The sequence below is a fragment of the Lissotriton vulgaris genome, unplaced genomic scaffold (genome assembly GCF_964263255.1).
Source record: "Lissotriton vulgaris unplaced genomic scaffold, aLisVul1.2 SCAFFOLD_1532, whole genome shotgun sequence".
Classification (NCBI taxonomy): Eukaryota; Metazoa; Chordata; class Amphibia; order Caudata; family Salamandridae; genus Lissotriton; species Lissotriton vulgaris.
In genome coordinates this window covers 102,274-174,362 of record NW_028255810.1, presented here as the reverse complement: position 1 = coordinate 174,362, position 72,089 = coordinate 102,274, and the positions used below count along the sequence as shown (strand labels likewise).

Here is a 72,089-nt window from a genome sequence, read left to right as displayed (position 1 = left end):
TAACTTTGGCGCCGGTTGATGAATCTTCGCGAATTTCGCAAAGAAGATGGCCCGCTCCGCTCTGCTCCTTCCCTGAAAGTTTCGGGGAGATTCATCAAGTGGGGTCTGAGAAAAAAGGGGGTCCCAAAACGTGTTTTCCCCATGCAATTTTCCATAGGATGATTAGACACGGCTACAGCCCGAACGGCTGAACGGAATTCCAAGAAATTTGCCAAAAAGGTAGAGTCTGATTCGCAGATCGCCTTTTTGTTTAAATGGTGTAAATTCCTCCAGTAGTTGTTGAGAAAATTGAATTTGAAAAAATGTATATATCTATTAGCGCGCACCGTGCACGCACCCGTGCGCGCACCAGTTGTGCGCGAGCAGAATTCTGATTTGCTGTTAGACGTCTGTCAACATTCCATTCGGACGAAATCAGGAAGTGTTGGCCACCATTTTTTGTCCAAGGCAGAGGCCAAAATTGGAAAGTGTGAAAAGGAGGCAGGGTAGAGTCTCACTGACCCCCTAGGCCTTTTCAGGGGGTCCCTGAAGGACTCCTGAAGGACCAAAAAATATATATATTTTTTTTTTAAAAATCGCGAGGTGCGCGCACGGTGCTCGCACCCTATAGCTGCCATTTTGTGTAGTTTCAGAAGAGAGTGAAAAAAGAAAGCGGAGAACGTGGTAAAGGAGGCAGGGTAGAGTCTCCCTGACCCCCTAGGTCTTCTCAGGGGGTCCCTGAAGGACAAAAAAATATATATAATTTTTTTTTTAAATCGCGAGGTGCGCGCACGGTGTTCGCACCCTATAGCCGCCATTTTGTGTAGTAGTGAAAAACAAAAGCAAAAAACGTGGTGAAGGAGGCAGGGTAGCATCTCCCTGACCCCCTAGGCCTTCTCAGGGGGTCTCTGAAGGACCCCGAAGGCCCCAAAAATGTATTTTTTTTTAAAAAATCACGGGTGCGCGCACGTAAGAATAAAAAAAAACAACAAAAAAATACATTCAAATAACAAGTTTGTGTGTTTAGATGTTGTGTGGCTCTAAAAGGAGCTGTTGTGTTCATTGAGTGTTTTTTGTACCTACAAGTAAGTACTGACACAGTCTAAAGTTTAAAAGGAAGACTTTGTTCCCCTCATCTGTAAAATGTACACCATCTCTTCTATAGATGCCTTGCTTGTTGTAACGCAAGTTGTTGTGGTATATAGAACCCATACCATAGTCTCTGAAGAAAGCAGAAACAGACTTATTCACATGTTTCCTTGCTTTCTCAATCTGCAGACAATATTGGTTGGACCAGTTCCATTTTTGCCTTTGGCATATATTAAAATATGCCAAGGCAGTTTGTGGAAAAAGTGACATCAATTGCCCAAAGGTGTCCTTTAAAAGCATTTCCAGACCTACCCCACTCAAAGTGCCTAGGTCATTGCCACCACAGTGCACAATTATGAGGTCAGGGTGTGGGAGTTGCAAAAAGGATTTTACCAATGGCATCAATTGGTGACATCTCAATCCTCTCTGGCCAATCCACATAATGTCCACATTTGGTAAATCAAGGTTGAGAAAGCATCTATTTGCTGCATACCTTTCACTCAAGAAAATATAGCTATGTCCTACAATCCATACTCTAAGCATCTTGAAGGCAGATCGGGTTGTACTCAGATGGGCTCTGGAGATGAAATGGAAGTTTGAAAAATAGGAGTTTAGAACAAAATGTGGTTGAGATTCAGTGCACTTGAAAAAAAAGAAATGATTGGTGGTTTCTGGTTATTTAACATTGAAAACTAGGGTGCATACTACTGGTTTTTAAAAGGAATAATACTATTGGTTTCGAAAAAGTCATTGAAAAGAACATTGCACAGGATAAGCTGGAATATTGAGAAGTCAAACACACTTGTGGCTTTGATTTGCAACATTGAGAGGTCAACTTTTCACCTTTTGACTTCAGTTAGGTGGTCTATGGAGAGTTGCCATGGTAACAGGCAGAGAGAGCAGTGGCGGAAGTTTGAACATTATGTGAGTTTGAAAGTGTTGAAATGTACAACCAATTAAAATGTTAGTTTGGTTTTGAATTTGTGTGGGAAGAAATATAATTATGTACAGAGATATGTGTGTTTAATGAGATGGAATCAGGGCTATTTGTGGTTGCAGTGTCTGAGGTACATTTCAGAGATTTGCTTAAGAAAATCTGGTGTGTGATTGACACTGTTCGAAATCTTCAAAAGCATATTTAAAGGTGAGTTAATAATTTGTGAGGGCATATATGTTGTGCATTTTAAGTTAATAATAAAAATGAGTTGCAATGTGGAAGTTAGTCACTCTCCTACTCTTTCACTCTTCCTTACTGTCTTCCTTTCTCTCCAACACTGTTCTTTTTCCTTCTTCAGTTTCTCTCACTCTCCTTTCCTTACCCTCATATCCCTTTCCTTCACTCCTGTTTTTTTAACTGTTTCTCTCCATCGGATTTATTTCCTTTTGTTTATTTCTTCCCTCTCATTTTCTATCTCTTTCTGTTTCCTTCACCCTTGCTCCCTTTATACATCACTACTAGCAAGGTCTCCCCCCCCTTTCACTGTAGTAATCATTTGACTGAATTGCAAGGATTTTTGTTATGTGTCTAAGGTCACAGTGTGAGTGTCATGTGTGGATGTAATGCTGGGAAGAAAGTAATGCTGCAAATTGTAAATGTATTTTGAAAATGGGTCAGGTTTCTGCACTGCAATGTAGTCTCTTAATCGTTTTAGTGTGGTAAATGTGTGGATGTTTAAGAGTACTATTAAGTAACTTCCAAACTAAGGATTTCACAGATACTATTTGGCCATGAGGAATAGTATCACAAACAAATGACTATTTCGAGTAAATGTTATTAGCATATATTTGGACATTACTTTATTTACAGTGTATAAGAAAGAAGTAGTATTGTTTTGTTACTTTGTGAATGTTTTTCACATTCTATACTTACGTCTGAAATTGCTGTTTGAAAAAGACATTTAAGATGTTTTTTTCTAATTGTTACATTGTCAATGAAAATGTTGAATGGGTATTTTAAACACAATCTTTTTGATTGTGTTTTTTTTTTGCCCGCTGTAATATTATGAGTTGTATTGAACTCACTGTTTTTAGTGAAATTCAATATATTCTGAGAACAGCAAAATAAAATATATAACATATTGTACAAATTATTTTGTATTTTGTATTGTGAAAAATATATTATAACTCAATTGTTTCTTCTCTTCCACAGATATTATATTTAGGTAAGTACGACAAAAAAATACTTTTTCATTACTTTTTTACTTCTATTTCTCTCTATCCTTTCTTCACTGTCTCTCTTACTTCTTTACCTTTTCTCATCTTACTCCTCTTCTCTCATTCTACTTACTCCCGTTTATTCACCTTTACTCTGCTTCTCTCACCATCAGTACTCTTCCTTCACCCTCACTCATCTTGTCTAACTCCCTCTTTCCTGTATCTGTTCCTCACTTCTCTTTCTTATCTTCCTCCATCACTACCCTTGCGCCTTACCTGGGAGTGCCGCCGTTGTATTCGAGTTGCCACAGCGTCTTTTCCGGCCACTACGCCACGCCTCGCGGCCCCCGCTTCGCGGGCGCCGCTCGTGGTAGTAGAACTTTGCTTTGGACTCGGTATTTGGGACCCGCCTGGCTATCCAAGGACCCAAGAACTTCCTGGCGACCATCTGCCCCACACAGACGGCCAGAGGCGGGACTGCGAGGACCAGCCTGCTCAGCGGCGCTGATCCGCCGCAGCTGGTCCTCTTCCCGCCCCCTCCAACAGATAAGACCTTGTGGAGTGTGTGCTGAGTGGGAACCTTCCTGCGCCTTACCTGGGAGTGCCGCCGTTGTATTCGAGTTGCCACAGCATCTTTTCCGGCCACTACGCCACGCCTCACGGCCCCCGCTTCGCCGGCGCTGCTCGTGGTAGTAGAACTTTGCTTGGACTCTGTATTTGGGACCCGCCTGGCTATCCAAGGACCCAAGAACTTCCTGGCGACCATCTGCCCCACACAGACGGCCAGAGGCGGGACTGCGAGGACCAGCCTGCTCAGCGGCGCTGATCGGCCGCAGCTGGTCCTCTTCCCGCCCCCTCCTGCTCCTCCCCTTCTTAATGAGTAATAGCTACGCGCACGCGGGACGCGTGGGGAACTAAGGCCGGGGCTAAGACCGGGCAAAGAGCGGGCCGTTTGAGGCCGTTAGAGAACGTTGGAGACTGGTCTGGGCTACCCCCCCTTGCCCCATTTTTGTCAACCTTGTCTTATTATAATTCCACCTTCTTGTGTACCTTGCTGAATATAAGGCGTTATGTCCACACGTGAGTACAGAAGTAGGGCAGTTGTTGTTGTTATCGTTATAGTTCTGGTTAATTTCCATTCAGAGTGTCCTACACAGCACCACTCTAGGTAAACACTACTTTATGTAAAACCTGCACTTAGTTGGTCACCATGGGGTTTAAAGAAGGGATGGTTCTTCACCTGGGTGCCGTCCACAACTCAGCACGTTGTGCTGCCTTGGGACTATTCGCACAAAAGACAGCTTCGGACCATTGTTGTTTTTTTTTGTCATAAAATGTTTAAATATATTTACAGTTTTTGTTACGTTCGTTATATTTAAAAGTTAATAAAGTTTTATAATCCTACTTTTTTGGAGTACTATATATTATTAAAAAATCGGGCGAATGGGGCCTTGAATCGGGTTATTGTCATGTGTGGGCTTTGCAAGTGTACTGCTACAGGATCGGACATTTCAAACTCAAATGCACGTTCTTTTTCTTACCTTTCCGAAGCATGGAGCGCAATAGCAGGTAGAGAAAGGGTGATGCAAGTGTTGAACACTGCCTGGCCTGGCAAGTTGCTGGCAGTGCCCCCCCCCCGCCCGCTCCTGAAAGAGGGCACACACACACCGCTGCCCCGAGTACTTCACAGATCTTTAAAAGACCATGCGCTTGTTCATGAGGCTTAAATGGTTTATCACCCCTTCTAGAACTCCTGCATCGACCCTCTGACGTTTCCTGGAAGAATTAGCACGTAACACAATACCAAGCCCTGTCAGCTGAAACCCCAGAGGAATCGTTGGGCATATTATCAAGGGGGTTTAATTCCGCTTTTTTGGCTTTAAAAGCCAAGAAAGCGGAGATAAAATTATCTCCCTATTACCAAGCTGTCGCTAACACCAGTTAGTGACAGCTAAAAGGAGATAGCGACCATCTTGGGCCCCGCTTTGCATGTCAGTGATATCTATCACTAATGACATGCAAAGTGGGCGTGCCAAGATGTTAGCGACTGGAAACAGTCCCTTACATCGCTATCTACTATTACCAAATTTTGGAGATATTCGTTCTAAGCGCGAATATCTCCACAAGCTAACACCTGCCCTGAGCAGTTCTTAGCCATGTTATCCAATTGGAGGTGGATAACATGGCTAAGAGCATTTGCTGGATAATGCTTGAATATCGCTGATTTTTTAGCGATATTCATGCATTGCGGCCATTTTTTATCGCATTTGCGAGCAGTTCTTAGCCATGTTATCCAATGGGAGGTAGATAACATAGCTAAGAGCATTTGCTGGATAATGCATGAATATCGCTGACTTTTCAGCGATATTCATGCATTGCAGCCGTTTTTTTTCGCATTTGCGAGCAGTTCTTAGCCATGTTATCCAATGGGAGGTGGATAACATGGCTAAGAGCATTTGCTGGATAATGCATGAATATCGCTGACTTTTCAGCGATATTCATGCATTGCGGCCGTTTTTTATCGCATTTGCGATAAACCTTGCTAATAGCAAGGTTTATCTGCGATAAAAATCGCCGATGTGCGGCGATAATTTTCGTCTCTAAACAAGTTAGAGACATAAATTATCGCTAGTTGTTGGTAATATGCCCCCGGGTTTTTGCTTGCAGGAATCGGGAGGCGGGAGACTAGCACTGAAATCAGTAGTCTCACGCCTGAATCGGGAGGGTTGGCATGTCTGGATTCTCTACAGCTAGGGCCATAAACTACATCCGCAGGGCTAGGTGATAGCCTGGGACCGGCCTGGCATCTAAAATGGCTGCCGTGCACGACAAAATTGTGGCATTGGAAAAAAGGCAAGATGGCGCAGACAATGTTTATCAATAAGGATTCATTTATAACAAAATATTTTATCGCACTGACAAATTGGTGGTCAACACTTCCTGATTTCCTTCGAATCGAACGTTAACAGACGTCACGCAGCAAAAAAAAAAAAAAAAGCTCACGCACAGCCGCTGGAAGACATGTATCAACATATATGAGCCTCCTCAGCCACCCTCAGAAAACATAAGGGATTAGGATACGTCTCCCGCACCCCCTTATACCTAGTAATTTAATTAAAACGAAGCACAAAATGGTCTCCCGCACCCCCTTATACCTAGTAATTTAATTAAAACGAAACACAAAATGGCGAATTCCCGTTTCGCTACCAGTTTGCGGCCCAGTTCGCGGCCCGGGAAGCGCTTCTACCGTGAAAAATATATATTTTTTTATTTTCCCCACGGGACCCTTTAAAAACCCCAACAACATTCCTAGGGGGTCAAGAGGGGTATACCTTGCCCCCTTTCATTAAATTCCCCCTTTGTTTTTCACCTCTTCTTCTCTCTCGATCCTACCGAGAGATAAGATGGCGGCCGCTCCGGACTGTTTAGAATGTTGACAGACACCGGGGAGCCAATCAGCTTCGCATCGCAAAGTTCCGTTTCGCGAAAAGTAAGCGGACCGGAGCGCAGCCCGGAGCGCTGTTACAGATATATATCTTGTTTTGAACGTTAATTTCTCAAAATCCACTGGAGCACATATATTGAGACCTAGCAAAGGCACATCGGGCTAACAGTCCCTACAATTTTGCCAAGTTTCGTGCAAATCCATTCAGCCGTTCGAGCTAAAAGTGAGGCCAAAGGCCATATGGAAATTAACATGGGGAAAACGCGTTTTGGGACCCCCCTTTTTTCTCGGCCCCCCCTTGACGAAACCCGGGGGCTGCTCAGAAACAAAATGTGCCATTTTCCTGAAAATTCCAGCCGATTCCGTCCACAAACGCCAAAGTTATTAGACATAGAATTTTCAAAAGTTCCATAGACAAATAATCCTAACTATATATACCTACTGGCGACAGCCAGTAGGTAATATCTATATATATATATATATATATATATATTACCTACTGGCGGTTGCCAGTCCGTATATATAGTTAGGACCTAGTTTCCATAGAAAATCCGCAACATTCTATTTGGAATAACTTTGGCGCCGGTTGATGAATCTTCGCGAATTTCGCAAAGAAGATGGCCCGCTCCGCTCTGCTCCTTCCCTGAAAGTTTCGGGGAGATTCATCAAGTGGGGTCTGAGAAAAAAGGGGGTCCCAAAACGTGTTTTCCCCATGCAATTTTCCATAGGATGATTAGACACGGCTACAGCCCGAACGGCTGAACGGAATTCCAAGAAATTTGCCAAAAAGGTAGAGTCTGATTCGCAGATCGCCTTTTTGTTTAAATGGTGTAAATTCCTCCAGTAGTTGTTGAGAAAATTGAATTTGAAAAAATGTATATATCTATTAGCGCGCACCGTGCACGCACCCGTGCGCGCACCAGTTGTGCGCGAGCAGAATTCTGATTTGCTGTTAGACGTCTGTCAACATTCCATTCGGACGAAATCAGGAAGTGTTGGCCACCATTTTTTGTCCAAGGCAGAGGCCAAAATTGGAAAGTGTGAAAAGGAGGCAGGGTAGAGTCTCACTGACCCCCTAGGCCTTTTCAGGGGGTCCCTGAAGGACTCCTGAAGGACCAAAAAATATATATATTTTTTTTTTAAAAATCGCGAGGTGCGCGCACGGTGCTCGCACCCTATAGCTGCCATTTTGTGTAGTTTCAGAAGAGAGTGAAAAAAGAAAGCGGAGAACGTGGTAAAGGAGGCAGGGTAGAGTCTCCCTGACCCCCTAGGTCTTCTCAGGGGGTCCCTGAAGGACAAAAAAATATATATAATTTTTTTTTTAAATCGCGAGGTGCGCGCACGGTGTTCGCACCCTATAGCCGCCATTTTGTGTAGTAGTGAAAAACAAAAGCAAAAAACGTGGTGAAGGAGGCAGGGTAGCATCTCCCTGACCCCCTAGGCCTTCTCAGGGGGTCTCTGAAGGACCCCGAAGGCCCCAAAAATGTATTTTTTTTTAAAAAATCACGGGTGCGCGCACGTAAGAATAAAAAAAAACAACAAAAAAATACATTCAAATAACAAGTTTGTGTGTTTAGATGTTGTGTGGCTCTAAAAGGAGCTGTTGTGTTCATTGAGTGTTTTTTGTACCTACAAGTAAGTACTGACACAGTCTAAAGTTTAAAAGGAAGACTTTGTTCCCCTCATCTGTAAAATGTACACCATCTCTTCTATAGATGCCTTGCTTGTTGTAACGCAAGTTGTTGTGGTATATAGAACCCATACCATAGTCTCTGAAGAAAGCAGAAACAGACTTATTCACATGTTTCCTTGCTTTCTCAATCTGCAGACAATATTGGTTGGACCAGTTCCATTTTTGCCTTTGGCATATATTAAAATATGCCAAGGCAGTTTGTGGAAAAAGTGACATCAATTGCCCAAAGGTGTCCTTTAAAAGCATTTCCAGACCTACCCCACTCAAAGTGCCTAGGTCATTGCCACCACAGTGCACAATTATGAGGTCAGGGTGTGGGAGTTGCAAAAAGGATTTTACCAATGGCATCAATTGGTGACATCTCAATCCTCTCTGGCCAATCCACATAATGTCCACATTTGGTAAATCAAGGTTGAGAAAGCATCTATTTGCTGCATACCTTTCACTCAAGAAAATATAGCTATGTCCTACAATCCATACTCTAAGCATCTTGAAGGCAGATCGGGTTGTACTCAGATGGGCTCTGGAGATGAAATGGAAGTTTGAAAAATAGGAGTTTAGAACAAAATGTGGTTGAGATTCAGTGCACTTGAAAAAAAAGAAATGATTGGTGGTTTCTGGTTATTTAACATTGAAAACTAGGGTGCATACTACTGGTTTTTAAAAGGAATAATACTATTGGTTTCGAAAAAGTCATTGAAAAGAACATTGCACAGGATAAGCTGGAATATTGAGAAGTCAAACACACTTGTGGCTTTGATTTGCAACATTGAGAGGTCAACTTTTCACCTTTTGACTTCAGTTAGGTGGTCTATGGAGAGTTGCCATGGTAACAGGCAGAGAGAGCAGTGGCGGAAGTTTGAACATTATGTGAGTTTGAAAGTGTTGAAATGTACAACCAATTAAAATGTTAGTTTGGTTTTGAATTTGTGTGGGAAGAAATATAATTATGTACAGAGATATGTGTGTTTAATGAGATGGAATCAGGGCTATTTGTGGTTGCAGTGTCTGAGGTACATTTCAGAGATTTGCTTAAGAAAATCTGGTGTGTGATTGACACTGTTCGAAATCTTCAAAAGCATATTTAAAGGTGAGTTAATAATTTGTGAGGGCATATATGTTGTGCATTTTAAGTTAATAATAAAAATGAGTTGCAATGTGGAAGTTAGTCACTCTCCTACTCTTTCACTCTTCCTTACTGTCTTCCTTTCTCTCCAACACTGTTCTTTTTCCTTCTTCAGTTTCTCTCACTCTCCTTTCCTTACCCTCATATCCCTTTCCTTCACTCCTGTTTTTTTAACTGTTTCTCTCCATCGGATTTATTTCCTTTTGTTTATTTCTTCCCTCTCATTTTCTATCTCTTTCTGTTTCCTTCACCCTTGCTCCCTTTATACATCACTACTAGCAAGGTCTCCCCCCCCTTTCACTGTAGTAATCATTTGACTGAATTGCAAGGATTTTTGTTATGTGTCTAAGGTCACAGTGTGAGTGTCATGTGTGGATGTAATGCTGGGAAGAAAGTAATGCTGCAAATTGTAAATGTATTTTGAAAATGGGTCAGGTTTCTGCACTGCAATGTAGTCTCTTAATCGTTTTAGTGTGGTAAATGTGTGGATGTTTAAGAGTACTATTAAGTAACTTCCAAACTAAGGATTTCACAGATACTATTTGGCCATGAGGAATAGTATCACAAACAAATGACTATTTCGAGTAAATGTTATTAGCATATATTTGGACATTACTTTATTTACAGTGTATAAGAAAGAAGTAGTATTGTTTTGTTACTTTGTGAATGTTTTTCACATTCTATACTTACGTCTGAAATTGCTGTTTGAAAAAGACATTTAAGATGTTTTTTTCTAATTGTTACATTGTCAATGAAAATGTTGAATGGGTATTTTAAACACAATCTTTTTGATTGTGTTTTTTTTTTGCCCGCTGTAATATTATGAGTTGTATTGAACTCACTGTTTTTAGTGAAATTCAATATATTCTGAGAACAGCAAAATAAAATATATAACATATTGTACAAATTATTTTGTATTTTGTATTGTGAAAAATATATTATAACTCAATTGTTTCTTCTCTTCCACAGATATTATATTTAGGTAAGTACGACAAAAAAATACTTTTTCATTACTTTTTTACTTCTATTTCTCTCTATCCTTTCTTCACTGTCTCTCTTACTTCTTTACCTTTTCTCATCTTACTCCTCTTCTCTCATTCTACTTACTCCCGTTTATTCACCTTTACTCTGCTTCTCTCACCATCAGTACTCTTCCTTCACCCTCACTCATCTTGTCTAACTCCCTCTTTCCTGTATCTGTTCCTCACTTCTCTTTCTTATCTTCCTCCATCACTACCCTTGCGCCTTACCTGGGAGTGCCGCCGTTGTATTCGAGTTGCCACAGCGTCTTTTCCGGCCACTACGCCACGCCTCGCGGCCCCCGCTTCGCGGGCGCCGCTCGTGGTAGTAGAACTTTGCTTTGGACTCGGTATTTGGGACCCGCCTGGCTATCCAAGGACCCAAGAACTTCCTGGCGACCATCTGCCCCACACAGACGGCCAGAGGCGGGACTGCGAGGACCAGCCTGCTCAGCGGCGCTGATCCGCCGCAGCTGGTCCTCTTCCCGCCCCCTCCAACAGATAAGACCTTGTGGAGTGTGTGCTGAGTGGGAACCTTCCTGCGCCTTACCTGGGAGTGCCGCCGTTGTATTCGAGTTGCCACAGCATCTTTTCCGGCCACTACGCCACGCCTCACGGCCCCCGCTTCGCCGGCGCTGCTCGTGGTAGTAGAACTTTGCTTGGACTCTGTATTTGGGACCCGCCTGGCTATCCAAGGACCCAAGAACTTCCTGGCGACCATCTGCCCCACACAGACGGCCAGAGGCGGGACTGCGAGGACCAGCCTGCTCAGCGGCGCTGATCGGCCGCAGCTGGTCCTCTTCCCGCCCCCTCCTGCTCCTCCCCTTCTTAATGAGTAATAGCTACGCGCACGCGGGACGCGTGGGGAACTAAGGCCGGGGCTAAGACCGGGCAAAGAGCGGGCCGTTTGAGGCCGTTAGAGAACGTTGGAGACTGGTCTGGGCTACCCCCCCTTGCCCCATTTTTGTCAACCTTGTCTTATTATAATTCCACCTTCTTGTGTACCTTGCTGAATATAAGGCGTTATGTCCACACGTGAGTACAGAAGTAGGGCAGCTAAAGGGAAGCTACAAAATGGGACCCTTGATGATTTTATTACTAGGACTAACACTGCCATAGATATGAAGATTAATAAAATGCAGCATAGGGTCTCCATAGAATTTGACGCAGCTAGAAGGCTATCTCAGGAGCTGTCTAAGGCCAAAAAATCAACCCTAGGCCATCTTGCTTTTGCCAAAACCCTTGAGCGTTTACTGGGTCCTGCTCCTATTGTGACACAGGCAGTTGTCCATCAGTCAGCAGCCCCACTCCTTCCAGCCCCAGTACCGACGGTGGGGTTACCCCGTTCATCCCCCCCACCCTTAGTCCATCATTGGGTGGGGTGGCAGAGGCTGAGAGGGCCCCATCGGAGATGGCACCTACTGCTAAGGTGGTGAGTGGGAGCATTTCCCTTACCCCCCAAAAGGGTGCCATCCATAAACGAAAACGCAACAACACATCTGCCTATTCTAGGAAAAAGGCGAAGGTAGCAAAGGCCCAGTTTCTTACGGGGATGAAGCTTAACGATGAAGGGGTGTGTGGCACACCCCTTCAGCTACCCCCTCACGCACCCCTTTTTTCTACTAAAGTTAACTGCCCCTCTGCTCCAGAAGCTAGTTTGGCAAAATCGGCGGGGAATATGATAATCTAGTAATAGAAGGCGAAAATGGTGGGGTACCGCTCTGTGCGATAGAAGGAAAGGATGTGGAATTTTTAACGATTGTTTGGGAAACATTAAAAAAACTCTTAACCCCCTTGGAAGTTAGACTGTCACATATAGAAAGCCAGCTGCTCGAGACAGAAAAAAGTATCCTAACCTTAGCATCCCTAAGTATAACTGAAAATAAGCCGACTAGCACACTAGGCGCAATACAAACCTTACCGATACCTACTGATATCCCACCAACAGTTCCTGTGACTAAACCCATTCCAAAACCGCAGCATAAGGCCATCTCAAGTGCTACAGCTAACACAGTAGTGGAGGCTGTAAATCAGTTGTCTGTTGAAACTGCTCCAGCCCCGAAAGTCACGGCAGCCCCGAGGGTTAAAGAACATCAAACTCATCATTCCATCCCTCAGAGGGCAAAATTCAATAAAAATCACCATAGGGGCTACATTGATCTCCCTCCAGATGTAAGACCCTATGTAGCTGTGCTAACAGGTGTCCCTCAAATTCCATATCACCAGCAGGAAAACTTCGGGTCACTGAGAAATAAGGTAACACATTGGCTCAATGTAAATAGGCCCTTACCAAATCACCTGAGAAGTAAAATCCTTATGGTGCGCCGGGTCCCTTGGATAGGTACCTCGCACAAAGCTATCTCAGGTGACTGTGTTATTGTCTCTTTTGAAGACCCCAATACTGCACACTACATATACTCATGGAAAAATTACGGGGGAAATTTTCCCATAACACCTAGACCCCTAACTTACTTTTATCCCCCGCTTCCATGCCCTAACACTGGGGGGAATTGGAACTGGATTCCGGCTAGAAATTGTGTACAGGGTGGGTTAGCCGATCATTGGCAGGATACACATGGTAGGTGGAATGGGGCACCCACCTATAATAGGTTTGGGTGCCTTGAGGATGTTGACTGACTTACCCGTGGGGCTCCTTGCCTACCGCCTTTGGTTGACCTATACTGTTCTTCATCTTGCCCTTCATCCGGCACTGTCTCTGTGCTATCCCTACGTACCTCTGAAAATCGCAAACTACCTGTAAATACCACTATGTATATAGAGGGGGGGTGTTGCTGAACACCGAGCTGGTGTTATGATCCCTGAGCCCCTAAATGATACAACTATCTATGTATCTTTAGTGGGCCATAACTTTAAGGGTAATCCCCATCTTAGGGAGTCGTGTGAAACATGCTTGTTGCCAACAGAGGGATTGCCCTGTCCTAAGTCACCTTCACTTGAACTGGCAACTCGAGGTGAGAGATCTGTGTTTAGTAGCCACACTGTGCTGCTGTCATTGCTTATAGGGGGGGAGCCTGCCCGGCCCTTTGTGGAAGTTCCTGGGAGGGAACCGCTAACCTTGTCCCTGGCTAATGCCCTTAGTATTGCTTCAGTTCCCACTACTATTGATTGCATGTTGGGCCCTGAGGGAGCTGGCGGTGAAGGACTGAAGGTGCTTAGCTGGAACATAGCTGGCCTTGCAAGGAATTTAGACTTACCCGATTGGAATTCATTTGTGGAATGTTTTGGGTTGTGTCTTTTCCAAGAAACTTGGACCCTGGAACCACATCATAAGGTGGGTTTCACCACCTATTTTGTTCCTGCGATCCAAGTACCCGGAGGGAAAGGCCGTCCTTCTGGCGGCCTTCTAATTTGGGCAAGCATCTCGCTGGGTCTTTCTATTAGGCCTATAGTCAACAAATCCCCTGACTTGCAGAGAATTCTAGTCAGAGGGTCACGTGGGGGGAGGAGGCTTGAAATCTTTAATATTTATATCAGAGGTACGAGGGGCGGGTCTTCCACACTCTCTCTTACGGGTATAGAGGAGGGCCTTGGTTCCTGTGCACCGGACTCCCTTGTTATACTAGCCGGGGATTTCAATTGCACATTTGAACCCCTTGCTAGGGAGGATATACTGGGTACCAGGGAGGATGACGCCAGGAGAGGTATTCCTTCCCTCTCACTGGCCCCCATCAGAAGCTGGTCCCAAACTGCTATCGACCTTAATGCCCTCTGCCTGGAACACGGCCTTAGGGCCACTAATGGTAGATCGGTTTCAGATTCGGCAGGAGCTCATACGTATAATAGAGTAGGTCACTCTTCACGTATTGACTTTATCCTGTTGAATTACAGCATTTGGGCCCACTTAATAGATATGGAGGTCCTCCAGACTTCTGTTAGTGATCATAATCCTTTATCTCTGTCCCTGTCCGCCTTATGGACGGACCCCTCCCCAGTCCAAAGCCCTCATGCTAGGAAAACAACACACAAAGTAATCCCTACCAACTGTGGTAAACGCCTAAAATGGAATACCTTTGCGGCTAATGAAAATATGATCCAGGGTGTCAAATTAATTATGTCTAATACTTCGTCACAGTTAGACGCCCTGGAAGCCGCCCACCCTGAGGTTTCCAAGCTGTTTTCTGAAACAACAAAAGCACTAGGCGATTTGTTTGTGGTTCACTCCTCAGGTTGTAGGGGTAAGCCTAATGGCAAACACTTGTGCAACACGGGTTGGTTTTCCCAGGCCTGTAGTGCTGCCAAGAGAGATCTGGTCAGGGCGGTGAAATCTAAGGATGGTGCCCAGATCAGCTCTGCTAGGCACATTTATCGAAAGACCCTAGCAAAGGCGAAGGCCAAGCACGAGAATCAGTTTTGGCAAGATCTATTGAAGGCTAGCTCGAGGAAAGACCCCAAGGGCTTCTGGGACCTAATAAGAATGAGGGACAAACCTACGGACTCTCTCATAACATGCAACATAACTGAGGGAGTATGGTTTGATCATTTTTCAAAGCTCTATTCAGTGGCCGTGGACCCGAGGTTCACCGAGGTGGAACAGTACTCCCCGAGCAACATTGACCCCAGTGATGAAGTTTTATTCACTCATAAAGAAGTAGAAGGGGCAATTAAGTGCCTGGTTCCCAACAAGGCAGCGGGCCCTGATGGCCTTCCGTGGGATTTGCTCCGTGTTAATTTAGGTGTTTGGGGGAGACTTATTGCCTCTGTGTTGAATGGCCGCTTGGCTGGTGTGGCCCTACCAGACTCATGGAGGGGTGCAGAGGTCGTACCTATCTTTAAGAGAGAGAGTCGGGACGACCCTGCCAATTATCGACCCATAAGCCTCCTGGATTCCACACAGAAGGTGGCAGGCAAAGTGGTCCTAGGAAGGGTCTTGCAGTGAGTTGAAGAGAACAATATTTTATCAGATTTCCAAGCCGGATTTAGATCTGGCATGGGAACGATCGAGCAAGCATTCCGGCTGTTGATGCTTTTCTGGAAAGTGGTTGTACTGGGCAAAGGCAGTCTGTACCTTGCGTTTATAGATCTAAGGACTGCCTTTGTCATGGTCCCACGCAACCGCCTCTGGAGTGTTCTCGATGCGTTAGGCATTCCCCCATATTTATTGGATATGCTGATAAGATTCCACGCAAATAACTTTGCCCAGATCAGGTGGGGCAAACAGGGTCAGAGAACAGCACGAATTCCTGTAAATAGAGGTGTCCGCCAGGGCTGTGTGCTAGCTCCCACTCTATTCTCATTATATGTCAATGGAGTGGTTGAGCACCTATTACAACATCCAGCATATGCACCATCCCTGGCTGGCAATAAAATTCCTACACTCCTATTTGCAGATGACACCCTCCTGATCTCCAAGTCACCAGCGGGCCTGCAGTGTCTTTTAAACAATTTTAAGACCTTTTGTGATGCAAGGGGATTAGTCATCAACACGGGGAAGACGAAGTTTTTAGTTCTAAACCCCCCGAAGAAATCAGTCAACCCACCTATCCTTGATTTAGTCCAACTCGAGAGGGTCAAAGAGTTTGATTACCTTGGCATCCGTCTCTGCGACTCCTTGAGTTGGAAATCCCAGCATCATAAGATGCTGTTGACACATAAGAGGGTGACGGGGGCCCTCCTTAAGGAACATCGGGGCTCCTCTCTTAAACCTATTGCACCTGTTCTGGATATTTATAGAGCACAAGCTGTTAGTTCAGCTCTTTATGGGGCCGAATTATGGGGGGTGCAGAATGTGGATCAGTTAAGTCGTTCAGAAAATAAATTCCACAAAGATCTAATGGCCCACCCTTATAGCACTCCAACCCTTCCTCTCCTTCTTGACATGGGTACTCAACCTATCAGTGACCAGGCAAGGCTGCTCCCACTTCTGTTATGGGCTCGTATCTGGAGAGTTACCGAACTCGCCAGCTACGCAGAGGGGCTAAAAGAGATCCTGCTAATGCCTGGCTGGGCTAAGATCCAGTGGCTAAGGGAAGTTAAGCGCCTCCTAATAGACATGGGCCTTGAGGACCCCTGGATTATTAGATCTGCCCCGCCCAAGTCAACCTTGAAACAGCTATATTAGGCATGGGTGACTGAGGGTGGAAAGAGTAATGCCAATTTGTGTAGGGCTTCGGCTGAATTCTTCCAGGTAAAGGAGGTGCACTTTCGTGAGCCTTATCTGGATTGTATTCGAGCCCCGTGGGATAGGGCACTCTACTTTAAATTTAGGGTAGGGGTCCTCCCAGTAGGAACTATGACTGCTAGTTGGAAGGTCCCGGTGCAGACAACCCCTTTTTGTCCCTGCTGTGTGGAGAGATTAGAGACAGTCCCGCATGTATTGTTTGAATGCCCAGCGTACGTAGCACCTCGCAAAAGATAGCTGAAGCCACTGTGTAGAGAATTTGGCACTAGATCTCACAAGGAGGCCTTAAGAATTTTACAAACAGACCCCCGGCCATTGTTTGCTAGTGGTATGGCTAAATTCTTAGGCTGGACCTGGCGCTTTAGACTCAACAGACTTTTCCACCTCGTCTGAGAGTATTCGAGGCTACATATTATTGGAATTCATGTAAATTGCTGTTTAAAATATGTGTTTTTACCAATGCTGTTTTTATTGTTTTATGTAAATGTCTTGCTTTTTATGATATTAATTATATATCGAAATAAAGCTATTTACCTACCTATTTACCACTACCCTTGTCTTGCTGTATCGATCAGTCTCTTGTCACTGCCCCTTTAATTTCTTTCCTTCATTTGATCACTGAGTGACTTTCACTCACCCCACTTCTTTCAGTTCCTCACTCCCTTTCGCTCACTGCCCTTTTTTCCATTTGTGTCTAAGTCTGTTCCGTTGTGTCAGTCAGTATAACTGATTTACTACTTCACAGTCCGTCACTCTCCCTCTGTTTCTCTCTTTTACTGTCTCCCTCTCTCTCCACCAGTCTTCCTTTTGGGTTCTCTCTCTTTCCAAAAAATCTTCTCTCTCACTTACTTCCTTTTCCTTTCTCTTAACATGCTTCTTTTCCATCACTCCCCTTCCCTCACTCTTATATCCTTTCCCTCACTATCCCTGCCCTTCATTCAATCTGAGTCTTCTTCCTCCACTTCATGTTCTCTTCTCTCTGCATCACTCTCATTCCATTTCTCCTGCACCCATTCCCTCACTCTTCCTCACACTCTTTTGCTTACTCCATCCATCAATTCCCTTCCCTTAATCTCGTTTCCTCAATCCCTTTTGGTAACTCTCATTCCTTTAGTGTCTCACTCCTTTTAGTCCATTACTTAGTTCCTCTCTTTCTCTGTGTTTCTCCCTCACCCTTCCTTTCTTTACCTTTCTGTTTTTTTCACTTCTACTTTCTTTTGTATTATGAAAAATATATTGTAATTCATTTTTTTCTTGTCTTTACAGATACTATATTTATGGAAAAGAATTCTATTAAGTTGTCATTATTTATAAGGAAAGTATGACAAACACTTTTTCTTCACTCTCTTGTGTTTCTCTCTTTTCTATTCTTTATTCTCTCTCTTACTCTTCTTCCTCTAGTTGTCTATCTCTGCTTTTGTCATTGTTATTATTGCTCTTCATTCACTTTTATAATGTTTCTATGACTATCAGTACTCTCTATTTTCTGTCGCTCACCTTGTTTAACTCCCTGTTTACCCTGTCTGTCTCTCACTTTTCTTTCCTATGTTCGTACATCACTACCTTTGTGTTACTGTATCCTTTAGTCTCTTCTCAGTCCCTTCTTACTCTCTTACCATAACATTAACCCTCACTGACCTTCACTCACTCTATTTATGTCACTCCCTCACTCCCTTTTGCTCAATTCTCTTCCTTTATTCCTTCCCTCACTCACCTTTCCTCCATCTGTTTTTAAATCTATTCCTCTGTCTTAGTCACTGTAACTGATTTACTCCTTCACACCCCCTCACTCTCCTTTTGTTTGCCTCTTTTACTGTTTTCCTCTCTCTTCACTACTTGTTCTTTTATTTTGTCTCTCTCTTTCTATAAATATAGTTTTTTTTGAATCACTCCCTTTCCCTCAATTTTATATACCTTCACTCACTGTCACTGCCCTTCATTTAATCTAAGTCCTTTTTCCCACTTCATGTTCTCCTCACTATACATCCAATTTTGTCTTTACCCTCTCTGTCCCTCACTTCTCTTTCTTTCTTCCTCCATTACTACCTTTGTCTTGCTCTATCACTCAGTCTCTTCTTAGTCTCTCCTTACTTATTTTTCTTCATATCATCCCTCAGTCTCTTTCACTCTCTCCCCGTACTCCTCTTTCCTCATTCACTTTTGCTTTCTCCCATTTGTTTAGACCCACACTTCCTTTCAATCCTTTTCTCTCTCTCTCTCATTCCCTCTATCTTAGTCAGTCTAACTGCCTTACTCCCTCTCAGTCACTTGCTTTCCCTCTCTTTCTCTCTTACTCTCTCTCTCTCTCTTTCTCACTCCCTCACCCTTCCTCTCGTTCTCTTTCTCTTTCCTTCACTCCTATTTTCTTTTGTATTATGAAATATATATTATAACTACATTTTTTCTTTTCTTTCACAGATAGTATATTTTTTGAAAAAAATATACGATAAAGTTGTCATTATTTATAAGGTAGGTTTGACAAACAGAAAAACACTTTTTCATCACTCTCCTACTTTTCTTTCTCTCTTTCACATTCTTTAATCTCTCTCTTACTAACCTTCCTTTACTGATCTTACTCTCCTTTTCTCGTTGTCATTACTGCCCTTCATTCACCTCTACACTCCTTTTCTCTTCAAAAGTACTCTTCCTTCACTATAACTGACCTTGTCTAACTCCCTCTTTCCACTGCCTGTCTCTCACTTCTCTTTCCTATCTTCCTCAATCACTACCTTATGTTGCTGTATTGCTCAATCTGTTCTCACTCCCCCCTTACTCTCTTTCTATTACATCATCCGTCACTGACCTTCACTCACTCCACTACTCTCACTCTTTCACTCCCTTTTGCTCACTCCCCTTCCTTTAATTTCTCCCTCATTCTCCTTTCCTTCATCTGTCTCTAAGTCTCTTCCTCTGTCTCAGTCAGTATAACTGATTTACTCCTTCACACTTCTTCACTCTACCTCTGTTTGTCTCTCTCACTGTCTCCCTATCTCTCCACCACTCTTTCTTTTCTTTCCTCTCTCTTTCCATAAATACTTCAATCTCACTCACTATTGTTTCCTCTCTCTTAATATGCTTATTTTTCCCTCCCTGTCACTGCCCTTCACTAACTCTCACTCATCTTCTCCTACTTCATATTCTCATCTCTGTGCATCACTCCTATTCTCTTTCAGCTGTTTCTATTCTCTCACTCCCCCTTACTCTCTTTCCCTCACTCCATCCGTCAATCCTCTTCCCTTACTTCACTTTCCTCATTCACTTTTGCTAACTCCCATTCGTTTACTCCCCGACTCCCCTTCACTCCATTTTTCTCTCCCTCTCTTCTTCTGTGTCACTCAGTCTAAAGCCTCACTCCCTCTCACTCACTTGCACTCCTTCTCTTTTTCCCTCATTTTCCTTCCCACACCCGTATACCCTTTCCCTAACTGTCATTGCTGTTTGATTGGATGCACTTCCTTGATGTGCGTAATAAATGTATAGATGCTAAAGCTGTATTTTTTTTACGGGTCTCCTCTCGACAAAACAGACCCACAGAGCACACAGGTGACTTTGGGGGCATTCACCTTTTTTAGCCCCTCTGGAATTGTGAAGAATTGCCAAATAAACAATATTTTCTGTTTGTCCTTTGGTGGCTCCACAACTAAGGTTTGCACATCACTGTCCGATGAAGAGTCTTCTGCCATGTTGAGAGTTGTAAACAACAGGATGTCTGAAGAGCTCCTTCTCCTAAGAAAGTGAAACAGATAGTGAGGAAAGTAGGCGGGTGTTTGAAGATTCTAGTACAGTAACTGCTATGAACCAATCAAAAGTGGTATTTTCAAGTCATGCCGCTTCAAAATGGCGTTTTGCCCGATTTCGCGAAAAGTTTCAAAACACAAAAAGAAGGCAGGGCAGACACTCCCTGACCCCCTAGGATTACTCAGGGGGTCCCTGAAAGACTCGGAAGGGCAAAAAAAACAATTTTTGTTTATAAAAAAATCGCGAGGTGCGCGCACGGTGCACGCACCCCGAAGCAAAAGTGTGTTAAAAACAATAGTGGAGAACGTGGTAAAGGAGGCAGTGAAGAGACTCCCTAACCCCCTAGGCCTTCTCAGGGGGTCCCTGAAAGACCTCTAAAGGCCCAAAAAAGGTGTTTTTTTTTAAAACAAAACCCGCGAGGTGCGCGCACGGTGCAAGCACCCCAAGGAAAAAGTGAGTTAAAAACAATAGTTGAGAACGTGGTAAAAGAGGCAGTGAAGACACTTCCTGACCCCTAGGCCTTCTCAGGGGGTCTCTGAAGGACACCTGAAGGCCCCCAAATTTTTTTTGTTTTAAAACAAGAAATTGCGGGTGCGCGCATGGTGCGCGCACACTGAAAAAAATCACAAAAAAAAGGTAAATAACAACTATTGTCTACCTTAATCTTGAAAGGAAACACTTTGCATTCAGAGTTGTGAGGAAGAGAAATTCCTCCGCCTTTGTGATAAATGCAATCATGTCCATGAATTGTATAGCCAGGTGGAGTGGCTATGGCTAAGTCAGGTCCTGCTGAAGCATTTGACCATGTTTATGTTACAAATGCTAGGTCAATATTGTATCGCTCAAGGAGGTCTTTAAATTCGTCATAGTTTTTTATTAATGACCTTGTGTTAACGAGGATACACCTGAAGGGGCGGGCTTGTTGCTGCTTATTACAGTTTAATTTTAATGAGGGGTTCTCATAATTTAGGAGATTGGGAGAAAATAGGCAGGAGGGACATACTATATTGTTTACATACGTCCTGGGGTAGAGGATGATACAGATTTGGGACTTACCGCTAGACTGGATCGATAGCAGGTCCTCATTAGACTATATCTTTCTGAGGATCGGGTCTGTCTTAAAATAATGGAGAACGTGGTAAAGGGGGCAGTTAAGAGACTCCCTGACCTCCTAGCCCTTCTCAGAGGGTCCAAGAAGGAGCCCTAAAGGCCCAAAAAATATATATATATTTTTTAAAGCGCAAGGTGTGCGCATGTTGCAAGCACCCCAAGGCAAAAGTGAGTAAAAAACAATAGTGGAGAACGTGGTAAAAGAGGCAGTGAAAATACTCCCTGAACCCCTACACCTTCTCAGGGGGTCCCTGAAGGACCCCTGAAGGCCCCAAAAAATGTTTTGTTTTAAAAAAATAAATTGCGGGAGCACGCATGGTGTGCGCAAGCTGAAAAAATCTGAAAAAAAGGTAAATAACAACTATGACTGCTATTTGTTGTTTGATGTTGTAGACTATACTGTTCAACTTTAAGCAAATCATAAAAAGTCGTTGTGCCATGCATATTACTGGATATAGTAAATCCATTATATTATACATAGGCAGTTTGTGAAAAATAAATATATATGAAATAATAAAAATTGATACTATAATGACCAAGTTAAAAACTTTTGAAATTCACTGAAAAAAACATATGTTTCAGACCACATATAGTTAGAAATTAGTGTTTAAAAAACCTTGCAAATTCACTGAAAAAAACAGAGGTTTCACACACATTATAGTTAGGAATTAGCATTTAAAAAACCTTGCAAATTCACTGAAAAAAACATAGGTTTCACACATGTTATAGTTAGCTGGACATTTCACTCATACAAAACCATTGAAATTCCCCCGTTATAGTTAGTTCAGCTAACTATAACTCACACGCCCGCAATGCACTGCTGATGACGTCACATATTACATCACGCATGACATGGTCAGTGACATCACTCATGACATCACTGATGACATCTCAAATGACATCACTGATGACATCACTGATGACATCATCCTTGTGAAAGAGTGGCAGACCTTCTCTCACCCTAATATAACCTTTGATACACACATTCAAAAATAGAAAATAACATTTTCAATACAATAGACAACCAATGCCACTTACAACACACCAATTTAGTAACTCCAAGATCTATACACACATCCACTCATTCATCAACAGTCTTATACAGTCACTCATACATGTACTCACTCATCATATGAACACATAAACAGATACATCCTGGTCATCCTGTTACACACCGACACTTATCCAAAGAGTTACACACACATAACTCATATGTACTAGTTTAAAACATATGTACTTACTCCTAAATACACTATTGAGACAGTCATTCATTCACTAACACACCCATATATACACTCATCCATCCATACAGTAAAAAAAACAAATAATAGCCTATATAGACACTCATGAAGCTACTCACCACACACACTCATCCCCCCATACAGTCCTGCACATATGCTGCCTTCAACACATACAAGCAGTAAGTCACTCATTCATGCATTTATGCACTACGTAAGACCTCGCAACGAAGCATACAGACACTCAGACACTCCTACTGATAATCAATCAAACAATAACCTATATAGACACTCATGTATCACTCATATAGCTACTCACCAAAACATGCAGCCACTTATACAGAAAGTGATTATAAAATTATAAAACTAAGTATAAAAATATTTTTTTCAATTTTTTTATTTGCAAGCTTTTCTTTTTTTTTGTTATGATCACAAGGTCCATGCACCGTGAGCACACCGTGAGTGCCCCGTGCGCGCACCGTAAAATTTACGAGCGCTCACCCCCGAAAGTTTTTTAAAGTTCAAAAACGTAATATCTACGTACTTAATATTATTTTAAAGGTAGACAATATCTGGTATGATAAAGAAAATGGTTTTTTTTAAACTTTGAAGAACAGTATATTACTTTTTAAAGCAATTAGGAATCTCGCAATGGTACGTCACACCGTGAGTGCCCAGTGCACTCACCGTAAAACCTATGAGCGCTCACCCCCGAAAGATTTTTAAAGTTCAAAAATGTAATATCTACGTATTTAATATTAATTTTAAAGGTAGACAATATCTTGTATGATAAAGAAAATGTTTTTTTTTAAATTTGAAGAACAGTATATTACTTTTTTTAAAATTACGAATCTCGCGAGGTTGTGCATTACGTAAGCACTCCGTAAACGCACTTAAGCGCTACGTAAGCACTCCATAAATGCTCCGTAAGCACTCTGTAAGCTTACGTCCAACCATGTGACCGTAAAACAAGAGATTCTATTGGTTTATAATACTTCCTACTCCAATTATTGAAAGACCCCTCCCATGTTAATCATTCATCTTTGACTTTCACAGAAGAAACATCTATTTTCTACAGCTCCTGGGCTTTAGATGAATTTCTGGAAAATGTCTGGACATCCACAGCAACCTGAAAATGATTCTACAACATCAGAGGAAGAATTTGTGCCTGAACAGCAAAGACCTTCCAAAAAAAAGGAATCAATATTTTGGAAGTTTTTTACCTGCCCTGAAGGTTTAAAAAAAGTCAATGCCCCACTGGTCACTTGTAAAATGTGTGAGACAGTTCTATCACGGGTTAGTGCAAATAGGAAATATTCCTTTGGCACTTTTAGTATGGAGCGCTATATTAAAAACATACACCCAACCAATTGGGCGAGAGCAGTAGTATGAAGGGCAGACGAGGAGCAGGGCTCTGCTCCCAGCACATCATTGGTACCACCACCATCAGCACTACCATCTGCTATGTTTCTGAATATTCAACCAGAATTACGCAATCTAATTATGCGTTGTATGACTTGCAACCAACTTATTTCTTATGAGCAACAGTCCATTGAGGCAATTGTGGAAAAGAGTACCAACCACAACTACCGCCGTTAATTTTTTCTTTTTTTTTCAATTATTTGTTCCTGTTGAACAATTGTTTTGTTTAAAAAAGTTCATTTTTTTACCGTTTTTGCAGAAAAAATAAATAAAAAAACAGTTATTTTCAGAACTACCTCTACTGGTCAAAAAAAGAACTCTATTTCTATGTTTGTGTGTAAAAGTTTGTCATAGTGAATGTCTAGTGCAAAACTATAAAGATGTGGTACACAATAAATCTATAGGGTGTTTACCTATAGTATACTGTAGTACTTCCAAAGCACTGAAATGTAACATATGTATATAAATATGTTACAACTCTATGCTTCAATTTGCACTATTAGTGAAAGTGCGTGAATGGGCATGCTTATCACAAGCTCAGTTCGTCATGAGCTACAGTGCTCCGATGCTCATGTCGAAATGAGCTCGTCACGGCCTGTGGAATGCTCACACGCTGGGATAATTCCCCAGCTGTGCTGAGCGTTCCATGGAAACGGGCATGGCCATGACGAGCTCAGTTCATCATGAATGCCAAAGCACTGTAGCTCTTGACGAACTGAGCTTGTTATGAGCATGGGGGCACTGTGTGAGCCCCCCACACTCCAGGGTAGTAGCCCCAGCAGCCAAGGGGTTAACAACAGTTTTATAATCCCCTTGTGTGTCTTTTACACAACTGTTGCATCACATTTGTGATGCAGCAGTGGTACAAAAGATGCACCATAAAGTACGGTTTTTAAAATCTAATGTACTTGCAAGGTGCATCATATTGTAAAATTATGCACCAAAAGGATGCTTTTCTGTATACATGGGGAATGTTCTCGTACAGGAACGCCTCCTAAAAGTGAACAAGTGAAATTTATAATATTTTAATTCAGTCACTTTTGCACTTTTACTACGTAAAAATCCTGCACCTGTTTGCAACAGAAAGCAAATGGCAGTAAGCGAAAGTGAGCGCAAAAGGGAAGGGGTGTGAGAAACAGACAGGAGGAAGTAAAGTGGGGGAAGGGGCGTGACGGTGAGGGAAGGGTTAGGGACAGTTAAGAAATGGATAAGAGGGTGAGGGAAGGGGAGTGAGAGAGAACCAAAAAAAATTAAAAGAGAGGGAAAGTGAATGAGGGAAAGAGGAGGAGTAGTAGAAAGAGAAAGGAAAGAAGATTAAGTGTAAGGGAGAGAGAGAGAGAGAGAGAGAGAGAGAGAGAGAGAGAGAGAGAGAGAGAGAGAGAGAAGAGAGAGAGAGAGAGAGAGAGAGAGAGAGAGAGAGAGAGCAAGGGACTGACAAAAAGTGAGGCAGTTATTCTGTCACAATGAGAGAGTGATAAGTAACTAATTTTTGTTTCTCATGCTTACCTTATAAATAATGAAAAGTTAGACAGTGATGAGAAAGTATTTTTTATTTGTTATACTTACCTTCTAAGAAATATAAGTTGATTAAATATTTTTAATAAATATAATATCTATAAAGAGAAAAAAAATGAATTATAATATATACAATATATATTTCACAATACAAGAGAGAAGGAATGAGATTAAGAATCAGAAAAGAAAACCATTTTTCGTTTCTCATACTTACCTTATATATAATGAAAAGTTAGACAGTGATGAGAAAGTATTTTTTTATTTGTTATACTTACCTTCTAAGAAATAAAATAAGTTAATTAAATATTTTTAATAAATATAATATCTATAAAGAGAAAACAATGAATTATAATATATACAATATATATTTCACAATACAAGAGAGAATGAATGAGATTAAGAATCTGAAAAAACACTAAGAGATATAGTAGGAGTGAAAGAAACAGAAAGGGAAAGAGAAGAAGAATGAGGGATAAACAGAGCGAGAGAGAGAGAAAGAAAGAAAGAGAAAGAGAGAGAGAGTGCCAAAGGTTGCCGCCATCTGTGTGTGCCAGGAGGCACTTATATTTACATCAGGGCTCCTACACAGGAAGAGAGTAAGAGAAAAATGGAAAGAAAGGAGTAAGAGAATAAAGGAAGGAGAGTTATCAAAAAATAATGAGATGCAGGGAATAAGAGTAGACGATCGACGGATGGAGTGAACGAATGAGTATGAGAGAGAGTGACTGAATGGAAGCAGCAGAAATAGAATCAGAGTGATGCAGAGAGAAGAGAACATTAAGTGGAGGAACAGGACTCAGATTGAATGAAGGGGAGTGACAGTGACGGAAGACATATAAAGTTGAGGGAAGGGGAGTGATGGAAAAAGAAGCATATTGAGAAAGAAAAACAAATAAGTGAGAGACAGAAGGATCTATAGAAAGAGAGAGAAACGAAAAGGAACACTGGTGGAGAGAGAAGGAGACAGTAAAAGAGAGAAACAGAGGAAGAGTGACAGACTGTGAGGAACTAAATCAGTTATAGTGACTGACACAGAGGAAAAGATGGAAAAAAGGGTAGTGAACGAAAGGGAGTGATGAAGTGAAACAAGTGAAGTGAGTGAAGATCAGTCAAGGATGAAGTGAAAGAAATAGAGTAAGGGGACAGTGAAAACAGACTGATCGATACAGGAAGACAAAGATAGTGATGGAGGAAGATAAAATAACAAGTCAGGGACAGACAGGAGAATGAGAGAGTTGAACAAAATGAGTGAGGGTGAAGGAAGAGTGATGGTGAAAGAAGGAGTATAAAGGTGAATGAAGGGGAGTAAATACAATAAGGGAAGAAGAGTAAGATGAGGAAAGGTAAAGGAGTAAGAGAGAAACTGAAGAAAGGATAGACAGAAAGAAAAGTAAGAAAATGATGAAAAAGTATTTTAAGATTGTCATACTTACCTTTTAAATGTAATATCTGTGGAAGAGAATAAACAATTGAGTTATGATATATATTCACTGAAAAAACCATAGGTTTTAAACCTGTTATAGTTAGGAAGTAGCATTCAAAAAACCTATTAAATTCACTGAAAAAACCAAAGGTTTTACACACGTTATAGTTAGGAAGTAGCATTTACACAACCTATGAAATTCACTGAAAAAACCATAGGTTTGATACATGTTATAGTTAACTGGACATTTTACTCATATAAAACCAATGAAATTCCCCCGTTATAGTTACTTCAGCTAACTATAACTCGCGTGCCCGCAATGCACTGCTGATGACGTCACATAGTACTTCACTCATGCTTTGAACATTTTAGTTTCTATTTTTGAATGTGTGTATCAAAGGTTATATTACGCTGAGAGGAGGTCTATCACTTTTTCAGAAGGATGATATCATCAGTGATATCATCAGTGATGTAATTTCAGATATCATCAGAGATGTCATAAGTGATGTCACTGACCATGTGATGAGTGATGTAATATGTGACATCATCAGCAGTGCATTGCGCGCGCGCGAGTTATAGTTAGCTGAAGTAACTATAACGGGGAATTTCATTGGTTTTATATGAGTAAAATGTCCAGTTCACTATAACATGTGTCAAACCTATGTTTTTTTCAGTGAATTTCATAGCTTTTGTAAATGCTACTTCCTAACTATAACGTGTGTAAAACCCTTGGTTTTTTTCAGTGAATTTCATAGGTTTTTTGAATGCTACTTCCTAACTATAACAGGTTTAAAACCTATGGTTTTTTCAGTGAATTTCATAGGTTTTTTAAATGCTAATTTTAAACTATATCGTGAATGCAACCTGTAGTTTTGTCAATGAATTTCTGCAAATATTTTTTTCGGAAAGAAATAGTTTTGTTGACTGTCAGAGTTGTATACAGATTCCTTGTAAAGCACTAGTGGATTAGAAAGTCTCTACCTTGCCTTATTTTGAAAGTATTGAAATTTGTAAGTAAATGGAGATCGCCTTTGTAAACTTTTTTGCGCGACCGGGTGCCGGCACCCTCTGCACCTTGCCTTATTTTGATCGCATCAAATTTGTCAGTAAATGGAGATCGCCTTTCAAAACTTTCCTGCGCGACCGGGTGTGCGCACCCTCCTATATATTTTCAGAAAACATAGCAATTGCAACTCATTGAGTGTCTTCATACACCCCTTAATCAAGTTATAGTACGTCAAAGAGACTGTACCTAGCCTTCTTTTTTATTGTTATGAAACTTTTCAGTAAATGGAGCCGAACGTGTTTTTAAACTTTCGTGCGTGACTGGATGCACACACCCCAGTATTTTTTGAAAAACATAAAAGGTTTCATACATTAACAATTGTGTGCTTGATTCTCCTTCTGAAGATGTACAGCATCAGGATGTGTTTAGGTTTACTCCTTTTCACGTTTTGAAACTTCAGTGAATTACACCGCTACTTTCAAATGACGTACATGACCAGATACTGTCACCGCGTACACGTCCTCATACGCGCATGTGAAGTCATGTGACTTGAAAACAACATTTCCAATTGCTTCTTAGTTTCTGTTCTGGAATTTTCACAGATCCCACCCACTTCCCTCCCTCAGCACGTACATGTCCTAATGCGTGTATGTGAAGTCATGTCACTCGAAAACAACACTTCCAATTGGTTCTTAGTAGTTTCTATTCTGGAATTTTCACGGACCAGTCCACCCACTTCCCTCACTATCTTTTGTACTCTCAAGGGAGAACAACGTCTTACATCTTTCTGAAGACTTTGCTGAAATGGCTGCCACTCCGAATTCGTCTTCCGAATCTGAAGGAAATGATCGACTACCTTTAAGAAAAAAGAAAGAATCGTTCATCTGGCAATTTTTCACTTATCCTAAGGATAAAAAAAAAGTGAATGCACCAAAGGTAACTTGCACAATCTGTGACGCAGTTCTCTCAAGAGGAAATCCGTCCAAAAACTATTCCTTTTCCATACATACCATGATGAGGCATGTAAAACAAGTGCACCCTGTGAAATTTGCACAGGCATCAACAAGAGCCCTAGCCACGCAACTACCATCAGATGTGGCCAGCACATCTTCTGGTGGATAACGTCTTTCTCCATCCAGTGCAGAGATGGACTTGAGACCATATTTGGCAAAGGTGCATATGAAAAGCAACGAGTGTGGAGAACTTCTTCTGTACGGAGAACAGAGCCTTGTTCTTATTAAAATGAAAATTGATAATCACAAATGCTCCAACAGAAGACAATTATGCAAAAAAGCGACGATACTTTGGGCATATTATGAAGGAGACGTAATACATTATCCTCGGTTTCATTGACAGGACACTGCCGATAAAACAACGATAATAGCCTTCATAATATGATCTATGAATTGCAACCGAAACCTACTTTAGTTGTCTTTACATCTAACATTAGATTCGATTGCAATTCATAGAGCATATTATCAACACCGTTATCGCCGCTATATCTGCAGTTTTCTGCCGATAAAACCGGCGTTAATGTTTTACCTATCCTTGAAAATATTCTGCTGCACCTTCTTGAAAACGGCATTACATCGCCTGCCGTAAGACCACTTTGCATATGTTGCGCACAGTATCTTAATGATATGCAAAGTGGGCGTAGGTCGAACCACATGCAAAATGTGGTTGGAGGAGAAAACACCCTACCACTAAAAGAGGCGTTGCGAGAAAAAGAGGTGGAATAAACTTGTTTATCGCAGGACTGTTAAAGCCTGCTCTAATCAAGTATTAAGCAGCGTTAACGTAAGAGTGTGGAAAATAACACTAAATCCACCCCGTCCCCTAATTACAAGGCACACATTACTGTGTGAAAACAACTTTTGTTTTCACGCGATAATGTTAAGTACCGCGGCTGTTACAGCATTTACTATCACATATGTGTTCCTATTGATATTAAAGCACTTACACCGTGTTAAATTCCGCCCATACCGTTGATATTTACAACGCCGAGCAGCGGCAATTTTTATCGCTTAGGAGTCTTGCTATTATGAAAATGTATCTCCTAAGTCTCTGATTCACAAACTATGCACCGCGGCTCCCCTGTGCGCCGCAATAACATGCCAGGGGCGCCGCGCCCACTGTAGACTGACTAACCGTCCATAAATTCCACGGACGTCAGTACCCTGTTATCTGCAATTGTGGCCATCAAAAGGAGCTGCGCTGCTCCCCTCTGAGAGGCCTCACTCCCACTGCTGCAGCGGCTGCGCACTCCTCCAGGAGCAGCCCCTCCCATCCATTGAAGTTCTGTGTCGGTCTCATTACCACTTAGTAAATGAAAAGAAGCACTGAAGGATATTCAAGTATGTAGTACTCCTCCTGCTACAGCATATGGAATGGATTGTGTTGGGTATAAAAAAGTGAAACACCCACGCTACAATCATATAGAACACTTCCTTTAAAGAAGCCTGTGAATAACTTTAAAAGATCAGGTTAGCCTTCTTTTCCTCTCTCATCATTCTTGAACCAAAGTATTTACAATACTATATTGAACAATGCCATGGTTGCTGCTTTTTTATTTTAAGAATCTTGCAATCATTCGCAAAGCCAATAGACATGGCTTCTTTTTCCTGACAAAAAACGTGCAATATTACATATCTACATAGAATGACAGAAAAAAACATAACACTACAAAGGCCCAACACTCTGCTAAACGCAGATTTTTAACCTATGAGGCAGATTTATGTTAACTGCCGCATCCCCAAGGATCCACCAGTTATTGTGCGCCACAGTGCGCCACTGCTCTGCCACCCATGGTGCGCTACATTTATAATGTGGCGCACCATGGTGGAAAAACAGCACATATGTGTAACGCATCTGTGCCGGAAAAGTGGTACATTGCTAGAGTTGCGTCACAAGTGTGACGCAGCTCCAGCAAGGCTCGGGGGTGCCCCATATTCACAATGCTGCATCAAGACCTACGCCTGCTTGAAGCACATGCAGGGTTTTGAGGCAGCATTGGCCTGAAAGTGACTGAGTAAAATCTCATACATTTCACTCAGCCACTTTCAGAAGGCCTTCCTGCACAGGAACGCCCCCCCCCCCCCTGCACAGGAACACTTCCTTATGGTGCAGGAGTTCACAACGTAACATATCTCCTAGATGCATCACGTTATAAATATGGCGCATTATTTGCACCATCATTGCATCAAATAAAGTGATGGAATTGTGGTGCAAAGAGACGCAAGGGCATCATAAATCTGCCCCTATGTGTTTTAAAGTGCCCTCTAAATTACAACCAACACTCTCTTTGAAGAGGCCCCCCAGTTTTTTTAACACCTCTTAACTCCTCTCATGCTCATGACAGAGCCGCTCCGTCGTGAGCATTGCCTGGGCTGTCCTCATGACGGAGCGGTTCTGTCATGGCTCTGCTGCTGCGCCTGCGCAGCACTGATTTTGTGCCTGCGCAGCACGTTCTATTGACTGAGCAGAGCCATGACAGAACCATTCTGTCATGAGCACAGCTCAACCGCAGCTCGTGAAGGAGTGGCTCCATCATGAGCATGCGAGCGCCACTCAGCCCCCCGCCCCCCTAACGCTGAAGCGGAATTGCCACCGCAGCAAAGAAGTTAAAGTCCTGGAAAGAACACCATTTAACATTTAATATCATTTACCACCAATGTTTTCATATATCAGTGTTGCTGAACTCAGTGAAATGTCGCTGATTTCATTAAATCACTTTTAAGGCACTCCTTATGACAATGCACCCAATCCTGTGTGGAAGTGCTTATATTAAACATGACACTGGTATAACCAGGATACACAAAGAAATGACACAGTCATGGAAAAGTTTCTTTATTTTTTATACTTACCTAAGAAATAGTAACAAAGTAAAAGTAAATTTCTTTTAAAAACATAGTATCTGTGGAAGAAAAGTAAAAATAAGATTATAATGTACATTTCATAAAACAAAAAAAGTAGGAGTGAATGAAACAGAAAGTAAAACAAAAAAAGACCAAGGGAGAGAGAAAGAGACAGAAACAGAATGTCTAGTATATAAATTAATAAGTAACATAATTAATTGAAAGAGATAATAGCACTGAAGGAATGAGTCTCTAAACGAAAGTAAAGTAAGAGTCAAAATAAAAGTATGATCAGTGATAGTACACAAAGTAAACAGTCTCTTAAAGAAACACAGTAGGAGTACAGGAATATCTTAAGGAGATACATTAAATAAAGGAAAAACAGTAAGAGAAACAGAGTGAAAAAGGGTGAGTAACAGAAAGTAAACAGAGTACAAATAGACAAGCACAGCAAGACACATATAAATATAAACAAAGTAGGGTAAGAGAAGTAAAGTATGGGCCTTATTTATGAAGGCCTTGCACCGCACATGCGTCACTTTTAACATGACAAAAATTGGTGCATCGGTGGCGCAAGGCTTTCATAAATGAGGCCCTTTACATTAAAGTGTAAGAATTGAGCATAATTAATGAAAACAAAGTAAGGGAACAAATATTAGATACAGTAAGACAAACAAATTCAGATTCTAGAAACAAAGGTGATGCAAGGTCAATAAAGGTGAGTCACCATAAGACAACAGTAGAAACAAACTGAAGAGATAGATAGACTGAATTAGAAAGTGACAGAAAAGATGTTACAGAAACAGGAAAAAAATTAAGCAACACAAAATGTGAATGAGTTAACACCATCGATGCTAGTGTTATTTTCCTCCTGTGCTGAGTTATGTTTATTCCCATTGTTCATGACGAGCTCACCTCATCATGAGTGTATGGAGGTGTACACCATGACGAGCTGAGCTCGTCATGAGCGTCGAAGGAGTTAAACGGAATAAGTGTGACTAAACAGTACTGAGAAAGGAAGGAGATAAAAACAATAAGGATAAGAGAGAGGCAGACAAAACTCTCGGATGTTATTAGTTGTACTTACCTTATAAATGTAATATCTGTGGAAGACAGTAAAAAAATCTGTTATAATACATATTTCTAAATCCAATGTAACAACATAACTTAAACAACATATTACATGGTTTATTTTTGCTGTCCTCAGAATACATTGATTTTCACTATAAACAGTGATTTCAATATTAATCATCATGTAACAGCGGGGAAAAAAACCACAATCAAAATGATTGTATTTAAAAAACCCATACAAGATCTCCATACATAATATAAATACCTGAAAAAGACATGTCTTAAATGTTTTTCTCTAATTCGCAATTTCTTGAGTAAGCACAGTACATCTTCCACAGTTACAAACTAATTAAACTATACCACCTATTTTTAAATACATCTCAACAAAGCCCCGTGCAAGTATCTTCTTTAAAAATCTATCTTAAGTACACATTTTCTTCTCTCATACCTTTCCGTGTGGCCAAATTGTATAAGTTAACTTGTTATCTTTTAAATACCTCTCCAAAAACTTGCGTCCATATATGTTCTAAAATAATTATCTGATGTACTCATTTTGTTGTCTCATATTTTTCCGCGTGGCCAAATACTATGAGTTAAGTAGTTATTTTCTGAAATTTCTTAATCTTATCTATTCTTTTCTGAATCTTTCCAGTTAAAATTTGTAACGTGTTCTATACCATCAAACATTAAGTAAACTTGTACCTGATGCTATCACTATGCCAAATACAAATTTCATTTCTAGATTTGCACACCCTCAGTCACATAATATTTCTAAACAACAGAGTTTCATATCTTTACAGTATTAATCTTCCTACACCAAGTCATTTTACTGAAATTTGGGTTGCAAAAATACCAGATAGGAGTTAGTGAAGCCAAAAGGCAAACGTTTCTTAAAAGTCAATTGACTATCATTGCAAACCGTCCAGCCTGTTCGACTCTTCAAATAAGCTGTGTAATGTCCTGATGATGTTGAAGGCCCTTCATGAAAAATAATGGCTACAGTTACAAATGTTCTTCTAGAAATTGATACTTGAGAAGCCACAACATTTTTAATTAAAGTTGACAATTTACTCCCATCAGCTCTGCATCGTTGAAACATTCAAATTACATATTGTCCATACCTGTGGATAAATAAAGTTGATAACATTTCAGACCTACATTGAGAACAGACCATGTTCTGATGCGCATCTTTAACTAGTTTATTAAAAGATACTTCTTTACAGTCTGGTAATGTTAAATATATAAATCTTTCACTGTGTATATCAGTAATACTTGAAAATGAGCAATTATCACACTTATGTTCCCATTTATAAGAAAGGCCAAAAAGACAATCAATATCTACACCTTCATCTTCCAAAACTGTAAACATATACATAATAAATTCCTGAAAATCTTGCTGAATATTCTGAGAAAATTGATTTAGTCCTGCACATATGTCTAAAACATTCCTTAGTTCTGAAACACTTGCTACTTCACTATCACCACTGTTACATTTTTCAAATACAGAATTTAATGAACAACAAAATGTTTGCTCCCGATTTTGTACAATCTGTTCCTTAACATTTTTTAGAAAAAAAAACAACATTAACTACTACATTTGCATAGCAGTTGACACCAGACCTGTTTTCAAACTTAAATCCAACAATCTCTTCAATACTAAGGTTTGTCTGACGCCTACCAACGACAGCTACATCTTTTTTTCTTCGTTTCTCAACTACTTCGGCACATTTTTCCTCATTTCTCCTTTTCTGACAAACCATACGCCTTTCAATTAAAGGATATTGAGGCTAATCTTGGAGCATATTCTCTTCTTAACCTATTATACTCCTTCACACAATTTAAATCTGCACTAATCTTTGTCTCATCATAATCAATTAGATAAAGTCCACATAAAGTTCTAACTCGCGATAAAGCAACATACGCCATACCCTCTTTGAATACAGTGCTTCCAATACTTACCAAAGCACAATCTACACTTAAACCTTGCGATTTGTGAATAGTCACTGCATATGTCAAACAAATTGGAAATTGCTTCCGACTGACATATAAGTCTTTCATAAGCAAAAAACGAGTTGAACAGCGACTAATTTGTTGAACTTCCTCAATTCCATCAAATTTAATTCTTAGAAATTCAATCGCATCCCTATTTGTATAATTGACAAAACCAACAACATTACCCATTGCTCCATTTACCAATCCTCTTTCTACATGTAAATTTCTCCGTAAAATTGTCCGACAATTTAAACATACATACGGATTTTTCTCTAAGCCAGCATTTTTAGATATAGATTTCTGAAGAGAATCCAATTTTAACTTCAACTTTTCAGACAAAACAATAGTACTACCTTCATGCTCTATTCTATCTTTAGCTTCCAGTTTCTTAATTTCTTGATTTTCTAAATTCAACATTTTCTCATTAAAAACTGAACATTCTTTGAGAGTTGGCATCAAGCATATGACTGACTTATCTGCTACCTCTTTACTATATATTTTCTCAGGTACATTATCTTCATTAGGAAACAGCTTGGAAAGTAATCGTGTTCGTAGAGTGTCTTTCACATCTTCAGTTAGTTTTCCAATCCTTATATCTTGAAGAATATTTCCATATTTAGTATCCTTTGCCTGTCGCATATTTTGAATCAGTTCAGTGTATTTGAAATGTGACCATATATTAACATTTCCAATACTGCCCAGGCACTTTCTGGTCTCCTCATGCGTAACAGTTTCAAATACAGGTTGTCCTTTCACAGGAGTTAGCTGCAGTAGATCTCCATAAACTATGACATGTTTACCTCCAAATAACACATCATACTCTGTCTTAAGTATCTGTTGCATTCTTAAATGCACAAAAGCAAGCATTAAATTGGATACCATGCTTACCGCATCAATAACAGGAAGTTTCATTTTTTTAAGGACTCTAGAAACTTCAAAACAAGCTTCTCCAGAAAGCTTGTGATATTGTAATTTATTTTCATGTTCAACTGGCAGCATCAGTAAACGATGTAAAGTAATACCTTTAATATTATGTGCTGCCAATCCAGTTGGAGCATAAACAACACACGACAGTGTTGACTGAGTTCTTTGCTGTAGATATGTAGTAATTCCTTTAATTAGGAAACTTTTACCAGTTCCAGCTTCTCCACTTACATATAGTCGAATAGGTTCAAACGACATACATGAGCAATCTTTTTTTTTATGACGAAAGCCATGCTCAATGTGCTCTGTCACTTCATCATAAATCTGTCTTTGCTCAAGATTAAATTGCTTCTTTAATTCTTCTAAGTTTATTACTTCCTCTTGACCTTGCTGCATTGCTCTTTCAACCTCATCCATGGCAGTGGCTGCTTCATTTTGGATAATTGGTTGTCCCAGTGGATCTTGACTTAATGAAGCCGAACTTTGACCACCTTGTGAACTATCTCTAGCAATCTCCGCTGCAATTGTTGCTTCTTGCTCTATTTCATCATTCCACATTTGGAGATAATTACTAAAAACTGGACATTCGATAGTACTTTTAGATGCGTTGAATGAATCTTCATAACTATCAAATTCCCCAAGTAGTTCCTCTTCTGTACGCCATGGTTTAAACAGTTGCAAAAGAGCAAAATAGTAAAATTCTCTTATGTCAGGTGTATCGCAACTCAGTTTTCGATGATTAATCAAGTGTCCTTTTCTTTGTTTCACCAGACATCCTTCATGTCCAATTACAGCGTGTACACCTTTATCAATATTCTCTGCAATATTCCTTTTAAAAGTGTAGTTTTGAAGTATTTCATACAGACAAATGTTTTCAAGCAGAGTACTCCTATTTGGATAGTATGTATCCAACAAATTTGTTTTTCAGAATGTATGTACTGTTTGGTTCTTTCTGGGCTAAATATTCAATTTCTTGCACAGGTTTCAGAACACGCTTTCGAGTTTCTGCAAGACCCAAACTCACCCAGAGAATAGTCCTTGATTTTGCATAAAGACTTGCTGATGATAACCGATCACAACATTCATATGCTCCAATTTCTCGGTGAGACAACATCTTCAAACTGTACGAATACAATTTCTTGCTTAGGCTCTTTTCATGAGAAATGTCTTCCCACATCTCCTTCAGTTCCGTCTTTTCAGATTTCGTGATGTAAGACGTTACATATCGAGCCACAGCAATGGAGTTGTCTGCAACATATTGTATGTCCATGTTAGCATTCCACATGGACAAAATGACTGGATTATAGTCATTTATATATTTGGATTCTTCACCTCTTCTTAAATTGTACGTATTTTTAGGTGACCTTCTTCTGATGTTATGTCGCAAAGATGACATCAAATTGTTGACTCTTCCTTTTGAAAGTACCGGTCGTGCAAATCCAAAACGACATTTGGTGTGAAATTTACTCTTTGATTTGAATTTTCGCCGACAATATTTTCCACAACGATGACTCTGAAAGCGTAACACTTTTCCTCTTAAGTCCTTATCAGTTGTACTATTAGGTATGTCACAAGTGGCATACTGTTCAATGAAAGACACTACACTCTCATCTGAGTCTCTTCCAAATTTAGGAGCATCCTTGATCTATAACAGCATATGATTATGAGGAGCACCTCTTGCTTGATATTCTTTTCTCCAAAAGAAATCCAGTACTTCACCAAGAGGTGGATTTTTCTTGTTTGTAAAAAAAGACATCATAGCTTCAAATCTATGATTAAAATATCTGCAAACATTAACTGGATCTAACGAACACAGTTCTCCAGGTGTCTTGTAGTTTATATTTTCTATGTTTGCATTCGCCTCCCGAAGAAATTCAAGCAAATCTTCCCAAGCATACTCTGCACAGCTTAGAGTTAAAAACCATGTATGTGCTCCTAAGTTTCTAAGCATGCACTTCAAATCTCCATGACGACGGTACCAATACTCATTAGTACCACGCTGACAAGCCATTAAATTAATTAGGTTTAAATCCAAAACACTATCTTTCTGTTGCACTTTATCCATAAATTCCTTTGCTGAAACATTTTGCAGATGAACTCCACTTTTTAAGATATGGTTTACTGCATAAGACAGACCAGATAAGTCACTCTCAAACAGAAGAGGAAACAAATATGGAATGCATTGGCGAAACCTCGGATCTTCTGCATATAATCTTGTTGTCCGGTACTCAGATGCAGGAATCTGCATAGGTCGATCTTCATATCGTGTACCTTCACCTGTAGGGAATAACTGTGGAAAACAACGACTGTCCAAACTTTCTTCCCACACACTAATAGGATTTCCTTTCGCTTTTTTCATCTGAAATAATTCAATAGCATTCCTTATTGCGTCTTTGGAATGCAGTGGATGAACACTGTAATGCTTATAAATTTCTTCACTTCTGGATAAGTCAACTTTTTCAATTTGTCCAATAGACAAATCATTGTCCTCTTCTTCACTTACTTCTTCTTCTTCTACGTATACATCTTTATAGTACTTATCTTATTGTTTTGGACTAAATACAATGTTGCCTTTTTGACTTTTCTAACATCCACTAAATCTTGCCAGATTTTCTTACTCTTTGTAGGTACACCATTAACTGGAATAACTAGAGGTTCTTCTTCTACACTTTCAACACCAATTGTTTCCATATTTTTTTTTAAATCAAGTGGCAGATATGCAACTCTACCCTTTAATCCTCTTTGTAAATCTGAAGGATTTAATTTGCCAGTCTTAGGCTCCATACAAACAATAGCCTGAAAAGGATGTACACATTGAATCAGAATATTTGAGGGGAATATAGTTTTGTCTTTCGAAACCATCTGCCACCAGGTAGAAGATGATCTTAAATGTAAAACGAAAACTAGGGAAAAAAAGGCAAAGGGGTGGTTTGATAAAGAATGCTCCAAATCCCACAGAGAATTACATAAAGCCCTGAAAGTAATACCTCGAGATAGACTAGAGATGATCAGGCTTAGGAAAAAGTATAATCTGGATATTCAAAGAAGGAAAAACGAAATAAAAAGACAAGCTTGGGATGACTTGCATGAGAAGGCTACTCTGAGGGATAGCGCCAAATTCTGGACAATTGTCAGTACCCCCCTGTTCAATGGGAAAGAAAATGCACCACTAGAGGTGAATATCCCCGAACAGGATTGGCTGGATCACTTTCAAAGGATCTATGGCAGTAATCTTGAGCAAGGCCCCACAGACCCAATTGTGATGGATATAAAAGATACCCCACCTAGATTTACTATAAAAGAGGTACAGAAGGCAATAGAGGACACAGCGGCTCAGAAGGCCCCTGTCCCAGATGGCGTACCTGCCGACATGTACAAAACAAACTCGGCCATGTGGTCAGTTATCCTCACTAATGTTTTTAATGTAGTCAGTGTGGATAAGACAAGAGCAGCAACAACTTGGTCACAATCTATTATAATCCCCATATTTAAGAAGGGTCAAAAGGGGGACCCAAGATGCTATAGGCCCATATCATTGTTAGATTCTTCATTTAAAATCCTAGGTAAGGTTATCCTAGAAAGAATCTCAGCCTGGGCCACTAATAAAGATATCCTGTGTGAGGCTCAGTACGGTTTTCGATCTGGTAGAGGCACAGAAGACCAATGCCTAAATTTACATCTTACCCTGAGCAAATATACAGTAGCATCAAGGGGGATGATGTATCTAGCTTTCATGGACTTGTCCACAGCCTTTGATCTAGTCAATAGGTCAAATCTGTGGACAATACTCCTAGAAAGAGGACTAGATAGAGCACTTGTGGATTTCTTGGCACAACTGCATAGTGACCTGAGGGCGACCATTCGTATGTCCCAGGAGGGAAACTGTACCACATTTTTTAAATCTGGAAGGGGGGTCCGCCAAGGATGCATCTTGGCTTCTATGCTCTTCTCCCTTTATATTAACTCACTGGGAAAGTCCTTGGAAGTGGCCACTACTGATGTACCGCGCATGGGTGGCTTCTTGATGCCGGTTTTATTATATGCCGATGACATGGTACTGTTGTCGAGAATCCCAAATGGCCTACAACATCTACTAAACGCCTTTGGGACTTTCATGCAAGACCTGGATTTATTAATAAATACAGAGAAATCACATGTCATGGCAGTGGGCAAAGGCAAGAAAAGCACCAAAACCCTCTCCTGTAATGGCTCTGTGCTCTGCAACGTCAAAGTTTTCACCTTCCTAGGAGTGGTGTTCGATGAGAAAGGGACGTGGGCACCACAAATCTCGAGCAAAGCAGCGGCAGTAAAGAGATCGTCGGCCGCTATCCTGGGTTTCGCAAAACGACTTGGCGGCAAACCGGCCGAGGCAAAATTGTCCATCTATAAAGCCAAAACCCTGGCCATTGCCAGGTACGGGGCTTCAATATGGGGTTTTAAAAACATGACCCGTATACAAAGAGAGGAGAATATATTTTTGCGATCCCTTATGGGCCTCCCCCAAACTACTCCTGCCTTTGCAGTTCATATGGAATTGGGGATGGGGTATATTGAAGACACTCTGACCTTGGCCCCACTTTTGTCATGGATTAAAACATGGCTTAACCCCGATTTAACTCTAAATCATAAGATCATCAGGGATTGCATGGGGAGGGATGGAGTGGCTGAGATCGGGTGGCTAACACATATTAAAACATTAGCAGGATATTTGGGCCGTCCTGATCTATATACAAAACCTGAAGGTCTGTTAAGAGAAGATATCAAATGGGCTAAGACCTATTTCATAAAGAAAAAGGAGGCAGAAAGAGAGACATGCAAAATAATGAAGCCAACTGTAAGGTCTCCCTACATGATGATTACATCGCCATCTATACAACCATACTTGACGATAGTAAACAAACCATATCATCGGTGGCTCCTTACAAAATTTCGATTTAATCAAGCTCATTTTCTGCTGGGCGAATATGATGAGTGGTGTAAGCCCCATGAAAATGCTCCCTGCAGTTGTGATGATTTTTCTGACCTGGATTTATTGCATTTTGTGTTTTTTTGCCCCTTTTTTAAGAGTGGTAGGGAGAGGTTTATCAAGCCAATATTGAGAGGTCAAGAGTTTATGCAAGTTAAACCGGCTTTATTGTTCCTGCAGCTTATGGAATCACCATTAGTAATGTGTGGGGTTGCTAATTTTTTGACAATGTCAATTCGGTTCAGGCAAAATAGACTTCGGCCATCTCTTGCCTTACAGTATGAAAATTGAGGTTTGACCTAAATTCTTTTTAGGTTAGTTGTCCCGTAACTTTCAATTTATTCCGGGAATCTCGCAAGATTTGCACACTTTGCTTGATTTGTAATATGGATGTAAATTGATTGTAAATAGAACTGTAAATAGGGCAGTAGTAAATCAATGTATAAACATTGTAATACTCCGAAAGATTTGTACTACCGACAGTGGCTCCAAAAATCATGTAGTTGTAAGTAAGTTTCTTGTATAGTTATCTTGATTATTGTCAAAGACGTGTATATATTATATTTTGTGTTTTTAAAAAAAAAAACTTTTATATAAACCAATTTTTAAACTTGTACTTGAGATCAGAAATGAATGTATAGCATACTTTTATGATTTTAAAATAATCGAATAAAGTGTATTTGACTCTGACTCTGACTCTGAATCTGAATAGTCTCATAAGTATTTAAATCCATCAGTTCTGATGGAATATTTATCAACTCAAGATTATTTGGACAGCTCTAGCAGGCATTCTATTTTCATTTAATTTATTATAACAATATTTACAAATAAGTTGCTCAAAACCCAAATCAAAATTATTTTCCACCAACAAATAAGTTGCAAAATCTTTCCATTGACTATTACTTTCATGTTCACTTTTTAAATATAAATCAACTAACCTAGTTTGACTTTTGTAATGAATGCGTCGACAACAGACACAAGGAAACTTTGGTTTCTCACCTGCAATAACCTTAAACTTTGTTATTTCCTGTTCAAAATTTTCAATATTAATATTTACAACTTTTTCTTACACATTTCCTTCTATAATTATATCAGTTTCTGCATTATCTTCCTCTGGACCAAAATAACTTACCTCAAATTCTGCACAAATCTTCTTAACATCTAATTCACATCCATGTAAAAGAGCACTATTTAACTGTTTAAGTTTAAGTGCTGGACTTTTTGCATAATACAACTTTCTCACTAATTTTCTCATTTTGGTATGATGTACTGCTAACATCCTGAAGTGATGAAAGACACTCTGGCATATTTTTTTAGAAAGACAAGCCAGAGAATGACCTTACAGACCTATTTTTTCTCGCACTCTGCAATGATCTAATTCTTGCAACATTACACATTTTTTTAAGACTTTCTTTAGTGTACTTACGTAAGAAATTGCGAAAGAAATCAATTGAATCCTGTCGTACACTACAACTGCTACTACAATTCCAACTGTAAACAGGAATATTAGGACGTCCCTCTTAAACATCTCCAGCCATCACCTCTTCTGCATTTCTAACCACAATTTTCTCTTTCTCAATTACACAACCATCCTTCACCTCATATGCTCGACCACTGGTGTCAACTGCATGCAACAAATCGTTACTTTGAAAGTAACTCTCTTCATTAAAAAATGGCTCAGAAGTTTAAGTATGCATCCACTTCCCAGAAAACACTTTACAAAAATTACTTCTATTTATGTGTCTCTTCCATTTACTTTTAGCTTTTAAAACTCGGATTGCCTCATTTAGTGTATTTATTCTATTAAGTACTAAAATAAATAATTTTCTTTTTGTCTCAAACGCGCGCTGAACAATACCCTCTATATGTTCTTTCTTCTTATAAAAAGCAGATCTTCTCTTACAAACGTTCTCCTTTTTTAATAAATTCGAAACTACTCTATTATAAAACATACGCTTCCTGATTTGCGTGAACTGATTCGTCCGAGTTTTACTATAAAGATTTTCCTCTCTGCTGATTCCAGAAACAATTTTATGTTGTGTTCCATTTCTCCTTCTCAATACTGATAATTCTTTTTCCTTTTGAACGTTATTGATTTCAGTTTTTCTTTGAGTTAATCTTCTTAAAAAAAATTTGGTTCTCTTACCAGGAGCACTCTTCTTTTTATCCGTCCTTTGTTGTTTTGATAATTCTTGAATTTCTTTCTTCTTCAAATTGTATGTCCGTTTATAGAGCTTTCTTTTTTCACTTCTGGTCGGCATTGTTCTTTACGTTTCTGATGAAAATGACAATCTGTAAAACACAAACATAACAAATATTATAGTTGGCTACTAGCATATAACGTACAAATTAAAACCACAGATTAATTTTCTAAGTAGAATAAAGACAAAGAAAAAGTCTCTGAACAGAGTATGAAATCCTGTAGTGAATGTTGGTTCTAAATTTATGACAGTCCCTAGCTGTGTTAACATTATAGACGTATTTTCTAATTCTAATTTTGTTAAAGCATACAAACAGTACACTTTTTTCAAGAACTATTGGTCATCCTATTGCTTTAATCTTTTTTACTACAATCTCTTTTACACTTCATGAGAACATATTTTATCACTCTCATAAAACAGATGAACGACGGATAGGACAAGAAAACTGTCTTCAAGAATGCTTTAGTATGAAAAATAATTGTTTAAAAGTTCATAATTTAATAGAACTTCCAGCATAACATCATCAGGGACTTCTTCTAATTCATAGTCCTCATCCCCTTCCACCATCTCTAAATAGGCAGAGTCCAAGGAAATGTCCATAAAATCATCATTTTCATTCGGTATTTCCTCCTCAAACACAGCTTCTAATATCTCATCCATTAATTCATCTATAATTTCGAAATGAATTTCTTTCTCTTGAGAACAATTCTCCGTCTCTATATTCTGTTTGATCTTCTGTATCCTTTTAAAAAAATATAAAGACTAAATTATATCTTTTTCAAAAAAATATCACTTAAAAGTACCTTTACTAATTTTTAAACTACATATATTTTTATAATTTCTAACTTATTAACTACATATATTAAGATAGCACCTTCCTCTTGTTTTGAAAACAAATTGGCAGTATAACCCTAAACATTAACACTGATCCTTTTTTTGCATTAAATAATTACTGCTGTAAAAAGACATTTTACTGTAAAATTTGTTTTTAGATTTTCTACATAACAGAAATATTGATAAACTTTATAAATAATTTTTAGAGATCCATTTTCTGAGTGCACCACTCCAAAGTGCTATTCAAACTATATACACTCTGAAGAGAAGGCTCACATTGTACAAACCATAACATTCACTTAACAGATTACTACTTCCCACAAAGACAGTTGCTTTTATGTTTGAACAGCATACTCAGCATGTAAATTTCATAACATATACAAAATTTCATGCTAACCAGGAAGAACCACATCATAATAAAGCTCTGCAAATATATGTAAAACAGTGCCTATAGATAGTACAGTCAAAGATATGCAGGAAAGATGCCCATCACACCAAGAACCATATCATAATACCCCTCTGTAAATGAAGAAAAAAGACTGCCAAAGATAATATAGCATGATTTCAAAAATAATGAACACTTTGCAAGAATTATTTCATGGAAACCAGAAAGAATTATAATCAAATGATACGTAAACCTGAACTCCATCAAAAAGAACACATGCACCAGGCCCATAAAAAGATAATTTCAACTATCAGTGGAAAAATATCTCAAAATACATATCTAGTACAAGCAGATACAGACATGGGAAAAATAGAACATAAAATCATGGTCCAAACTGAAATGTTACAAATATTTAAAAAAATCTTCTTTATTATTTTAATGTGCACCCCCAAAAATTGCCTTTGCAAAAATACCAACTCACCTGAAAAAAAGAATATAATTCCTGGTATTCTGCGATAAGGATAAGATTCTCTACCATTAGATATCCTAATGCCTAACTAAAATCAATAATTGTTTATTTAACACATGACATAACTAAATATAAAATAAAATACCAAATATAGAGTACAAAATAGATACAGGACAGGAGAGATACAGACTACAGGAAAGAGAGAGACATTAGCAGGAAGAGGAGCATAAAGAGACAAACTAGCATTCAAAGCACAAACAGACAGCCAGAAAAATAACACCACCACTGAAAAGTCAAGAAACAAAGGGAAGGTACAATAAAGAAAAAGATGACCATACATTCGGAGTCACAAAGTAGAAATAACAGACAAAAACAAAGAAGACAAAAGACAAGAGGTACAGACACAGAGAGGACAGCAGGCAAACTCTACAATAGGGTGAGAGAGAGCAGAAGGAGCACAGAGATGGACAAACAAAGCAGAAGAGAGAGAAAGATGGAGAGAAGAATAAGAGGAAAAGAGATATACACCACCATGCAGACAATCTAGGAAGAAGACTGAGAACAGGAGACAGAGAAGCATACAAAAAGAGCACGAGAAGGACAGAGATATCACAAGGGACAGTGAAGGTAAGAGTGCTTTCAGGCCAAAAATAAAACAATCTCAGAAATGAATATAGTGAAAACCACAACCAACACACAGAGACCAAGAGAAACAAAAAGAATAAGATACAAAACGTATCATTTATGAAAGCCTTGCGCCACAGATACGTCACTTTTTCCCATGTTAAAAGTGACGCACCAGCGGCGCAAGGCCTTCATAATTAAAGGCCCATGTGAGGGAGAACAACAACTGCATAGAGAGAAAATGTATAAGAGACAGCAACGGTAAAAATCAAAGAATAGGCGACATGCAGAAAAACTGCACAGTAGACAAAGAAACAGAGGGCGAGCCAGACACACTAAAATATATAAAGTAAACAGCACAAAAACAGTATGTTGAGAAAACGAAAACAGCAACACAAATATATGTATACTGACTCCACTAACTTAGTGCAAGAACGTATCTGTTACAAGAACTTCTGCAAAATCTTAAATCACAACTCTTTTTTTCCCTTTACCCCCACCACTTTCCCCTCTAAACTCTCACCCACCATTGCAGCTCTCGGCCACAAACCACTCTGTAAATTTTGCCCTCTAATTTTTTACATATAGGTAAGGTACAACACGTAACATCATACCTACAGCAACTAAGTACTAATACCTTTGACACAGATTAATAGCTGCACAACTTAACTAAAAAGTCTGCGTACACCAGGCCTCAAAAGTGTAGCCCAATACACAACAAGCCTACCTTTAAGAAACTGCCTGTGCTGAAACTCGAACAGACCCGGCCACCTTAAAGCCCTGAAACTATCTTAATTTTCTCCTCTCTCATTAAACCAGGAGTCTCCAAACCGGTTCTAAAGGGCCGGATCCATGCCATATTTTTCGGATAATCCCATTGAAAAACATGTAATAATTTTTAAAATCTGGCATGCATCTGGCCCTCCAGGACCGCTTTCGAAACCCCTGCTTTAAACCTTTACATTTCATTTCCAAACCACGTTTGCTTTCCATAACACACGTTTTTTTTCAATGCTCCACATTGAACGCCTAAACACTTTTCCCATTTTAGTATCCGAAGCCACAACTGCAACATGGCTAATGCACGAATTAATTAGTCTACATTTCCCGTTTTTTCACTCTTTAAATTCTATAAATCTCTTCACATAAATAGATACCAGCGGCTCAGTACCTCCTACAGTTAGAAAACTAAGTCGCTCCCTTTCACTTACAAATGCCTTTGAGACGGCAAAAAAATGTCGGGCAGATTTACAATCCCCTTACGCCACTTTAGCATCACTTTTAACATGTGACAAGTGAAGCAAAACTGCCGCACGGAGCATGTTAATCTGCCCCTAAATCTTTATAGAAATGACTGTACTCAAACATATAATTAGTCGTTCACATGCAGGCACTTTCAATCACATGACTTATTTAAATGGAATCGCTGTAATGTTGCATGTCTTTTCAAAGATACACCAGTGCCTGCTATAATGCCGACTTTCTCTTTATTTTTCAACAGTGGTAATTTTTTTTTCATGTAATGAAAACTACTATGACTTTTTAAACGGCAAAGCTTACGTGGTAATAGTCACTCTGCATATGCTTCCCTTTAAGAATTTAGTTTATCTACCCCCGCATGTGAACCTTGATGTTTCCGTCTGGCAGCGAATTCCGGCCTTGAATCACAAGACATGAACAACAGTCTTATTGTCACAAAAACAAGTTACCCTACCATCTGTTCACACACATATCTTTCACTTAGCTAATATTCACAGAGAAGTGCATTCCTTATAAAATAGTGACCTTCCTTTACAATTTGCTGAGGTGACTCCTTTAATTTTTAACGCATCCTCCACTTCAAGACAGCCCTATTTTTTTATAACTACTAACCAATGGTTTAGTGACTGGTCTGACAGAAATTATATCAAGTCATTCTGCTACTCTTCACTCCATAGTCGGCGACCTATTTTTCTGGACTTCCTGTTGAACTACCAGTGCTGCAACTTTTGTGTTCCTATCTTGTTTATTTCAAAATGGATGTCCCTCCTGTCTTCGCCGGAACACTTAGAACTATTTCGCCAGAGGATGCTTGACTACTATGGCATCTTACCACTCTCGACTTTGAGTGCATCACATCGATTATCATTTCGATATTCCTATTTCACCTGTGTGCAGCCTGTATTTCATTGCCTGAGCGGGTCTATCGCATCCAGCGGGTCTATCCACCTAGCTTTTATGGACCTGTCCACAGCGTTCGACCTAGTAAATAGGTCGAAGCTGTGGACGATTCTTGCGGAGCTGGGGCTGGACCGTGCTCTGATTAACTTTTTAGCTTTTTTGCACAGCGACCTGACTGCATCAGTACGGATGACCACAGAAGGCAAGTGTACCACTGGGTTTAGATCAGTAAGAGGGGTTAGACAGGGGTGCATTCTGGCCCCCATGTTATTTTCTTTGTATATTAACTCGCTGTATTCTGTTCTTAAAACAGCTACCCCAGATATACCCAATATGGGAGGGTCACCGTTGCCGGTACTGATGTACGCCGATGACACGGTCCTCATTGCCAGAACCCCCAATGGTCTACAGTTGCTTCTTGACTCGTTTGGGGCCTTTATGAAAAATCTAGACTTGGTTGTAAATATGGAAAAATCGCACGTTATGTCCATTGGGAAAGGTAAAAACACCACAAAAACCCTACGATGCAATGGAGTGATTTTATCCAAAGTCAAAACATTTACATACCTTGGAGTCATCTTCGATGACATGGGTACCTGGACCCCGCAGGTTGCAAATAAAGCAATGGCCATACGGCGGTCATTTGCAGCGATATTGAGTTTTGCTAAGAGACTGGGGGGTAAACCAACTGAAGCCATCCTCAAACTGTATAGAGCGAAAACCTTGGCTCTGGCTAGATATGGGGCAGGGATTTGGGGATTCAGGGACTTGGCACTGATTCAGAAGGAAGAGAATAGGTCCCTGCGCTCACTATTAGGCTTACCACAGTCTACACCTGTCTTCTCTGTCTTAACTGAACTAGGGCAAGGTTACATTGAGGATGCCCTTAACCTGGCCCCACTACTTCTTTGGGTGAAAACGTGGCTGAACCCGAACTTGATGTTAAACCGTCAAATTATTGCTGACTGCATGGGGAGAGACAGAGTTAAAGATATAAAATGGTTAAGCTATATTAAGTCTGTTGCTACTCATTTGGGTCGTCCTGATTTGTATAGTAATCCCGAGAGGCTATGTAAAGAGGATGTTACATGGATTAAAACTCATTTTGTAGAGTCTAGGAACATGCTTCGTGAAGCCCAAGAAATAGAGAAAACAACTGTTAGGGCTCACTACACTGTTGTCTCAACCATGACCATCCAGCCTTATTTGATGGTAGTGAATAGGCCATACCACCGGTGGCTTCTCATAAAATTTCGTTTCAATCAGATGCACCTCCTTCTGGGTGATTATCCAAAATGGAACAAGCCAAGGGATCATGCCCCATGTAAATGCGATTCTTTCTCTGACCAAGACCTGATCCATTTTGTATTTTTTTGTCCTTTTTTTGCGGAGGGGAGAGAAAAATATTTACTACCGATTTTGAGAAACAGGGGATTTATGCAAGTGAAACCCGCAATGCTGTTTTTACAAATTATGGAGACACCTATTGTAATGTTTGGGGTTGCTAGTTTTTTGGTTGCAGCCATGAGAGCTAAACGGCTTAGATCACTGAACACCTCATCAGCTGAATGAACCATGTAAATATTGAGATGTAGCATATTATAAAACATATTTCCTTATGATTTGCATAAATAATGCTGCTCCGTATAGTTTTAATTTGTTCTGAATATGGCAATGAACTACCTCTAGAATATAAAAGTGATGTTTTAATCGAGGGATTTGATCTATCCACAAAGTTAAAGTAACACCTGAACCCGATTCATCCTGCATATATGTTCTTTTTAATGTCCTGTTTTAACATCTTTTTTAAATGTATAATACATAATGTACTGTCTTAGTGAAAAATGAATGAAATGTACGCCTACCTTTTTGTTATATGTGTTTCTGTATTTGTAGTATACTTTTATGATTTTAATTAATCGAATAAAGTACTTTTGACTTGACTTGACTCATTGCCTGAGCTGTGATTTCATGTGGGCCCTGGACTTATGTCTCTGCAACTTGGTACCTCCTGACGTGAATTACAATCATCTCATGAATCCGTTAATTGATCATGAACAGCTTTTTTGGGTCATTGGAATATATTCGCAGCAGGGCAAGATTTCCTGGCACACAGCTACATAGAGAAGACACCGAGCTGCCCTCTGATGGTACTAGAGGCTCCGGTAATTGAAGACCATGAATGTTGTTTTCCACTTTTCAATTGGATGGCTGACATGTTTTCGGATCATAACAGTGACTTCCTTTTAGAAGCGGTAGCTGCCTATTTCGCCTTACACAATTGTAGGATGACTCTTATGCAAGCCATTGACGTCCACATTTCGTTTTGCCTCCCTATCTTTTTCACGTTTTCTTTTTTTTTTTTTTTTACATCAACAGACCTATTGGCTTTACTAACAGAGGACATTACAATTTCCTGCTGGTCACATTTTTGTGTTTTATGTGGACTACATTTTTTTTCCTCAGCTACTCGATTTCGAACTTAAGTTTTTATTAAACTCTAATTTCAACAATTCTGTTGCATATCTTATCTTATGTTATTTCAAACGTACTCGGAGCAAAACTGGCTAATATATGCTACATGTGCCCTGATTAATGTGTAAAGATAGCATGATTTTTTTATAAGTGTAAACGCCATTTCTCCTTTCAACTGCTTATTTGCCCCTCACACACCTCTGCTGCTTTAGTTTTCCATGAACTGAAATATTTTTAATGCATAAGAGAAAAATATGTTCTTTCACTAATATTTCCATTACTTTTCGTGCTGTATTTCAAATGGAATACTGAAACCTTCAAAAGATATGTCAATACAGTAGTTCTTCTCAACGCTAATTTGTGAACGTTCCAACAGATTACATACATGCACCTCTAGCCAACTTGTTGCTTTTGGCGCCTTTTTTTTTCCTCACACAACAGCATAACACAAACTTGATAGTGCTTCGCATGCACAGAGCTGATTGTTAATGAGCTGATGTCTAACCACTAGCATTTTCATGTATTGTTGCTAAACTGAAAGGCAAGACACCTTCTTAGATTTAATAAAATATAATGTACTTCCTCATAACAGTGTACAATTAATTTTGCTAAACCATATTAATTTTACATCAACTATACCGTTTGTATTCTATGTACTAGTGACTATACCGATTACTTTGTTGTTTGCAATGTCTGTACTCGTATTAGATAAGAGACTTGCCTTGAAAACAGTGCATTTCTGAATAAACATTTCAAATATACACATTCTCTCTTTTAATCCATATTCTCAACTGAAATAATTGTATACTAAAAGAATATTCATGTGTTTTCCATGTAACCTCAGCTGTACTAACTTCATGTTTTCTTTTGTCGACCTAACTTACTCATACTACAACCCGTAGGCCTGTGACGGCCCGTCAACCCTTTCTTAGCGGGTCGCGGACCATGCAAACAGTTGTACCTCTGTAAAAAAATAATTTATTACTGTTACCAAGCACCGCCGCAGTTCCGCTTGACTCAGAGTTAATCACTGCTCCCCCGCTTCTACAGACCAGACGCTATGTCGTATTTCACTACTTATCACGCTTTACTCTCCACAATAACAAACACTTCTCCGCCAGCCACCAGAGAACAGAGTGCAGATGCAGAGGCACTAAGAAGTCAAATGCGACATACCCTCTGCTCTATGGAGCCAACTGAGCAGTAATTGTGAAAGTAGACATTCACTAGCACTTCAAAAAAGCATCTCAATTATATAAATAGTTTTTTGAAAAGCTGCCAAGTACTTTGATGCGACTATCTGTGTGTGCCTCCATAGCAAACTTCCTAGCCCGGACTGAAGGCAGACACAGACAGACACACACAGTAAGATAACACAGGGCAACGGAGACGGAAAGCAGAAGGGAGATTAAGATGGAGTCAAATGGCAGGAGGGAGAGAGATATTTCTATACTCGGTTTGCTACCTCACTGTATGAAGGAATGTACTGCACAAACCTGTGTACAACCTCATGGTCACAACTTTTCATTTTATTTTACTCAACCACCTCCCCCTCTCACCCCACCCCCACCAGTGCAGGCCGCGGCCACAAACCACACTGTAATTTTCTCGTCTGACAGAAAGTTTATGAATACCTTAATCATTACCACTTTTTGACGACGGTTTCACATTTGTACTACACGAACCTGTGCACAACTTCATGGTCAGAACTTTTCATTTTATTTTACTCGACCACCTCCCCCTCTCACCCCACCCCCACCAGTGCAGGCCACGGCCACAAACCACACTGTAATTTTGTCGTCTGACAGAAAGTTTTGGAATTCATTAAGCATTAGCACTTTTAGACAACGGTATCACATGTAATGTACCATTTCTCTCTCTATCTGCATTATCTGTGCCTGTGCTAATACCATTTTTTCACTTCAAAATCAACTTCTCTCATTATATGTAAACGCTTCAAAATCACACAAATAATTACTCTCTATATTAAACATATTTTATACTCCATTTTTTGCTGTTCACCAAAATTATGTACAAAACTATAATTTACACTTGAAAGAATGTGAAGAAAAGGCGCGCAACCCTCATTAAATTCACCGGACTTCAGGCCCACACGCCCCTCCCGTCTGCTGGGCAGCCCAAGGTAACATATATATTCTAGATTCACACACCGCCGCACTTGAACGTTTCACATCTCTATAAACATCCATTTGAATGTTAAGTAGGCCTTGCAGTTATTTTACCCCTCCTAAAAGCCCCTGCACCTTTACTCTGCCAACTAATTAAACATTCAAGTTCACCTAACAACATTTTTTTAATTTGCCCCCCCAAAAAATTTCGTTCCAGTTTCGTCTCTGACTCACAGTGGTTTTAAAAATGTAACAGTAAAAGATTACATAAGAACATGACTGAACACCATTTAGCTTATTGAAATCTATTATGCAAAATGGAAAACTAATAATTGCAAACAAATAATGTCGATAAAGAGTGATGAAATGAAATGGAAAAATAGTTTTAAAAATACAAGACATTATGACAGCCAAAAATGAGGTTACTCAGAGACTGTGAGTAAAACGAACCAATTTTAGTCACTAAACCACATTTTATGGTACATGACAAAACAAACAGTTACAGACTTACCATTACCAATGCTTTGTAAGATGTAGACCAGTGACAGTCACAAAACAGATATTCGTTTGACGGAACTCTTAATAATGCTTCTATCACTGCAACCAAAATTCAATGGCACAGATATCCTGTCAATACAGACTCATATATGTCTCGTCAACCAATAATATTTCTTCCCGCAAAATTTTGAAATCAAATTAACATTTCAGTTGGTTGTCCCTCACAATATTTTCAATGTCACATAAAAGTCACCCATCACCCACTGCCTTCTCTGGCTGTTTCCATGGTAACACCTCATTAAGGGGCACATGCATTAACCTATTTAGGAAGTGCAAACGGTGCGAATCGGTAAATTTGGCCGTTTGCACTTCCTAAATAAGTTTTTGGGATGCATCATGCATTTTTGTGAAAATCGCTATTTTAGCGATTTCCAAAAATGCGATTGCTTTTAAGGAATCGCAATTTTGCGATTCCTTAAAAGCAATGCATCATTGTTTTGAAATTTGCAAATTTCAAAATAGGGAGTGCAAATTACCACGAGGTTGAACCTCGTGGTAATTTGCGAAAATGTTTAAATATGCACAAAAATGCATTTTTTAAAGTGTAATGTTACAAACACACATGTCCTTAGGACATGTGTGTGTGAAACATGCACTTAAAAATACATTACAGGGGTGCAGTGGGGGGTCCTTTGGACCCCCCCTGCACCCATGTAATGCATGAACACATTGCTATTCTGAAAAAGAAAATCGCAATTTGTTAAAGCCTTCCCATTGATCCCTATGGGCCTTTTGGCCCATAGGAATCAATGGGAATAGCGATTTTGCACTTTGGAAATCGCATAATATTTGCGATTCAGTAAAAATTGCGATTTTTACCGAATCACAAATATTTTAGGAAAATATACATGCATCCCATTTTGCAAGGCATCTATAGGAGAGATGGTGTTCATTTCACGGATGAGGGAAACAGAATCTTCCTCTGTAACATGAGACTCTGCATCGGTACTTACTTATAAATGCAGAAAAAACTCAATTAACACAAGGGCTCTTTTCAGAGCCACCTTATATCTAAGCACTCAAACTTCTGATTTATCTCCATTTTCACACTCTTGTAAATAGGTGTGCGCGACCAAGTGCGCGCACGCCGCAACTTTAAAAAAAAAATATATATATATTTTTCGCGTTCAAGGGCCTTACTGCACCCCCTGAGAAAACCTACGCGGCCAGACAATCTCTACCTTCTCACCTTTCCATATTCAAATGCTTTGAAATGTACAATATATTCACTCGCACTAACAAAATGGCGGTCAACACTTCCTGATTTCTTTCGAATCGAAGGTTCACAGACGTCACACAGCAAAAAAAAAATTCCGCTTGCGCACAGCCGCACGAGTGCGCGCACCCTTGCGCACGTATAGATATATAATTGACTTCAATTTTAATTTTCTCAGCAACTACTGAACGGATTTACACCATTTAAAATAAAAGCGTAATCTGCGAGCTGAACTCTACCAATTTGCCAAATTTCTAATAAATCCATTCAGCCGTTCGAGCTGTAGCCGCGTCTAAACGTCCTATGGAAAATAACATGGAGAAAACACGTTTTGGGACCCCCCTTTTATCTCAGCCCCCACTTGACGAATCCCCCCCAAACTTTCAGAAAAGGACCGCAGCGGACCGAGCCATATTCTTTGAGAAATTCGTGAAGATTCATCCACCGGGGCCAAAGTTAATCCAAATAGAATGTTGAGGATTTCCTATGGAAACTAGGTCCTAACTATAACTACCTACTGGCGACCGCCAGTAGGTAATTTCATAATACAAAATAACTTGTACAATATGGTATATGTTTTATTTTGCTGTTCTCAGAATATATTGAATTTCACTAAAAACAGTGAGTTCAATACTACTCATCATATGACAGCGGGCAAAGAAAAACACAATCAAAAAGATTGTGTTTAAAAACCCATACAACATTCCAATAAATAATGTAAAAATATGGAAAAAAACATATCTTAAATGTTTTATTCCAAACAGCAATTTCTTAAATAAATAACAACAATCACAAACTAATAAAACATTTTTATTTCTTTTTTATACTCTCAAAGTAAAGTTATGTATAAGCATATATTAACAACATTTACCCGAAATACTCATTTTTGATTGATATACTATTCCACATGGCCAAATAGTATATAGAAAGTCCTTTGTTTGGAAATTACTTAATAGTACTCTTAAACTTCCATTTCCAAACCATCTTAATCAAAAGCTCCAACATATTTTCTATCATCTAACAATAGTTATATCTCCACCTGATGCTATTTATCATGTACATAGAACCTTAAACAACCAGTAAGCTATCAGAATCTCAACATCATGTGGTATGCTGATGACACTCTGCTCATCGTTTCTCTTTATCTTTATCATGATCAACATTTCTTGTAATGCCAATATCACTCACTATGTGATACACTTACACTACCTCTATGACAAATACAATTTTTTTTATCTTGATCACCCTCACTCACAAAGTAATTCTTAACAGCAGACTTACTTTTATTAACAACACTAATCTTCCTAGGCCAATTATTTTCCCTAAAATGTGGGTTGTAAAAACACTAGGTAAGAATTTCGTAAGTCAAAAGGCAAATGTTGTTTAAAAGTCAATTGAGTATCATTACAATTAGTCCAGCCTTTTTGACATTTTAAATAAGCTGTGTAATGTCCTGATGTTGTAGAAGGACCATCATGGAAAATAATTGCTGCAGTTACAAAAGTTCTACCTGAAATTGATAATTGAGAAGCCACAACATTTTTAATTAAAGTTGCCAATTTTGTTCCATCAGGTCTGCATCGTTGCAGCATCAAAATGACATACTGTCCATATGTTCGTAAATATAATGTTGATAGCATTATAGAGTTACATTGGGTACAGACCATGTTTTGATTTGCTCCTCTAACTATATTAATAAAAGACACTGGTAACGTCAAATATATAAATCTTTCAGTGTCTATTGTAGTACTACTTGAAAAGGAACAATTGTCACAGTCATGTTCCCATTTATAAGAAAGGCCAAAAAGATTTTCAATATCTATACCTTCATTTTGAAATACAACAAGCATATACATTAGAAATTCCTGACAATCTTGCTGAATATTCTGTGAAAATTGATTTAGACCAGAACATATGTCAAAAACATTTCGAATATCAGAAACACCTTCTATTTTTGTTTTATCACTGCTACATTTCTCAAACACAGAATTCAACAAACAACAAAACCTTTGATCCCGATTTTCCACAATCTGCTCTTGTAAAGTTTCAAACTAAAATCCAACAACATTTTCAACAGAATCCTTTTCCTTACTTCTTACAATTACTGGTTCATCTAGTTTTTTTCTTTTTGCTACAACCTCGCTACAATTTTTCTCATATCTTCTTTTTCGACCTACCACACACTTTTCAAATAAAGGATATTGAGGTAAATTTGGAGCATATTCTCTTCTCAACCTATTATATTCTTTTACACAATTTAGATCTGCACTAATCTTTCTCTCATCAAAATCAATCAAGTATAATCCAGATAAAGATCTGACTCGAGATAAAGCAACATATGCCAAACCCTCCTTGAACACAGAACTTCCAATATTCACCAAAGCACTATCTACACTTAAACCTTGAGATTTATGAATAGTCACTGCATATGCCAAACAAAAAGGAAACTGTTTTCGGCGGACATATAAATCTTTCACAAGCAAAAACCGAGCAGAACAACGACTCAATTGTTGCACTTCTTCAATTTCATCGAATTTAATTTTCAAAAATTCAATTTCATCTCTATTTCGGTAATTCACAAAATCAACAACATGACCCATTGCTCCATTTACTAAACCTCTTTCCACATGTAAATTCCGTCGTAAAATTATATGACAATTTAAACATGTATATAGACTCTTTTCAAAACCTGCAGTTTTAGATATTGTCTTCTCTAAAGAATCCAATTTTGACTTCAACTTTTCTGACAAAATAATAGTAGCTCCTTCATACTCTATTCTATCAATAGCTTCCAGTTTTACAATTTCTTGATTTTCTAACTTTAACATTTTGTTGTTGAAGATTGAACATTCTTGCAGACTTGGCATCAAACATATCCCTGATTTATTTTCTGCAATTTTTCTATAAATATTCTCTGGGAGAATTTTTTCCTTTGGAAACAAATTAGAAAGTAATGTGTGTGTATACTTGTAAAGCGCACTATCACCTGACAGGCATCCTGGCGCTGTATACCGCTGTGGAACCCTTCCGGGATTTCCCTGTGAGATGATCCCTACTGGGCACCCCCAAGGTGAAGCCAGGCATCCCAGCGCTTTCGAGCCGGTGTGGAGATTAAGCAAGCTATTGCCCAGAGTTGCAGAGTGGGACCCATGATTAGAGTAGGCACTGAGGCGAGAATTATCAAGTCCGTCGACATTGAGCCCAAGACCCTGCTGCGTTGGGAATTGAACCCTGGTCCCGGGTCAGACCTCTGCTTCAGGGTCTGTCGCTTCTAACCAGTGAGCCACACTTCTCCACTGTAAAGCTTCTTTCCCATGTTCACTTACTTTTCCAATCCTTATATCTTGAAGAATTCTTCTATAATCCTCATCCTTTGCCTGTCGCATATTTTGAAGAAGTTCTGTATATTTGAAATATAACCATATATTAACATTTCCAATACTTCCTAGGCACTTCCTGGTATCTTTATGTGTAAGCATGTTAAACACTGGTTGTCCTTTCACAGGAGTTAGCTGTAGTAGATCTCCAAAAACAATGATGTGTTTGCCTCCAAATAACACATCATACTCTGTTTTAAGAATGTGTTGCATTCTTAAATGCACGAAAGCAAGCATTATATTTGATTCCATTCTTACCTCATCAATAATGAGAAGTTTCATTTTTTTCAGGACTCTAGAAACTTCACAACAAGCTTCTCCAGATAGCTTGTGGTATTCTAATTTATTGTCATGCTCTACTGGCAGCATCAATAAACGATGTACAGTAATCCCTTTAATGTTATGTGCTGCCAACCCAGTTGGAATATGCCAACCCAGTTGGAGCAGTAACAACACAAGAGAGTGATGACTCGGTCCTTTTCTGTAGATAAGTTGCAATTCCTTTAATTAGGAAACTTTTTCCAATTACAGCTTCTCCACTCACATACAGTCGGACAGGTTTAAATGACGTACATGAGCACTCTTTTTTCTCATGACATAAACCGTGCTCAATCTGCTCAGTCACTTCATTATATATTTGTTTTGTTCAACATTTAGTTGTTTTTCCAATTCTTCTAAGTTAATTACATCCTCCTGAGCATTTTCCATTGCTCTTTCCACCTCATCCATGGCAGTGGCTGCTTCATTTTGGATAATTGGTCCTCCTAGTGGATCCTGACTCAACGAAGCAGAACTGTGACTATCTTGAGAACTGTCTCTTGCAATCTCTGCTGCAATTGTAGCTTCTTACTGTATTTTGTCATTTAACATTTTCAGATAAGTAGCAAAAATAGGACATTCGATAATATCTTTAGTTGCGTTGAATGAATCTTCATAACTGACAAAATCTGTACGCCAGGGCTTAAACAGTTGCAAAAGAGCTAAATAGTAAAATTCCCTTTACTCAGAGTTTCGCAACTCAGTTTTCGATGATTAATCAAATGTCCTTTTCTTTGTTTCACCAGACATCCTTCAGATCCAATCACAGCATATACTCCTTCTTCATTTTTCTTAAAAGTATAGCTTTGCAGCACTTCATATAGACAAACGTTCTCCAGATGATTACTTCTATTTGGATAGTATGTATCCAACATATTTGTCTTCAAAATATCTGTACTGTTTGGTTCTTTCGCTGCTAAATATTCAATTTCTTGTACAGATTTCAAAACTCGGTTTCGTGTTGCAGCAAGACCTAGACTCACCCAGATGATTGTCCTAGATTTGGAATATAGACTTGCAGATGATAAACGATCTGAACATTCATATGCTCCAATTTCTCGATGAGACAACATCTTCAAACTGTAGCTGTACAATTTCTTACTTAGGCTCTTTTCATGAGAAAGTTCCTCTCACATTTCCTTTAGTTCTGTCTTCTCAGATTTAGTAATGTAAGACGTTACATATCGAGCCACAGCAATGGAGTTGTCTGCAACATATTGAATATCCATGTTAGCATTCCACATGGACAAAATGACTGGCTTATAGTCATTTATGTATTTGGACTCTTCATTTCTTCTTAAGTTGTAGGTATTTTTTTCGGTGATTTTCTTGTAACAGTATGTCGCAAAGATGACATGAAATTGTTTACTCTTCCTTTTGATAATACTGGTTGTGGAAATCCAAAACGACATTTTGTGTTGAACTTGTCCTTAGATTTGAACTTTCGACGACAGTATTTTTCACAACGATGGCTTTGAAACCGTAAGACTTGATGTCTTAAATTGTTTTCTTCTGTACTTTTCGGAACAGCACATGTAGAATACTGTTCAATAAAACTCATCACTGTGTCATCCGAATCTGTTCCAAATTTGGGAGCATCTCTGATCCATAGCAGCATATGTATGTGAGGAGCACCTCTTGCTTGATACTCATTTCTCCAAAAAAAATCCAAAACCTCTCCAAGAGGAGGATTTTTTTTTGTGATAAAAGACATCATGGCTTCAAATCTATGATTGAAATACCTGCATACATTAACTGGATCCAAAGAGCACAGTTCTCCAGGAGTCTTGAATTCTATATTTTCTATGTTTGCATTTGCCTCTCGAAGAAATTCAAGTAAGTCTTCCCAAGCATACTCAGCACAGCTAAGAGTAAGGAACCATGTAGGAGTTCCTAAGTTTCTTAGCATACATTTCAATTCCCCATGACGACGGAACCAATACTCGTTAGTACCACGCTGACAAGCCATGAGATTAATTAGCTGAGAATCCAAAACAGTGTATTTCCGTTGGACTTTGTCCATAAAGTCCCTTGCCGAAACATTCTGCAGATGTACTCCACTTTTTAGTATATGGTTCACTGCATAAGAAAGTCCAGACTAGTCACTCTCAAACAGAGGATGAAACAAATATGGAATGCATTGGCAAAAACTTGGATCTTCTGCATATAATCTTGATGTCCGGTATTCAGATGAAGGAATTTGCACAGGTCGGTCATCATATCTTCCACCTACACCTGTTGGAAATAACTGAGGAAAACAACGAGCTTCCAAGCTTTCTTCCCATACACTTATAGGACTTCCTTTTGCTTCATTCATTTGGAATAACTCAATTGCATTCCCCATTACTTTTTTGGAATGCAGAGGATGAACACTATAGTGTTCATAAATTTGCTCACTTCTGGACACATCCACTTTTTCAATTTGCCCAGGTGACAAATCACTGTCCTCTTCTACAGTTGTTTCCTCTTCTCCTACATTTACATTTTTGTAGTACTGATTATTTTTTACCAAATACAACGTTGCCTTTTTGACTTTCCTAACATCCACTAATTCTTGCCAGATTTTCTTACACTTTGTAGGAACGCCATTAACTAGAATAACTAGAGGTTCCTCTTCCACTTTCTCTACACCAATTGTGTCAATATTTTTCTTAAAATCTAGAGGCAAATAAACAACTCTTCTCTTTAATCCTCTCTGTAAATCTGAACGAGGCAATTTCCCTGCCTTAGGCCTCATGCGAACAATGGCCTGAAATGGATGCACAGATTGAATCAGAATACACTCATAGGTATTTTAATCCATCAATTCAGAAGGAATCTTTACCAACTCAAGATTATTATGTACAGCTCTAGCAGGCATTTTGTTATCATTTAATTTATTATAACAATATTTACAAATACGTTGATCAGAACGCAAATCAAAACAATTCTCTACCAACAAATAAGTTCCAAAATCCTTCCACTCATTATTATTTTCCTTTTCACTTTTTACATATAAATCAACTAACCTAGTCTGATTTTCATAATGAGCTTGTCGACAACACACACAACATAAATGTGGCTTTTCACTTGAAATGACCTGAAACTTTGTAATTTCTTTGTCAAAATTTTCTGTACTAAAATGCTGTATATTTTCATTCACATTGCCTTCAATTACTGTATCAGTTTCTGCACTGTCCTCTTTTTCACCAAAATAACTAAACTCAATTTCTTCACAAATGTTCTTTACATCTAATACAGATCCATGCACAAGAGCACTGTTTAACTGTTTTAGCTTAAGTGCTGGACTTTTTGCAGAATATAGCCTTCTCACTAATTTCCTCACTTCAGTATGATGCACTGCTAATATCCTAAAATGGTGAAAAACACTCTGACATACTTTTCTAGAAAGACAAGCCAGTGAATGCCCTTGCAAACCTGTTTTTTCTCTCAGTCTGTAAGGATTTCATTCTTGCAACATCTTTTTTGTTTGTTTGTATAAGCTTTATTCGAGACAATTCTCATAAAAGCACATAAAATCAGAACAGTTACACAATAATACATAGTTACAGAGTAAAAATTCATTAAACATGGAGTACAGCTCATACTACATTTACTTATAAGAACCATTTATTCCGATAATATTGCATAAAACATTATTAAAAGGAATACCTGATTACCTGCTACCCCCCAAGGACCGTCATCTAATTGCCCAAGCCCAACCCAGGTATTTGGCTACCCCTATGACTATCGAATCCTGGTTTGTTGTACGTAGGATTCTTAGAGCCACTGCACTGTCTCGTGTCCCCAGGTTTTTACATACCGGCGAGAGCCATTTTCTCCTCGGATTTGCGTAAGCTTGACATACGAAGAGAAAATGACCTATGCTCTCCTCAGCATTTCTTGCAACATCTTCATCTTTTGTTTGAGACTTTTCTTAGTATATTTACTTAAGAAATTGCAAAACAAATCAATTGAATCCTGTTGCACACTACAAATACTACTACAATTCCAAGTGTACACCGGAGCCTTAGGACATCTCCCTAAAACTTCATCAGCTAACACCTCTTCTGCATTTCTAGACACAATTTTCTCTTTTTTGAATTAAACAACCGTCCTTCACCTCATATGCTCGACCACTGATGTCAGCTGCATGCAACAAATCATTAGTCTGAAAGTAAGTCTCTTCATTACAAAATAGCTCACAACTTGAACTATGCTTCCATTCTCCAGAAAAAACATCACACAAATTACTCCTATTAATTACTCTTTTCCACTTACTTTTTGCTTTCAAAGCATTGATTGCCTTGTCCAGTGTACAAATTCTATTGATTACTAAAATGTATAATTTTTTTAACTTCAAAAGCCTGATCAACTGTACTCTCTATACCTTTATTTTTCTTGTAAAAAACTGTTTTCCTTTTGCAAATATTTACATTTTTTAATAAATTTACAACAACTCTCTTATAAAACATTTATCTACGAATGTCAATGAACTGATTTTGGAGACAATATCATCTCCATCTACATTTCCAACATTTTTTGGGGGGCTCTGCTTTTTCTTTGTAGTTACAGAAGATTTTTTTTTCTTTTGCACATTCTCCACATTTTTTTTACGTTGGGGTAATTTCCTAATAAAATCTTTAGTTGGCTTACCAGGAGCATTCTTCTTTTTCTTTGAACATTGTTTTTTGGATAAATCTTCTAATTGTGTTTTCTTGGACAATAAAGCCTGTTTATATTTTCTTCTTTTTACATCCTTAGAAGGCATATTGCTTTTTCTCTCTGTAGACAATTATAATCGGCTGTTAAGAAAAAATAACATGTTATAGACCACTACTAACATACTACATTGCAATTAGAATCACTAAATGATATAAACACTGGTTTACTTCATAAGTAAGTTTCAATCACAGCAACTGTGTCTGACCAGAGTAGGAAATCATGCAGTGGTACAGGCAGAATGGACATGGCACAGGCAGAGGGACAGATGGAGAAAGCAAAGGGTTAGATGGAACAGACAGAGACCGAGATGGCGTACACAGAGGGTGAAATGGCGCAGGCAGAAGGTAAGATGACACAAGCACAGAGAGAGATGGTGCAGGCAAAGGGTAAGATAGCGAATGCAGACAGAGATGACGCAGGTGGAGGGAGAGATGATACAGGCAGAAGGGAGATGGTGCAGGAAGAGGGGAGAGATGGTACAGGCACAGAAGAGATGGAACAGGGAAAGAAAGAGATGGCGCAGGCATAGGGTGAGATGGTGCAGGCAGAGAGAGAGATGGCACAAGCAGAAGGCGAGATGGCGCAGGCAGAAGGTGAGATGGTGCAGACAAAGGGACAGATAGCACAGGCAGAGGGCTAGATAACACAGGCAGAGAGAAAGATGGTGCAGGCAGAGGGTGAGATGGCACAGGCAAAGAGAGAAATGGCATAAGAAGAGGGTGAAATGGTGCTGGCAGAGGGTAAGATGACACAGGCAAAGAGAGAGATGGTGCACGCAGAGGGTGAGATGGCTCAGACAGAGAGAGAGATGGCACAGGCAGAGGGTGAGATGTCGCAGGCAGAGAGAAAAATGGCACAAGCAGAAGGAGAGATGGTGCAAGCAGAAGGTGAGATGGTGCAGACAAAGGGACAGAAAGCGCAGGCAGAGGGTGACATGGCGCAGGCAGAGGGAGAGATGGCGCATGCAAAGGGAGAGATGGCGCAGGCACAGGGTGAGATGGCGCAGGCAGAGGGAGACATAGCGCAGGCAGAGGGTGACATGGTACAGGCGGAGGGAGACAAGGCACAGGCAAAGGGAGAGATGGGAGATGGTGCAGGCGGAGGGAGAGATGGTGCAGGCAGAGAGGAGATGGTACAGACAAAGGGGAGAGATGGTGCATGCGTAGGGGACATGGCACAGACAGAGGGAGAGATGGCGTAAGCAGAGGGTGAAATGGCGCTGGCATTTGGTAAGATGACACAGGCAGAGAGAGAAATGGTGCACGCAGAGGGTGAGATGGTGCAGACAGAGAGAGAAATGGCGCAGGCAGGAGGTGAGATGGTGCAGACACAGGGACAGATAGCGCAGGCAGATGGTGACATGGTGAAGCCAGAGGGAGAGATGGTGCACGCAAAGGTAGAGATGGCGCAGGCACAGGGTGAGATGGCGCAGGCAGAGGGAGACATAGCGCAGACAGAGGGTGACATGGCACAGGCGGAGGGAGACATGGCGCAGGCAAAGGGAGAGATGGTGCAGGCAGAGGGAGAGATGGTGTAGGCAGAGGCGAGGTGGTGCATACAAAGGGGAGAGATGGTGCATGCACAGGGGACATGGCACAGACAGAGGGAGATGTAGCACAAGCAGAGGATGAGATGGCACAGGCAGAGAGAGAGATGGCGTAAGCAGAGGGTAAAATGGCACAGGCAGAAAGGGAGATGGTGCAGGTAGAGGGTGAGATGGCGCACAGAGAGAGAGTGATGGTGCAGGCATAAGAAAAGATGTTGAAGGCAGAGGGAAAAATGGCGAAAGCAGAAGGTGAGATGGCGCAGGCAGAGGGTGAGATGGCGCAGACAAAGGGACACATAGCGCAGGCAAAGGGTGACATGGCGCAGGCAGAGGCAGAGATGGCACACGCAGAGGGAGAAATAGTACAGGCAGAGGAGAGATGGTGCAGTCAGAGGCAGAGGGATAGTGCAGACAGAAAATACATTCAATTTCCTATTAACAGCACTATCTGTATACCAGCATTTAATGAAACCATGAGAAACAATATAAAAAAAGAGTACCCTTTCAGCAAACTAATGCTAACTGTGAGGAGACACAGATTACATTATAGAATAAGGTGCAAATATAATTCTTTAATTTACACAAACACTCAGTGTGATCCTAGTCAAAAATGTTAAAGCCATACATTTTACCAAAAAACATATAGCACAGTAAATCGTTTAAAACACAGTGCATAGGCCATATAAATCAGCACTACATTACAATGCAGAAACATGACTTATTTCCAAAATACATTTCCAATATGCACCATTAGATTTTTGCCAGCATTACATACAAACATGAAACACAATACAAAGTCAAAGGGGGACTCTTCCTAGTAGTGTTGTATAAAGACAAAAAGGGTGCAAGCACAGGGGAGAGATGATGCAGGTGGAGGGCAGATAGCTCAGGCAAAGAGAGAGATACTAAGCAAAAATAGGGGTCATGCCCAAATTACCCTCATATACATGAGCATAGACATCAAAAAGATGTGGAAAATTACAAAATAGTACAGAGGGGTCAATTCGAATATTTATTTGCAAACAGGGATAAACTAAAAACCCTGATGTATTAAGTTACATTTTTAAAGAAGATAAATCCAAAAAATACAATCACATATACATGTATCTCAAGATAAGGTGGAACACAGACAGTGTAAAATCAGCAAATGATTATATGAAAACACTAAATACCTCAAATTGTATTCATTCCTTCATATAATACACTATACAGTATATACAACACATGTACAATATCTACAAAAACAAATACTCAACGAATAAGCCCTACAAAAAACACAAAATACTATACAATGACAATAGGAGGACTTTTTAATCAAAGTGCTACACCTCTAAGAAGTCCTAAAGAGCGCCAGAGTTGAATCCCTATCGAAAATTATTTATAAAGGCGCTTAATGTAGGAATTAGAACAACTTTGGAAATTCAAACGGACTCCTTCATAACAAAATGTCGACGCTGCCGCGGTCGCGTTTCAGCCACTCGCTTCTATGGGCTTCTTCAGGACAAAGGGCAAAATTACAGGGTCCAACTGCAAATGCAGACACCCCTACAAAAGGGAGACTGGAAATGCTTAAGGGTGCACCATCCAATGGTACCTCCGAGGAATCAAAATCCACCTTTAGTGTCCACTTGCTCTTTTCTCGCAAATCCACGCTATTCAATAAGAACGTGTGTCAGCCTTCTCTCTCTCTCTCCGATAACCAAGTGCGATCTCCAGCTGCTACTTCACTCAGGGACCACAAGTGCCGCCAAATAGAGAGATGGCGCAGACACAGGGGACATGGCACAGGCAGAGGGAGAGATGGTGCAGACAGAGGGTGACATGGCACAGGCGGAGGGAGAGATGGCACACGCAGAGGGTAAGATGCCGCAGGCAGAGAGATATGGCACAGGCAGATGGTGAGATAGCACAGCCAAAGGAAGACATGGCACAGGCGGAGCAAGAGATGATGCTGGAAGACAGGAGATGGTGCAGACAAAGGGGAGAGATGGTACATGCACAGGGGACATGGCACAGACAGAGGGACAGATAGCGGAAGCAGAGGGTGAGATGTCACAGGCAGAGAGAGATTGCGTAAGCAGAGGGTCAAATGACACAGGCAGAGGCTAAGATGACACAGGCAGAGAGAGAGATGGTGCAGGCAGAGGGTTAGATGGCGCACACAGAGAGAGAGATGACACAGGCGTAGGGAGAGATGTCGCAGGCAGAGGGAAAAATGGCACTATCATAAGGTGAGATGGCGCAGGCAGAGAGTGAGATGGCGCAGACAAAGGGACACATAGCGCAGACAAAGGGTGACACGGCGCAGAGAGATAGTGCAGACAGAAAATACATTCCATTTCCAATTAACAGCACTATCAGTATACCAGCACTTAATGAAATCATGAGAAACAATATAAAAAAAGAGTACCCTATAAGCAAAGAGATGCTAACTGTGAGGAGACAAAGGTAACACTATAGAAACAGGTGCAAATATAATTCTTTAATTTACACAAACACTCAGTGTGATCCTAGTAAAAAATCTTAAAACCATACATTTTACCAAAAAAATATAGCACAGTAAATTGTTTAAAACACAGAGCACAGCCCATATAAATCAGCACTACATTACAATGCAGAAACCTGACTCATTTCCAAAATACATTTCCAATATGCACCATTAGTTTTTTGCCAGCATTACATACAAACATGAGACACAACACACATTCAAAGGGGGACTCTTCCTAGTAGTGTTGTATAAAGACAAAAAGGGTGCAAGCACAGGGGAGAGATGATGCAGGTGGAGGGGAGATGGAGCAGGCAAAGGGAGAGATGGCGCAGGCACAGGGGACATGGTACAGGCAATGGAAGAGATGACGCAAGCAGAGGGTGAGATGGCACAGGCACAGATAGAGATGTTGTAAGCAGAGGGTGAAATGGCACAGGCAGAGGATAAGATGACACAGGCAGAGAGAGAGATGGTGCAGGCAGAGGGTGAATCGCGCACAGAGAGAGATGACGCAGGCGTAGGTAGAGATGTCGCAGGCAGAGGGAAAAATGGCACAAACAGAAGGTGAGATGGCGCAGGCAGAGGGTGAGATGGTGCAGACAAAAGGACACATAGCACAGACACATGGCGCAGGCAGAGGCAGAGATGGCACACGCAGAGGGAGAGATAGTACAGGCAGAGGGGAGATGGTGCAGACAGAGGCAGAGGGATAGTGCAGACAGAAAATACATTCCATTTCCAATTAACAGCACTATCTGTATACCAGAATTTATTGGAACCATGAGAAACAATATTTAAAAAAAGAGTTCCCTATAAGCAAAGACATGCAAACTGTGAGGAGACACAGGTAACATTTTAGAAAAAGGTGCAAATATAATTCTTTAATTTACAAAAACACTCAGTGTGATCCTAGTCAAAAATGTTAAAGCCATACATTTTACCAAACTACATATAGCACAGTATATAGTTTAAAACACACAGCACAGCCCATATAAATGACATTTACATTACAATGCAGAAACCTGACTCATTTCCAAAATACATTTCCAATATGCACCATTCATTTTTTGCCAGCATTACATACAAACATAAGACACAATACACAGTGAGAGGGGGACTCTTCCTAGTAGTGTTGAATAAACACAAAAAAGGTAAGGGAGAGAGAAAGATGGAGTAAACACAGTTACAAACGAGGAGTAAAGAAAAGGGATAATTACAGTGAGAAAACAGTTATGTGAGTAAGGAAAGAAGAATGAGAGAAAAAGAAGCATATTAAGAGAAAGGTAAAAGGACTAAGTGAATCAAAAAGATTTATTCAAAAAGAGAGGAAAGAAAAAAAAGACTGTTTGAGAGAAAGGAAGACAATGAGAGAGAAGAGACAGAGAAAGAGGGAAAGTTAGTAATTTCCACATTAGAAGACATTTTTATTATTAACATAAACTGCTCAACATATATCCCCTTTCAAATTAATAACTCACCTTTAGAAATGCTTTGGAAGATTTACAACAGTGGCTATGACACACCAGATTTTCCTAAGCAGAATCACTGAAATGTACCTCAGACACTGCAACAAAAAATGGCAGTGATTACCTCTCATTCTTCACACATATCCCTGTCCTTAACCAATCAAATTTGTTCCCACTAAAATTCAAACCTAACTAACATTTTAATTGGTTCTACATTTCAACACTATCAAACTCACATAATATTCAAGCATCCCCCTATGCTCTTTCTACCTGTTACCATAGTAACACTCCACAGAACACCAAATTAAGCTCACAGGTGAAAAGTTCATCATACAATGTTGCAAATAAACTTAGCAAGGGTGTTTGACCTCTCAATACACCAGCGTATCCTGTGCAATGTTCCTTTCAATTACCTTTTCTCAACCATTAGCATTACTTCTTTCAAAAAACTGAAGAATACACCCTAGCTTTGAATGTTCAAATTTCAGAAATCACCAATCATTTCTTTTCTTTCAAGTGCACTGAATCTCTTCCACATATTTTTCTAAACTCCTGCTTCTCAAACTGCCATTTCATTTCCACATCCCATCTGAATACAACCAGATCTGCCTTCAAGATTATTAGAGTATGGATTCTAGGACACAGTTTTATATTCTGGAGTGAAAGGTATGCAGCAAATAGATGCTTTCTCAACCTTGATTTACCAAATGTGGACATTATGTGGATTGGCCAGAGAGGATTGAGATGTCACCAATTGATGCCATTGGTAAAATCCTTTTTGCATCTGCCACACCCTGACCTCATAATTCTGCACTGTGGTGGCAATGACCTAGGCACTTTGACTGGGGTAGGTCTGGAAATGCCATTACAGGATACCTTTGGACAATTGATGTCACTTTTTCCACAAACTGCCTTTGTATATTCAAATATAACCCAAAGGCAGAAATGGAAATGGTCCAACCAATTTTGTCCGCAAATTGAGAAAGCAAGGAAACATGTGAATAAATCTGTTTCTTCTTTCCTAAGAGACTATGGCATGGGTTCTATATACCACAACAACTTGTGTTACAACATGCAAGGCATCTATAGGAGAGATGGTGTACATTTCACAGATGAGGGGAACAGAATCTTCCTCTGTAACATGAGACTCTGCATCGGTACTTACTTGTAGGTACAAAGAAACACACAATAAACACAACGGCTCTTTTTAGAGCCAACTAACATCTAAAGACTCAAATTTGATTTTAAACTTTTTCATTAATTTTTAGGGAAGAACATTCAAATCTTCTAAGAAAGTAGATGAAACTTCAAACACGATTTCCACTGTCATTTGCAAAAAAAACACTTTAATTTATAATTTTTAGTAATACATAAAATAAAACTAGCTTTAACATGTATTCTATCAGAATATTCCCTAATACACACTAACTCACATTATCATTATTTCAGGGTTTAGAGCAGTGCTAAATGCTAGTGAAAGAGTTTCTATGACATTTATACAGCACACCCAGCATTTCTTTTTACACAGCAAGATGACTACTTGAGAATTAAGAAGCCAGACAGACATACTGCATTGGACTTTCTAACACTACATCTCCTAAAGCCAGACTGACTTCGTGACTACATGTATTCTCATATTTTTTTTAAAACACATCAACCATGCAAATTATTCTGTCAGAATTTTCAGTAAATGATTACTAAATGCTAGTAAAAGAGTTTCTATGGCACTTATAGTGAAGTGAGGGAAGAGATATGAAGGTAAGGAAAGGAGAGTGAGAGAAAAAAGCATAATAACAAAAAGAAAAAGGAGTAAGTGAAGCAGAAGGATTTTTTGAAAAAGAGAGGAAGGAAAAAGAACAGTGGTGGAGAAAAAGGGAGACTGTGAGAGAGAGAGAAAGAGAGGAAGAGTGAGAAACTTCCACATTAGAAAACAGTTTTCTTTTTCATTGAAATTGTACAACATACTTGCCCATACAATTTAAGTACTCACCTTTTAAAATGCTGCTGAAGATTTACTACAATGTGAATCACACACCAAATGTTATGAAGCCAAATTTTCACAAATGTACCTCAGACACTGCAATCACAAAATGGCCATCATTCCCTCTCATTTTACACATATATTCCCGTACATAACCAATCAAATTTCTTCCCATGCAAAAACTAAACCAAACTAACATTTTAATTGGTTGTACATTTCAATACTTTCAAACTAACATAATGTTCAACCTACCCCAAATGAACTCTCTACCTGTTACCATGGTAACTCTCCACAGAACACCTGTGTGAACTCAACTTTTCTAAACCAATATTATGCTGTTCTTTTTAGAGACAACCAACATCTAAACACTCAAACTTGTCATTTAACTGTATTTTTTTTCTTCTTTTTTGGTGCCGTCCGCGCACAGTGCGCGCACCCCGCAATTTAAAAAAAAATAATGTTTTACCCTTGGGGGTCCTTCTAGGACCCCCTGAGAAGGGCTAGGGGGTCAGGGAGTCTCTACCCTGCCACCTTTACAGGTTCTACACTTTTGTTTTCAGCTAGCTTCTGCCTCCGAGAGAAGATGGCGGCCAGCACAACCTGATTTCGACTGACAGGAATGTTGACAGACGTCCAACAGCCACTCAAAATTCCGCTTGCGCACGCTAGCGTGCGTGCACCTGTGCTCGCACGGTGCGCGCACGGTGTCCCGCCTATAGATATATACATTTTTCAAATTCGATTTTCTCAGAAACTTCTGGAGCGATGTACACCATTTAAACAAAAGACTCTACTGCGTACCAGTCCCTACCATTTTACCAAGTGTGGTGAAATTCCGTTCAGCGGTCCGGGCTGTAGCCTTGTCTAGATATCCTATGGAAAATTGCATGGGGAAAACATGTTTTGGGACCCCCCTTTTTTCTCGGCCCCCGCTTCACGAATCCCCCCGAAACTTTCAGGGAAGGAGCGGAGCGTAACGGGCCATCTTCTTTGAGAAATTCGCGTAGGTTCATTAACCAGCGCCAAAGATATTCCCAAAAGAAAGTTGCGGATTTCCTATGGAAACTAGGTCCTAACTATAACTACCTACTGGCAACCGCCAGTTGGTCATATGATATATATATCATGAATGATGTAATATGTGACATCATCAGCAGTGGATTGCGGGTGCGCGATATATAGTTAGCGCAACTAACTATATATGAAATTTCAATGGTTTTATGCGAGTAAAATAAGGTTTTGTAAATGCTAATCCCTAACTATATATGGTCTATAACCTATGGTTTTTTCAGTGAATTTTCAAGGTTTTGTAAATGCAAATTCCTAACTATATATGGTCTATAACCTATGGTTTTTTCTGTGAATTTAATTGGTTTTTTAAAAGCTAACATCTGTAGCTGTAAAATGTATTCTTCTTTAAATCCCAAAATATATTTTAGATGTTTATTGATAATTTTTTTTTAAATATTTTTTTTCTTCGCTTCCAGTAAGCGAACCGGGAAGCTTTCCGTTAGCTCATCTTGATGCCGCGACCTAGTCTGCGAACCGGTAAACGTATCGTTAGCGCAACTGTGACGCGTCGCGGAAGCGCAACGTATCATTGTCGCGTAATGCGTCTTATGACGCGCCGCGTTAGCGCTCCCGGAAGTGTTCAGGACCGCGAACCGGAAACGATCCGGGACGCGGCGCGCACCGCGTAACGTAAGCGGAACAGGTCATGTGACTTGTTTATCAAACTTTTCATTGGTTCATTTCACTTTTGGTTTCCAAATGATGTATGACTAGGTCATGTGACCTAAAAATAACACATTTCATTGGTTCAGAACTTTTGCTTTTCCCAAATCATGAAAACCCCTCCTTCTTTCCTCACTCTGACTTTCATCTTGGTGAGAGAAAGACCATTTTTCTGTAGTTCAGCAATGGCTTCTATCCTTGCTTCAGCTGGTGGACCCCCACCACCACCTCCACCTCCTCATGAGAAGAGAGGACCACCATCTCAATTCATCTCCAACAGAGAGGAGGAAGAGGATGACCTTGAGGAAGAGGAGACAGATGAACCACAGTTTATACAGGAGCTGCCCCGTGTTTCCCGACGCAAAACAAGTTTCATATGGCAGTTTTTTTCAATCCCTCGAGGGGAGAAGAAGGTCAATGCGAAGTATGCCACCTGCCTCATTTGCAAATACAGATTATCTAGAGGCACAGAAAAAAAGTATAGTATGGGCAACTATACTATGCATCGCCATATGGCCAGG

The 72,089-nt window shown here is 39.8% G+C and overlaps 1 pseudogene; it reads right to left on the bottom strand.

Annotated features, from left to right (window-relative positions):
* Positions 1-20,144: 20,144 nt before the first annotated feature.
* LOC147658886 (uncharacterized) lies at positions 20,145-60,679 on the bottom strand (annotated as a pseudogene).
* Between the last annotated feature and the right edge of the window lie 11,410 nt (positions 60,680-72,089).